General features: G+C 43.3%; 7 protein-coding genes across 11 annotated transcripts in view; 4 read left to right on the top strand and 3 right to left on the bottom strand.

The window, feature by feature from the left end:
- LOC110497251 (sodium/potassium-transporting ATPase subunit alpha-1) overlaps nt 1–13,265 on the top strand; it is a 15,783-nt gene extending 2,518 nt beyond the window's left edge. The window contains exons 3-21 of one of the 2 annotated variants that reach the window (XM_036954167.2): nt 63–122; nt 710–913; nt 1,037–1,150; nt 1,240–1,374; nt 1,467–1,584; nt 3,530–3,798; nt 3,948–4,391; nt 7,218–7,410; nt 7,525–7,700; nt 7,794–7,930; nt 8,087–8,237; nt 8,979–9,147; nt 9,246–9,400; nt 9,583–9,706; nt 10,052–10,197; nt 11,341–11,474; nt 11,627–11,728; nt 12,833–12,924; nt 13,133–13,265. In XM_036954167.2, coding sequence (XP_036810062.1) covers nt 63–122; nt 710–913; nt 1,037–1,150; nt 1,240–1,374; nt 1,467–1,584; nt 3,530–3,798; nt 3,948–4,391; nt 7,218–7,410; nt 7,525–7,700; nt 7,794–7,930; nt 8,087–8,237; nt 8,979–9,147; nt 9,246–9,400; nt 9,583–9,706; nt 10,052–10,197; nt 11,341–11,474; nt 11,627–11,728; nt 12,833–12,924; nt 13,133–13,161 — 2,952 coding nt within the window. In that variant the 3' untranslated portion in view covers nt 13,162–13,265. Of the gene's footprint in view, nt 1–62; nt 123–709; nt 914–1,036; nt 1,151–1,239; nt 1,375–1,466; nt 2,093–3,529; nt 3,799–3,947; nt 4,392–7,217; nt 7,411–7,524; nt 7,701–7,793; nt 7,931–8,086; nt 8,238–8,978; nt 9,148–9,245; nt 9,401–9,582; nt 9,707–10,051; nt 10,198–11,340; nt 11,475–11,626; nt 11,729–12,832; nt 12,925–13,132 lie in introns of both variants that reach the window. The other variant, XM_090210054.1, reaches the window with a different exon arrangement.
- A 3,241-nt stretch (nt 13,266–16,506) lies between these two features.
- On the top strand, nt 16,507–20,578 carry LOC118941445 (C-type lectin domain family 4 member E-like). Its single transcript, XM_036954168.2, has 5 exons — nt 16,507–16,762; nt 16,884–16,985; nt 18,211–18,365; nt 20,091–20,191; nt 20,314–20,578. The coding sequence occupies exons 1-5, from the start codon at nt 16,621–16,623 to the stop codon at nt 20,462–20,464; spliced, it is 651 nt and encodes a 216-aa protein (XP_036810063.2). The 5' UTR covers nt 16,507–16,620; the 3' UTR covers nt 20,465–20,578.
- Nucleotides 20,579–22,762: 2,184 nt separating this feature from the next.
- Nucleotides 22,763–26,464, bottom strand: LOC110497243 (uncharacterized). The gene is made up of 2 exons (XM_021573251.3): nt 24,444–26,464; nt 22,763–24,131 (listed from the first exon to the last, which is right to left on the bottom strand). The coding sequence occupies exons 1-2, from the start codon at nt 24,739–24,741 to the stop codon at nt 23,074–23,076; spliced, it is 1,356 nt and encodes a 451-aa protein (XP_021428926.3). The 5' UTR covers nt 24,742–26,464; the 3' UTR covers nt 22,763–23,073.
- Nucleotides 26,464–39,105, bottom strand: LOC110498615 (uncharacterized). Of its 3 annotated transcripts, none has more exons than XM_036954166.2 (4): nt 38,266–39,105; nt 29,772–29,908; nt 29,143–29,239; nt 26,464–28,898 (listed from the first exon to the last, which is right to left on the bottom strand). In XM_036954166.2, the coding sequence occupies exons 1-4, from the start codon at nt 38,546–38,548 to the stop codon at nt 27,688–27,690; spliced, it is 1,728 nt and encodes a 575-aa protein (XP_036810061.2). In that variant the 5' UTR covers nt 38,549–39,105; the 3' UTR covers nt 26,464–27,687. The 3 variants fall into 3 exon arrangements, with proteins under 3 accessions (XP_036810061.2, XP_021430940.3, XP_090066212.1); XM_021575265.3 differs by having other exon boundaries at nt 29,646–29,908; nt 38,266–38,907; XM_090210086.1 differs by having other exon boundaries at nt 29,382–29,908; nt 38,266–38,402.
- On the top strand, nt 38,327–43,266 carry LOC110497232 (uncharacterized). Its single transcript, XM_021573233.3, has 4 exons — nt 38,327–39,908; nt 40,155–40,288; nt 40,648–40,744; nt 40,993–43,266. The coding sequence occupies exons 1-4, from the start codon at nt 39,632–39,634 to the stop codon at nt 42,225–42,227; spliced, it is 1,743 nt and encodes a 580-aa protein (XP_021428908.3). The 5' UTR covers nt 38,327–39,631; the 3' UTR covers nt 42,228–43,266.
- Nucleotides 43,267–49,135: 5,869 nt separating this feature from the next.
- Nucleotides 49,136–57,956, top strand: LOC110497236 (uncharacterized). 2 transcript variants are annotated; one of them, XM_021573243.3, is made up of 5 exons: nt 49,136–49,196; nt 49,561–49,812; nt 51,381–51,517; nt 51,868–51,964; nt 52,411–57,956. In XM_021573243.3, exons 2-5 carry the CDS (start codon nt 49,596–49,598, stop codon nt 53,610–53,612), a joined length of 1,653 nt encoding a protein of 550 aa, XP_021428918.2. In that variant the 5' UTR covers nt 49,136–49,196; nt 49,561–49,595; the 3' UTR covers nt 53,613–57,956. The 2 variants fall into 2 exon arrangements, with proteins under 2 accessions (XP_021428918.2, XP_021428917.2); XM_021573242.3 differs by lacking the exon at nt 49,136–49,196 and having other exon boundaries at nt 49,425–49,812.
- A 138-nt stretch (nt 57,957–58,094) lies between these two features.
- LOC110497247 (uncharacterized) lies at nt 58,095–64,493 on the bottom strand. The gene is made up of 4 exons (XM_021573255.3): nt 63,007–64,493; nt 62,402–62,532; nt 62,057–62,168; nt 58,095–61,887 (listed from the first exon to the last, which is right to left on the bottom strand). The coding sequence occupies exons 1-4, from the start codon at nt 63,614–63,616 to the stop codon at nt 59,240–59,242; spliced, it is 3,501 nt and encodes a 1,166-aa protein (XP_021428930.3). The 5' UTR covers nt 63,617–64,493; the 3' UTR covers nt 58,095–59,239.
- Nucleotides 64,494–69,361: the final 4,868 nt, after the last annotated feature.

Below are 69,361 nucleotides of genomic sequence, written 5' to 3'. Positions count from 1 at the left end.
AATGTGGAAAGATTAAAGAACAACAAGCTCTCTCTCTCTCTCTCTCTCTCTCTCTCATTTAGGATGACCACAAGTTGACCTTGGATGAGCTTAACAGGAAATACGGCACAGACTTAGCCAGGGTGAGTGAATATCTATGTGTGTTCATGTTTGTTCATGTGTGTTTATGTTTGTTCATGTGTGTTCATGTGTGTTCATGTGTGCCTCCGTTTGTAACATTGACAACCAGTTGGATCAGTAGCTCCTACGGATGAAAGCTGACTGTAATTTGCGTTGGTAGAACTTCTGCCTTCTATGTCAAGATGGCATCACTATCTAACACCGAATCATAACATATGAAACATATCTATATCTTCCTAAAGTTTACACAGAGTTTGGAGTAAAACGTATTTTCAGATTGTGTGACATCCCTTTGCTTACTTTGTGCCTTGCTCTTTCCTCCTTCCCTCCTTCCTCCTTTCCCTTCTCTTTCCTCCTTCCCTCCCTCCTCCTTTCCCTTCTCTTTCCTCCTTCCCTCCCTCCTCCTTTCCCTTCTCTTTCCTCCTTCCCTCCCTCCTCCTTTCCCTTCTCTTTCCTCCTTCCCTCCCTCCTCCTTTCCCTTCTCTTTCCTCCTTCCCTCCCTCCTCTTTTCCCTTCTCTTTCCTCCTTCCCTCCCTCCTCATTTCCCCTTCACTTTACATTTTCCCTCTCTCCTTCTTCCCCCACCTAGGGTCTATCCTCGGTTCGGGCTAAGGAGATCCTTCTTCGCGATGGCCCAAACACCCTGACTCCTCCCCGCACTACCCCTGAGTGGGTGAAGTTCTGCAAGCAGCTCTTTGGCGGGTTCTGCATGCTGCTGTGGATCGGAGCTGTGCTCTGCTTCATAGCCCACATTATCCAGGTCACCTCAGAGGAAGAGCCGACCAATGCTAATGTGAGAATCATACAATCGTAGAATTCAGAGATCATTTGAGATGAAGCCTCCAGTGCCCGAAAGGCTTTTCCTACTTAATGATAAAGCAATAGTCTCATAATCATTCTGCCTCTTCTTTAACAGTTGTACCTGGGCCTTGTGCTCGCTGTTGTTGTCATCATCACCGGTTGTTTCTCCTACTACCAAGAAGCCAAGAGCTCAAAGATCATGGACTCCTTCAAAAACCTAGTCCCGCAGGTTAGACTTCTGCCTTTTCAAACTCCTCTGAGAAGAACTCTATCATATAGTTACGTGTACGGATGTTAATCGTGTCATCTTCCTTGTAGCAAGCCCTGGTAGTCCGTGACGGTGAGAAGAAGAACATCAACACTGAAGAAGTGGTGGTTGGCGATATAGTGGAGGTGAAAGGCGGAGATAGGATACCAGCTGATTTGCGTATCGTCTCTGCCAGCGGCTGCAAGGTGGATACTTAAAAAAACATTAAGTCACGTGTCAGACGCGTAAATGTAATTCATTCGTTGTTGTATTGACACGATTATCTTTCCCCACTCAGGTGGACAACTCCTCCCTCACTGGTGAATCTGAGCCCCAAACTCGTAGTCCCGATTTTAGCAATGACAACCCCCTGGAAACCAGGAACATTGCCTTCTTCTCTACCAACTGTGTTGAAGGTAAAAAGTACCTTCTGTAACTATCTGCAATTATTGAATAGTTCAAATTTCTTGTATATATTCATTATTTTAAGAGGGGATTCAGACCGGAGTTAAAAGCGCGTGTATTGAACTTCATTCATTTTGTATGCAGTTTATTTGTTTCTATTCTGTTTGTATTCTGCCATTGAATTTAAGCACGTGGGAAACGCCAGAAATGGAGGTGTGTCGGAGGTGTGTCTGACCTTGATTTAATACCCAAATAATTCCATCACCATTAATAAGGTCGAGCAAACATGCCGGTTATAAGTGGAAAAGCATCTACTTTATTTTTTCCCGATAGAAGTAACAGCATTCTCCATGCACTGTAATTTATAAATTGACAAGAGCTAATTGATAAGAGCTAGGTAAATGAGTAATCCCCGCAGTGAAGTATGAAATATGTGCCGTTTATGCAGATTTTTTTATTGTATGGCCTTATAACTTGCAGGGGTTAAATTTGGAGACACGCGCCAAATGGGATGACAAGGTAAAGAGTGGCGCCAAATGTAACCTTTGTGTCCTTTAGGATGTTTTAAACATATGCTCCAACGTTTCTTGTTTTTTTATTAGCCACTATCGGTTGGTGACTGTACATAATAACCAGGTATATTTAGTGTTCGTTCCCTTCTCTACATTCGTATCATTCCATCACATCTTTTGATTTAGCCTACCTTTCTCGCATTCATCTGAAAACGCTGTCACGTCTTTGTGTCTGTGGCTGAGGGTCAAGTAATAGTGTATACTATTTCATGAAGGCCCAATACAAATTGTAGTAAAAATAAATCGGGGGCTTATAGGCCTGTTAAATCATTCTGGAGCTGTAACCGATACATGGATCTTGATGCACAGCGCAACACTTTGCACAGTTCCATGATCCGTGCGGGAAATTAGGGTATGTTTATTATATCATACTATTTATACTATTCTCCATATTATAATTATACAACTATTATAGGTTAGACTATTTTCAACGTTACCATTGATTAACTGAATGTGGCAACTTTCAAAATGAATCAAAACACCTTTATTTGTACATAAAGGCTTTATTTTTCCATGAAGTAGGATTCATGATTATTCCCTAAACACAAATAATGTGTAAAATCAGTGTTTTAAAATGTACACATGGGTTCTGAAACAGCCTTGAAAACACATATTCGTCTCTATCGTTCTATATTCTCAACACATTCTCTACAATCAAGTCTTGTGGCAATCAAATTCAAATATAAGGTACACATGTATTTAAAGAGATTACTTTAGATAAATTAACAGAAAAACGAATTAAACAAAAACTCCCTGATTGAATTGGTAGGCCACCAAGTGGGTGTGTTTTCTGAGGTTTAATTAAATGTATTCAGTGCTTGCAAGGAAACCTTGTTAAGCGCCTCCATAAAGTAAGTCTGAATACCAACTACTGAGAAGTGGGTAGGAAAGGGAGGCATAGGAAAAGTGTTAAATTGTCTGAATTGCCTCTTTGTGATTCTAAACTAGGAATCATTTTTTTTCTTGAGCAGATGGTCAGGGAGCTAGAACATAATTGGCTGCAAGAAGCCCAAACAGATATCATATTTGACTAAAACGTCATCATTTCAAACCTTGCTTACAGTGGTATATGATCACAGTGTCTCTCTATTATGTGTGGGAATACTTGTGAACATATTTCCCAAATTAAAATCACCTGGAGCTGATTTCCTGATTCCTGATTTAAAAAAAAAAAATTGTATATTATATATATATATATTTACTTAATTTATTTATATATTATAATGTTTTTTATATATTATTTTAACAATTTTGTTATATGTATATATATTTGAAAAATTGCTCAGAAATCATGGGAAGGCAAAATAAAACCACCCACGTTCCAAATTCGTTCCAGTTGGAGAACCCTGTTCTAAACCATATACTCAATTTTTGACCCTTCCAGGAACTGCCAGAGGTATCGTCATCAACACTGGTGACCACACTATCATGGGTCGTATCGCCGCGTTGGCCATGAGTCTGGAAAGTGGGCAGACGCCTCTCGGAATTGAAATTGATCACTTCATTGAAATCATCACCGGTGTGTCCGTCTTCTTCGGTGTGACTTTCTTAATCCTCTCCGTCATTCTGGGCTATGGATGGCTGCCATCCATCATCTTCCTCATTGGAATCATCGTTGCTAATGTACCAGAGGGTCTCCTGGCTACTGTAACTGTGAGTGCTGATGAAAACTCATGTTTAACAAAAACTTAATGAAAAAAATGTATACAACATTTGACAAAATATGTTTTTTGTTACAACAACAAAACATATTTTGTCTAATTTTCTATTATTTAACCCTCTGCTATGGATTTCCATCTTAGGTGTGTCTAACTCTGACTGCCAAGCGTATGGCCAAGAAGAACTGCCTGGTGAAGAATCTGGAAGCTGTGGAGACCTTGGGGTCCACCTCCACAATCTGCTCCGACAAGACTGGCACCCTGACCCAGAACAGAATGACTGTGGCTCACATGTGGTTCGACAACCAGATCCATGATGCTGACACCACAGAGAACCAAAGTGGTACCTCTTTCGACAAAAGCTCTGCCACCTGGGCTGCCCTGGCTAGAGTCGCCGGCCTGTGCAACCGAGCCGTCTTCCTGGCAGAACAGAACAACGTACCTATCCTCAAGAGAGATGTGAGCGGTGATGCCTCAGAGACTGCCCTGCTGAAGTGTATCGAGCTGTGCTGTGGGTCTGTCAAAGACATGAGAGAAAAGTACAGCAAAGTCGTTGAGATCCCCTTCAACTCCACCAACAAATACCAGGTAACCACGTGGTCAATCAAATCTAATCAAGCTTTATTTACACAGCACATGTCAGACATGGAATGCAACACAATGTGCTTCACAGGAATAAAACTATGGGGGAAAAAACTATGGAAGTAAAAACGGAAATATGTACTACATTCTTACTACTGAGATCGAAAATATGGTGTGATGGACTTAAAATCATGGATGGCTTTTCTCAATCAGCTTGGAACTGCTGCTGGGTATCTACATCCAGTCAGCTTGTTACTGCTACTGGGTATCTATATCCAGTCAGCTTGTAACTGCTACTGGGTATCTATATCCAGTCAGCTTGTAACTGCTACTGGGTATCTATATCCAGTCAGCTTGTAACTGCTACTGGGTATCTATATCCAGTCAGCTTGTAACTGCTACTGGGTATCTATATCCAGTCAGCTTGTAAATGCTACTGGGTATCTATATCCAGTCAGCTTGTAACTGCTACTGGGTATCTATATCCAGTCAGCTTGTAACTGCTACTGGGTATCTACAGCCAGTCAGCTTGTAACTGCTACTGGGTATCTATATCCAGTCAGCTTGTAACTGCTACTGGGTATCTATATCCAGTCAGCTTGTAACTGCTACTGGGTATCTATATCCAGTCAGCTTGTAACTGCTACTGGGTATCTACAGCCAGTCAGCTTGTAACTGCTACTGGGTATCTATATCCAGTCAGCTTGTTACTGCTACTGGGTATCTATATCCAGTCAGCTTGTTACTGCTACTGGGTATCTACATCCAGTCAGCTTGTTACTGCTACTGGGTATCTATATCCAGTCAGCTTGTAACTGCTACTGGGTATCTATATCCAGTCAGCTTGTAACTGCTACTGGGTATCTACAGCCAGTCAGCTTGTAACTGCTACTGGGTATCTATATCCAGTCAGCTTGTAACTGCTACTGGGTATCTATATCCAGTCAGCTTGTAACTGCTACTGGGTATCTATATCCAGTCAGCTTGTAACTGCTACTGGGTATCTATATCCAGTCAGCTTGTAACTGCTACTGGGTATCTACATCCAGTCAGCTTGTAACTGCTACTGGGTATCTACATCCAGTCAGCCTATAACTGCTACTGGGTATCTACCCCCCAGTCAGCTTGTAACTGCTACTGGGTATCTACCCTCCAGTCAGCTTGTAACTGCTACTGGGTATCTACCCTCCAGTCAGCTTGTAACTGCTACTGGGTATCTACATCCAGTCAGCTTGTAACTGCTACTGGGTATCTATATCCAGTCAGCTTGTTACTGCTACTGGGTATCTACATCCAGTCAGCTTGTAACTGCTACTGGATATCTACATCCAGTCAGCTTGTTACTGCTACTGGGTATCTATATCCAGTCAGCTTGTTACTGCTACTGGGTATCTACATCCAGTCAGCTTGTAACTGCTACTGGGTATCTACATCCAGTCAGCTTGTAACTGCTACTGGGTATCTATATCCAGTCAGCTTGTAACTGCTACTGGGTATCTATATCCAGTCAGCTTGTAACTGCTACTGGGTATCTACATCCAGTCAGCTTGTAACTGCTACTGGGTATCTACATCCAGTCAGCTTGTAACTGCTACTGGGTATCTACATCCAGTCAGCTTGTTACTGCTACTGGGTATCTATATCCAGTCAGCTTGTAACTGCTACTGGGTATCTATATCCAGTCAGCTTGTAAATGCTACTGGATATCTACATCCAGTCAGCTTGTAACTGCTACTGGGTATCTATATCCAGTCAGCTTGTTACTGCTACTGGGTATCTATATCCAGTCAGCTTGTAACTGCTACTGGGTATCTATATCCAGTCAGCTTGTAAATGCTACTGGATATCTACATCCAGTCAGCTTGTAACTGCTACTGGGTATCTATATCCAGTCAGCTTGTAACTGCTACTGGGTATCTACATCCAGTCAGCTTATAACTGCTACTGGGTATCTACATCCAGTCAGTTTGTAACTGCTACTGGGTATCTACATCCAGTCAGCTTGTTACTGCTACTGGGTATCTACATCCAGTCAGCTTGTAACTGCTACTGGGTATCTACATCCAGTCAGCTTGTTACTGCTACTGGGTATCTATATCCAGTCAGCTTGTAACTGCTACTGGGTATCTATATCCAGTCAGCTTGTAACTGCTACTGGGTATCTACAGCCAGTCAGCTTGTAACTGCTACTGGGTATCTATATCCAGTCAGCTTGTAACTGCTACAGGGTATCTACATCCAGTCAGTTTGTAACTACTACTGGGTATCTACATCCAGTCAGCTTGTAACTGCTACTGGGTATCTATATCCAGTCAGCTTGTAACTGCTACTGGGTATCTATATCCAGTCAGCTTGTAACTGCTACTGGGTATCTACAACCAGTCAGTTTGTAACTGCTACTGGGTATCTATATCCAGTCAGCTTGTTACTACTACTGGGTATCTATATCCAGTCAGCTTGTTACTACTACTGGGTATCCATATCCAGTCAGCTTGTAACTGCTACTGGGTATCTATTTCCAGTCAGCTTGTTACTGCTACTGGGTATCTACATCCAGTCAGCTTGTAACTGCTACTGGGTATCTACATCCAGTCAGCCTATAACTGCTACTGGGTATCTACATCCAGTCAGCTTGTAACTGCTACTGGGTATCTACATCCAGTCAGCTTGTAACTGCTACTGGGTATCTACATCCAGTCAGCTTGTAACTGCTACTGGGTATCTATATCCAATAAGTAGCCGTAACTTTACTTTACCAGGCTCACTGGTACCCTTCTGAGTTATTTAAAATAAAGTCAGCCCTCTTCATGGTGTCATCTCATCTTCCACTAGCTCTCCATTCATGAGAACAACATGGCCGGCGAGTCCAATCATCTGCTGGTGATGAAGGGAGCCCCTGAGAGGATCCTGGACAGCTGCTCCACCATCTTGCTCCAAGGCAAAGAACATCCTCTGGATGACGAGATAAAGGAATCATTTCAGAAAGCCTACGAAGCGCTAGGAGGACTGGGAGAGAGAGTGCTGGGTAAGAGGGCACACCAATATGGAGACATATTCATTCAAAGGTTTGGGAGCTAATTTACAGTCTTGAACATGCAGAATTTGTTCTAGGTTGTTTCTGCCTCTGCGTCCTTTCCAGGTTTCTGCCATTTCCAGCTCCCTGATGACCAGTTTCCAGAAGGCTTTGACTTTGACTGTGAAGATGTGAACTTTCCCACTGAGAATCTGTGCTTCGTTGGCCTCATGTCCATGATTGACCCTCCCCGTGCTGCTGTGCCTGACGCTGTGGGCAAGTGCAGGTGTGCTGGAATCAAGGTATGGCAATATCATAGTAAACTCAAGACTCTTCGGCCATCACACATAGCAGCCACTGTGAACAGGCCACTCAACTTCCCGTCCTACCCTTAGGTTATCATGGTCACTGGGGATCATCCCATCACTGCGAAGGCCATTGCCAAGGGTGTGGGCATCATCTCTGAGGGCAACGAGACTGTTGAGGAAATTGCTGCTCGTCTGAAAATCCCAGTTTCTGAGGTCAACCCAAGGTATGTTGCAGTTTGTTCGGGAACATTTCAGTGTATGTCATCACACTGTCTACACTTAAAGAGGAGTGACAGAAACCTATATTTAGCCGTTTTGTGAAAAATACAAGCCAGTTATATTTAGCTTATATTTTAGCTTTCTGTCTTTGTGCCATGCAGAGATGCCAAGGCCTGTGTTGTCCACGGTGGAGAGCTGAAGGACATGACCCCCGAAGAGTTGGATGACATCCTGAAGCATCACACTGAGATTGTGTTTGCCAGAACTTCTCCTCAGCAGAAGCTGATTATTGTGGAGGGTTGCCAGCGTCAGGTACTATTGAGTTAATGAATCCATGCTTATGAGTCAGTCAGGATCATTGTATCTTTCATTGCTAAGATCTTTAACCTCTACAGGATTGGTGGGTTCCCCATGGGATGGTTGAGCTAACATAGGCTAACGCAATTAGCATGAGGTTGTAAGTAACAATAACATTTCCAAGGACATAGACATATCTGATTTTGGAAGAAAGCTTACATTTTTGTTAATCTAACTACACTGTCCAATTTACAGTAGCTATTACAATGAAATAATACCATGCTATTGTTTGAGGAGAGCGCACAGTTATGAACTTGAAAGTTATTATTCAACTATTATTACGCACATTTGGGCAGTCTTATACAACATTTTAAACCAAAATACAATGGTTCATTTGATCAGTCTAAAACTTTGCACATACAATGCTGCCATCTAGTGGTCAAAATCTAAATTGCGACTGGGCTAGAATAATACATTATGGCCTTTCTCTTTCAAAGATGATGGTACAGAAAAAATACAAAAAATGCATGTTTTTTTCTTTGTATTATCTTTCACCAGATCTAATGTGTTATATTCTCCTGCATTCATTTCAAATTTCCACAAACTTCAAAGTGTTTCCTTTCAAATTGTATCAAGAATATGCATATCCTTGCTTCCGGTCCTGAGCTACAGGCAGTTAGATTTGGGTATGTCATTTTAGGAGAAAATTGAAAAAAGGGTCCGATCCTACTAAACACCTCTCTTACTTATCCACAGGGGGCCATTGTGGCTGTGACAGGGGATGGTGTGAACGATTCCCCTGCTCTGAGGAAGGCTGACATCGGTGTTGCTATGGGTATCGCTGGATCTGACGTCTCCAAGCAGGCTGCAGACATGATCCTCCTGGATGACAATTTTGCCTCCATCGTGACTGGTGTTGAAGAGGGTATGAGGAGCTCTGCACAGATGATTATCAATCTGCTGTGTCTTTCCATCCTTCTGTCATCACCCTGACTATCCCGTCCATCCTCTATTTCCCCCCAGGCCGTCTGATCTTTGACAACTTGAAGAAGTCCATCACCTACACCCTGTCCAGTAAAATTCCAGAGATGACCCCCTTCCTCTTCTTGCTCCTCGCCAACATTCCACTGGCCCTAGGGACCGTCACCATCCTCTGCATCGACCTGGGAACTGACATGGTGGGTCTTTCAGATGTGGATATTCCTCCTTAGTGAACAATCTGATCATGTGATCTGGTGCATCACCACAAACAATGTCCGTGGTCATTTCAGAGGTTGTTCAGAAGATATTCTCACAAACATCGAAGTGACCAACGATATGTTTCTAATTCGGGTGATCTTTTCCCATTGTTATCTTCAAGATCCCCGCTATCTCCCTGGCCTATGAACAAGCTGAGAACGACATCATGAAGAGACAGCCACGGAACCCCAAAACAGACCGACTGGTGAACGAGAGACTCATTAGTGTGGCCTATGGTCAATTTGGTAGGGCTTCTGTTTTGCCTTTATGAGTTGTATGTTGACCAGTCTGTTTCATAGGACATTTACAATCTGATCAATGTGTCTTCACTGACAAAATACTTGGTCACACTTTATTAGGATAGTCCACCTGTATTATCAACAAAACATCATACTATCAACAGACTATCGGTTGATTAGCAACTGCTTGCCATGGTTAGGGTAAGGTAAAGTTATGGTTAGGGCTAGGGTTAGTAGATAGTTAGTTGAAATGTTACTGATGTTAGTCTGTAGATAGTCTGTAGAGCATCCACAGATGGACTATCTAAATAAAGTGTTACCAAATGCTCTCCTCCTTTTTCCTCTTCACAGGAGTGATGCTGGCCGCAGCCGGCTTCTTCACATACTTTGTAATCATGGCTGAGAACGGGTTCTATCCCATGGACTTGCTAGGAATCCGTTTGGACTGGGAAAACCAGTATATCAACGACTTGGAGGACAGCTACGGCCAGCAGTGGGTGAGTACTGCTACTGAGTACTGCTATCTTACTAACGGATTCATAGAAATAGAATGAATAGAAAGGGCATCTCCATTCAAGTCAATGATGGCATAATAGATGGGCTGGCATCAGTTTACCAGTCAAATTGCCAGGTTTATAGCTCCTAGCCTGTTCTATTACATTTATATGAAGGGATTAGCATTAGCCTTGTTTTGAGTACCTTCTTGTGTGATGAGTTCTCCATTTGAACTTTTTCAGTCTCTCCCATTTTTTAGATTTTGTTCATTCCAGTAAGTTTATTCCATCAGGACATTCAAGAAAACTAAATAAATCAATAAATGTGATATAGTATTAAAAAAAGTTTGGAAGCCATGGCTGGGATTATGGATCAGGGTTGTTGCACAGCTTGCATTTCAGATAGTCAGTGGACGAACAGTCACTGCCAGAGAGACAGGTCTGTAGCCTCGGCCCTGCACCACACAACCCCCAACGTCCTCTCCGTGCTTTGGGCTTCGTAGACAGCTTGCTACTATTCTTCCATTTGTGCACTTGTGGATTCCACTGCTGTCGCTTGCTCATATTCTCACCACACATTTAGTAACATTGTAATAAACACGTTCCGTTCCTCCTTCTCCCCTCTGTTTCCCTATCTACCCACATCTCTCCCCCTCTCTCTCTCTCTCTCTCTCTCTCTCTCTCTCTCCCTCTCTCTCTCTCTCTCTCTCTCTCTCTCTCTCTCACTCTCTCTCTCTCTCTCCCCCACTCTCTCTCTCACTCTCTCTCTCTCTCTCCCCCACTCTCTCTCCCCTCTCTCTCTCTCTCTCTCTCTCTCTCTCTCTCTCTCTCTCTCTCTCTCTCTCTCTCTCTCTCTCTCTCTCTCTCTCTCTCTCTCTCTCTCTCTCTCTCTCTCTCTCTCTCTCCCTCTCTCTCTCTCTCTCTCCCTCTCTCTCCCCCTCTCTCTCTCTCTCTCTCTCTCTCTCTCTCTCTCTCCCCCCCACTCTCTCTCTCTCTCTCTCCCCCACTCTCTCTCTCTCTCTCTCTCCCCCACTCTCTCTCCCCCTCTCTCTCTCTCTCTCTCTCTCTCTCTCCCCCTCTTGCTCTCTCTCTCTCCCCCTCTCTCTCTCTCACTCCCCCCTCTCTCTCTCTCCCCTTATCCTTCAGACATATGAGAGCAGAAAGATAATTGAGTTCAGCTGCCACACAGCGTACTTCGCCGCTGTTGTGATTGCACAGTGGGCCGTATTGATCGTCTGTAAGACCAGGAAGAACTCCTTCTTTCAGCAGGGACTAATGAAGTAAGTACACACATCGATTTCTGTGGTCTGGGTCCTAAGACACACACACACACACACACGTTCATACAGCCCTGCGACTCACTTCAAAAATCAATATCCACCCTTTTGGTTTTAAATCCATCAAAATGTATTTGTTTTTCCTCCCACCTCAGGAACCGTGTTCTCATCTTCGGACTTTGTTCAGAATCCGCCCTGGCTCTCTTCCTGTCCTACTGCCCTGGAATGGACATTGCCATCAGAATGTACCCACTCAAGTGAGCAATAGACCCTTCAGATTATATTATGCTCTTCTGTATACCAACTTGGAACAAAGATCACCCTCTGTTTTAAAAGATGAGGTGGAAAATGGGTGGATATTATAAAGGGCGGAAACTACTGCGGTCTCACAGGATCAGTTAGGGCTCACTAGCTAGCTCCAGTGTAATGGGGTTTACTGCCCAACCTAGAGAGTAAATACAGCTCCAGTGTAATGGGGTTTACTGCCCAACCAAGAGAGTAAATACAGCTCCAGTGTAATGGGGTTTACTGCCCAACCAAGAGAGTAAATACAGCTCCAGTGTAATGGGGTTTACTACCCAACCAAGAGAGTAAATACAGCTCCAGTGTAATGGGGTTTACTGCCCAACCAAGAGAGTAAATACAGCTCCAGTGTAATGGGGTTTACTACCCAACCTAGAGAGTAAATACAGCTCCAGTGTAATGGGGTTTACTACCCAACCTAGAGAGAAAATACAGCTCCAGTGTAATGGGTTTACTAGCCAACCTAGAGAGAAAATACAGCTCCAGTGTAATGGGGTTTACTACCCAACCTAGAGAGAAAATGCAGCTCCAGTGTAATGGGGTTTACTGCCCAACCAAGAGAGTAAATACAGCTCCAGTGTAATGGGGTTTACTGCCCAACCAAGAGAGTAAATACAGCTCCAGTGTAATGGGGTTTACTAGCCAACCTAGAGAGAAAATACAGCTCCAGTGTAATGGGGTTTACTACCCAACCTAGAGAGTAAATACAGCTCCAGTGTAATGGGGTTTACTACCCAACCTAGAGAGTAAATACAGCTCCAGTGTAATTGGGTTTACTACCCAACCTAGAGAGTAAATACAGCTCCAGTGTAATGGGGTTTACTAGCCAACCTAGAGAGAAAATACAGCTCCAGTGTAATGGGGTTTACTACCCAACCTAGAGAGAAAATACAGCTCCAGTGTAATGGGGTTTACTGCCCAACCAAGAGAAAAAACGCAGCTCCCAGATTTACGCTCAATTTATTCTCTTTTTTATTTTCCTTCCCTCTTTCCACTTGTCTTTCACTCACTTTAACCTCAAAAATGTTTATTTTTTATTTCCTTGTCTTTTTCCTCAGGCCTTTCTGGTGGGTATGTGCCTTTCCCTACACCCTGCTCATCTTCATCTATGATGAGGTTAGAAAATACATCATGCGACGGAACTCAGGAGGTACGTGCTCAGGGTCTACAGACGACAACAAGTTTTTAAGTTAACGCCGACAATTGGCCGTCACTGTCAATTATTGTACAAGAACGTGACAATGACATGTAAGATTGGGAGTGCGGTATTTTATCATTTGTCTCGTGGAGATTTGCAGTGTGGCAAGATGAACTCGAACTAATTTGTTTCTTCTCTCGGGAATTGTCTCTTCTTTCAGGTTGGGTGTACCAAGAGACATACTATTGAGACGAAGAGGCCGTCCCAGGATCACTCAATGTCACTCTGCTGCAGTATTGCCTTGTAATGCAATCGTTCATTTTTACAATGATATTAAACCCATTTGCCTTTGATAGACAATTCTCAGACCTTTCTTGATAGTCTGTTCCTGTAGCTCTTTAAGAGTCTCGGTTGCACTTTACTATTCATCTTTATGGAGTCAGATTGCGTCGTCTTATTACGGGGCATCATCAAACACGAAAGAGGAGCGTCGCACATCCAACACCAGATCACCCTAAAAAAGCGTTGGGTCCTGTAGCTTTATCCAACACGGATCGATCTGAAATGAGCAGCAACGACAACAGGTCACAATGTCAACAGTAGCCTATCCCTGGGAAATGTGTTTAGGTCTACCTGTACTTGTAAATGAAGTCCATCCGTCTGTCCTTACATTAGAAAATGCTTCAATCAAATCGTTCTGTGTTTTGTTTGATGCAGGCCTATCCGAAAACACAGTGTCTGGGTTCATCATTACTCCTAAATGCTTACTCTTTTTTTCCTTAAGCATGTCTTTCTTCAAAATGTCACTGTTTTCCTTTAGGCTACCGAAACATGAGAGTAACTGGTTATTAGCCTATACGAACTTGTAAAATGTAGTCAGTGTGTGTGAGAAACAAACTGTGAAAAAGAGTGTCACCATGTGGTGGTCTCTGATAAAGGTGCTGGTTTAGATTATAGGTGCAACTGTCCCAGCGTCCCGGTTAGAGGATGGAAATGACTGGTAGTTTCAATTTTTTTATGTCACATGCACATGCACATTAAAATGCCTTTCCTTCAAGCTCTAACCCCAGCAATGCAGTAATCAATAACAATGTAATACTAAAAATAACAAGGTAGAACAAAAACACACAAGATATAAAAAGAAGAAAGAAGAAAGAACACAAAGTAAGTAAGCGTACTGTATACAGGGTCAGTTCCTGTACCATATGTGTAGGGATACTCACACATACACATACTCATATGTGTACGGGATACACACACATCAGCCAGGAAGTGGACTAGTGAAATTCTAAGTGATAGTGGTTTCTAGAACAGAGAGAAAAATACACAAAATCTAATTTTATTCGTCACACGCTTTGTAAACAACAAGGATTATCCGTAACCATGGTAGCACCCACATGAATGTAGAAGTGTTTAGAAACATGTTTTATTCTTATTTGCAATAAAAGTGACTCCAAAATGACACAATACATTATTTACCATTCATTTCTATTGGGCACAAAATCATCTATAACACAACCTAAATGAACTGCACATGCATCCAACAAGTGTGTAGAGTCACAAGCTCGATGTTGTCATTGCATGCTAAGAATATGGGACCAAATACTATAAAGTAGTCAAAAAATACTTTGGACTACTTTATTGGGTAGAATCTTTAGGGGAGTCAATCACCTTGACCCTTACCTTTTTGAGAAAAATAAACAGTACTTGTTAAACAAAATATATTTCTCTGAGCAATTGTATTAGTATGAAATAATATAATTGTGCATTTTTTTGACCATACAATATAGCTCAGTATTTTAATTATTTATTTTACACTGTCGTTATTGCTCATCAAGGGTATCAATAATTTTAGGCCCCCACTGTAGTACCAGACAGAAGAGATGGTAGACCTGTCGACTATTTTGAAGGTTTGTGCAGGAAATAAGGCTCTAACAGTTCAAGTTGACAAGACTGGAAGTGATGTCACCCAAGTATATTCTTCTTAACTGCTACAGATAGTTTCATGCTTTGATTTAATGCAAAGATTCTCAACAGTCCCGAACCATCATTACATTCAGCACACTGGATCAGGAGTTTACTGTATCACCAATCAAGTTACTTTATTATCTTTGACAGTCAGTCTTTGTTGTCGAGTTACATACAGTATGAACACAATATCAAATGCTCATATTTGGCTGTTGATCTCCTACATGGGTCCCAAAAGATAATCAAGGACCTTTTCAGTGGTTCAACCAGCTGTCACTCAAAAACTCCTCGACCAATCGGATTCATTAAGAGAGACGAGAGCCCCGGTGGTGTCTTTTGCCATTGCATCCTCACTGGTTAAGCCTACCCAACCCTCAATATCCACTTGGAGCAAGCGTGAAGTGTAAAATCTATTGTATGGACATTATAATGACCCATGTTTGTAGTCCTGGAGCACCTGAACATGTTGATGTACAGAGTAAACAAAACTACAGGAAGCTGAAAGGACAGGGGGAGTGTAACAGGGTGAAGATAGCCCTGTGTTGCTATTGCATTGAATATACTCCTGGATAGATTCCGTTTGTCTGGTTACTTTCAGGTTAACGAAGTGATTAAGCAGACCTGTTCCCCTTCCTATAAAAGTAGAGCACATTGTGTGCTCTGGACACAAGCTGGATCAGGGAGAAGCTCCTGCTGGACTCCAAGCTGCCAACTGGAACAGTTGAGTTTTTAGTGAATTGTTAGATGAGCATTTTGATAAACTAAGAGTAAAGTAAAGACTATTGTTGTTTGCTTCCTTGGTGTGACAGCTTGGAGGCCAACAAAGTAGAATGCACAAGCGGTGATTGGATTGTTATGATGTATTATAATCTGTCTGTGCATTTGAAGGGGAAGGCTAATATTTGACCATTGAGCTTTACTTTCTGCAGTTATATTGTATTTGCCTGTGGGCCTGGTTCACTGTTTGCTGTGTTCAACTAAACTAACTGAGTGATGTGTGATATCTCTCCACGGAATCTATCCATTGTGTACCTAACCTAAATAAAAACCTGCAACTAGGTGCATTAAAGGGATAGTTCACTCAAATTGCAAAATAACATACTGGTTTCCTTCCCCTGTAAGCAGTCCATGGACAAGGTATGACAGCCATCCATGTTTTGGTTCATTACCCCTGGCACTGTTTCCAAATGCTAATGTTTGACCATGACTTGAATGAGATTTTTGCCAGAAATGCAAAAGCGTTAGCAACTGGTTAGCGACTGGAAACCAAAGCATTGCTGTCATACCTTGTCATAGACTGCTTACAGGGGAAGGAAACCAGTGTGTACTTTAGTCATTTGGGTGAACAATCCCTTTAAGTAAGCTCCTGAATTTAGGAGTTTGTATACAGCCTTTCATGCTTATCCACATGAGTCGCTGCAACTTGTAATAACTATTTTATAGTCTTGTAATAAACGTGTAATATGTTTAATTCCGTGTCTGTTCCACGACCATGTGTCCACTTGACGTCTTCATTGACTCTGTCCCATCCAACAAGAATCTGTTTGTTAAAGGAGTTCTGGAAACGCCCTGAGTTTGCTTGTTGCGTGCGATATTATTATGTCAACAGCTAGCCTTTGTTTTCCATTTTCCCTCTATGGATCTTCCTGGTATGATAGTTCCCTGTCCATCGTCACAAATAGCTTACAGAGACAGTGGTAACCGTGGAGATGTCCAGGGACATTGTTTATACCAAGGAAGATGTTTTCGGGGGAACCGTTTGGAGTTGACAACCAGAAATATGTCTTTGAAGAGTCCATGTGTGAAACTCCAGATATGTCTACTTACTACCAGACTGGGAATGAAGTGACCCCAAGAAGCACACCACAACCTGGCAACTCAGGTAAGGGGGGTGCGCATGCACACGCACACACGCACACACGTACGTTCCATCATTGTATCCCTTATATTATATTCAGACAGTTCATATTACTGTAGTTAATATAAAGTCATTTTCTGGTCAGGTTCTGATTGCTCAGGGAAGAGACCCCTCCTACTTGCTGCAGTGGGTCTGGGGATGCTGTGTGTTCTCCTACTGGCTGGGATCATTGGCTTGTCAGTCTCCTGTAAGTTTGACAAGTACAATTGTGTGCTTATCATTTATTTCTAGGTAACAAGTATGAAATGGTTTAGAAAGCAACCATTGCTTCATTTGTTTTTAGATCACGTTCACATTGCCAACCTATAGACTGACAAAGACAATCTTAAGAATTAGCTTTCTGGTCAATGAGTTGATATTTATTTTCTTTGTAGAATATTGATTAAATTCATTGTGATTTCACCTTGTAAATAACTGTGTTTTTCTGTTCACCTTTTTGGTCTCTGGATATGCTGCTAATATGTTCAACAACAGATCTGTTAGTTAAAAAAATTAAAAAATAATCATATTTAATAAACATCGATAAATAATATGGAGTGACTGCAGTTCTGGATTTTCTAGAACCCAATTTGCTGTTGCTAAAAAATACGGAGAATTCTGCGCATGCGGGATCCACTAGCCTACCTGCGTTCAATTGCTGCTCCGTGACTCCACTGCCTCTTGTACACATAACAGCTTGAACAAACGTAGGTCTTTGTCTGTTGGAACAGTAGGCCATTGCAAACATAAGTATGACACAAACAGTTTGTCTAGCAATTTCATTTTTTTCAGGACGGGAATAATATGCAGCTATTTAGGCAATTTTTGTGTGGTTTACACAGTATATCAAACATACAAGAAACAGACAGGCAGTCAATAGCGATTGTAATGTTTTTCTTTCATCATCATCATCATTGTAAGCATTGGCTGAACAGAAGGCAGACTGCTGGCTATATGTCAGCATAACTATAATGCTTACATCTCACACAAAACGCTACTTGTTTTGCCCCAGTGCAATCTGAAGACTGCGTCCTGTTTGTGCTAGCTGTGGCAATATCCACAACAACAGACAGAATGATGTAGCCTTCAAATATATATTTAGAACGTCATACATTTTGGGAAAGTTCGTTCAAATCTCAACTGATCAGAAATTAGAGGCAAATTATAGGCTACATCATCATATGATCAAATTGGTTGATGGTTCAGAAGAGGGTGAGGAAAGTGAAACACACGTGTGTGTACAACATATGCGCAGAGCGTGATTCGGATCATTAACGTTTGAGAAATAATCTTTAAAGGGTAGGACAGGGGCAAGGGCGAAAACCCTGTATTCGTAGCCTCGGCCTAAATAATAATATTTCTAACATAATAAAGATAACTAGATGTATAGGTTCTGAAATTTATTTTTTTTGCAATGCAATGTGTTGTTAAAGTTCAGTTAACAGCGAAAACCTGTACCGAAGGATGGCAGAGGTTTGGCTGCAGCTGTTACTACATCTCTACTGAGATGAACACCTGGGATTATGCCAGACAGGACTGTCTGAACAGAGGAGCAGACCTGGTGATCGTAAACAGCGAAGATGAACAGGTAAGAGAGAGTACTGGTGAAATGGTGGCAGTGAAGTCAGACGCAGGAGAGCAGAAATAGGTAACAGCTGGAGCAGTTTCATTTCAAAACCAACTGCAATAAAAAAAGAACCTACATGGGTAGAAAACCCGACATGCACCAGTAACATAGTGCACGAGGACTTACAAACAAACAATTCCAAATTCCATACAAGGACAGGGGGTTAAATACACAACACTTAATGAGGTAAATGGAAACCAGGTGTGTAGGAAAACAAGACAAAACAAATGGAAAATTAAAAGTGGATTGGCGATGGCTAGAAGACCGGTGACGCCGACCGTCGAACACCGCCCGAACAAGGAGAGGAAACGACTTCGGTGGAAGTCGTGACAGTTATTAAATCACTTTGAAATCAAAATTGAAGTCTTTCAAGACCTCAGATGACAAGAAGCTTCCCATCCTGTTGGGGGGAATGCAGAGAACTGTGGGTTGGCAGGGCACTACATTGCTGCCTGCCATGAGATCAACCAACCTGCGCTTGTCTTCTATGCCATTGTGTTGTTACTGTTAATGCTATTGTCCATTGTATGTATGTTTATTTTCTTACTGATTTCCATTTTTAAATACAACCTCATCCCCCCACCATTGGTTATTTTTGCTACTGATTGTCATTGATGTTAATATAGTCAATGAATCATTCCATTTCCAACATAAGCTTTGGCAATATGTACATTGTTTTGTCATGCCAATAAAGCAATTCAAAATGTTAAGAGATAGATAGAGGTGGCTCTACAAAGTATTGACCTTGGAGGGGATGGGGGGGTTGAAATGGTTGTGCATGCTCAAGTTTTCTGTTTTTATGTCTTATTTCTCATTTGTTTCACAATAAAAAATATTTTGCATCTTCAAAGAGGTAGGAATGTCATGTAAATTAAATGATACAAACCCCCCAAAAATCTATTTTAATTCCAGGTTGTAAGGCAACAAAATAGGAAAAATGCCAGGGGGTGAATACTTTCGCAAGCCACTGTCCTCTTGCTCAGTTGTGGACCTGGGCCTCCCACTCCTCTTTTTATTCTGGTTAGAGACAGTTTGCGCTCTTCTGTGAAGGGAGTAGTACACAACTTTGTACGAGATCTACAGTTTCTTGGCAATTTCTCGCATGGAACAGCCTTAATTTCTCAGAACAAGAATAGACTGGCGAGTTTCAGAGGAAAGCGTTTTGTTTCTGGCCATTTTGAGCTTTAATCGAACCCACAAATGCTGATGCTCCAGATACTCGACTAGTCTAAAGAAGGCCAGTTTTATTGCTTTAATCAGAACAATATTTTTCAGCTGTGCTAACATAATTGCAAAAGGGTTTTCTAATGATCAGTTAGCCTTTTAAAATTATAAACTTGGATTAGCTAGCACAATGTGCCATTGGAACATAGGAGTGATGGTTGCTGATAATGGGCCTCTGTACGCCTATGCAGATATTCCATTAAAAATCTGCCGATTCCAATAGTAATTTACATTAACAATGTCCACCCTGTATTTCTGATCAATATGATGTTATTTTAATGGACAAAAAAAAGGCAAAGGGTGGTTACTTTTTAACACTTTTTTGGTTACTACATGATTCCATATGTGTTATTTCATAGTTCTGATGTCTTCACTACTATTCTATAATGTAGAAAATAGTAAACATAAAGAAAAACCCTTGAATGAGGAATTGTGTCCAAACTTTTGACTTTCTCAACAAAGGTATTTCTCACTACATTTGATCGATGGATCTGGATTGGTCTGACGGACAGAGGGACACAGGGAACCTGGAAATGGGTGGATGGCACACCACTGACCAAAGCGTAATATATACAACTACTCTTATAAAAAGGCTCTGAACAATTAAAGTTGAAAACATTGATATTTTTCAGGATGATGTTTTTTACCATCGAGTCTAACTGTATGACTGGTGTTTACCCTGTAGGTTCTGGTGGTGGTCAGAACCTGATTCTGCCACTGGAGAGAAGGACTGTGCTATGATGTATGGAGGTGTACAAAATATTCCTCTACACTCATGGAATTACTTTAGGTGTGACTTGGAATTGGAATGGATTTGTGAGGTGTTTTTTTCTTAACAATACCATTACAACATTGTCTACCCTCAAACAACAACACACACACACACACCTTAAACTTGTCATGCCATATTATGCTTGTGATATTGTCACAATAAAGTTGATTTTTGGTTTTATAGCAGCTTCTAGTGGTCAATATGAGTAATGGTTATTCTCCTTTATTTATCTATGCCAGGGCTGGCCAACCCTGTTCCAGGAGAGCTATTCCTTCATGTAGGTTTTTGTTTCAACCCCAGTTGTAACTAAACTGGTTCAGTTTATCAACCAGCTAAGTAATAGAATCAGGTGTACTACTTTAGTAAAGTAAAATGAAAACCTACAGGACAGCTGGCCAGCCAGTTTTAGAGGAATGATTCAATATATTTTTCAAATTAACTGCCCATATGCCAACATTCCATTCAAACAACGCAGTCCACAGCAATACACTGGCTGAAATCAGTTGATGATAGTACTTAGACAAGTTGTAAATGCAACAAGTACTGATATTGTATCATATAATAGCACTCACAGCTTTCCAAGAAAACTAAATCTGATACATGTATGCTCTGTTTACATATATTTGGGAGGCTATTTATTCATAAAATTGGTATTAAACCTGTATTAAATGCATTTATAATTATATTGCAATAATAATTTACTATAATTCCATTACACAACTTCTGATATGCCTTACTTTTATTTTCTTGCTGAAGTAAAAGCAGGAAATGCATCACCTACTGTATGCCTCTACTGCCATTCATTTCAATTCAACTGGTTTTGGATTTCTCCCTGACCAAGATGGCTGCCATTTGGCTCCCCGTATGGAACTTTGCAGTATCATGACAGAGCCCATCTAGTAATTTCATAGGATATCTATATATACAGTGAAGTAGAAATCTTAGGTCCTGTTCCACATCTAAAGCGAGGCGACGCAACAACCAATAGTTGCATGCCACGTCATCTAATGTGTCGTCGACTGACAAATTGCTGTAACATACCATATGATGTGGTGAGCTGATACTTCAAATACCTTTCCAGGCGTTTTAAGATCTGTCAAGCGTTAGCAGCATCTAAGCTTTGGAACGCGTACATTATTTTCCCAAGAGATATACATTACACTGCACATTTCTCATCACAACTGAAAACGTATTAACAATGTTATATTTACTAGTAGTAATAAAAGAGCCTACCTTTAATGTAATACTGTGGACACACATCACACAATCAGCATTGTCCCAGAGTGGTCTGTTAGCAGGACCAGATGTAGTAGTCTCTTTAAATGCCTGTTTGTGTGTTTTCGTGAGTCCAAAATTGTGCCCTATCACCTATATAGTGCACTACTTTTGACCAGAGCCCTATGGGTCCTGGTCAGTGAAATAGCACCCTATCCCCTACTTTTGACCAGAAAAGTAGAAAAAGTAGTACCAGCATAACTACACCAGGGAAGATAATATACCCGACACAGTACTGAATCAAATAAATGACAGAAATCAGACACAAAATAACACGCTTGACTGCTTTAATTTGGATTTAAAAACCACAAACAAATCCTAGGCCTGTATCTAGTTTAGACCAAAACTATTTCTTCAGTCACCCCATTTACTTCTAAAATAAAACTATTGTATCCATCCCTTGTATGTTATACTTCCAATGGGAACAGTGCACAGCTTTGATTTTGATTTCACGATGCAACCATGCTGTATGTTCTCATAAAAATCTTTGTTCATAAAGATATATATATTTTTTTTATCCACTTAGTTCATACAAAAACAATCTCCATTCACAAACAATATTGACCTTATTCACTCAGCAGCCATTGTTCATTGACCGAGGTATTGTTTAATGTTTCATTTCATAGGGTATACATATTCCATGACATGTTGTATAGGCCTACATTTGATGTGGGACACTCAGAAGGACATGGATAGAGCATTGTCATGTGCTCAGATTTTAAAAGACAAGCGTTGATTAGCTACCACACTAGCCATCTATGGTAGAACATTCATCTGAGAACAAGGTCTAGAGAAACTTCAATTCACTTATAGAAATGTAAAGGACTATACATTATTATAAAAACTGTAGACAATACCAGGGGGAAAAGACAGCTTATCTATCCTACATCATGTCTAACTTCATATCAACAGCATTGATATGAAGGAATAACAAACTATATACTATTTATGCAATAACATGGGTCAAATGAACAACCAACACCCCTGGAGCACACTCCTCCCCACACTCCTCCCCACACCCACTCCGCCCCACACCGACCCACACTCCTCCCCACCCACTCCGCCCCACACTCCTCACCACACCCACCTCCCCACCCACTCCGCCCCACACCGCCCCACACTCCTCCCCACACTCCTCCCCACACCCACTCCGCTCCACACTCCTCCCCACACTCCTCCCCACACCCACTCCGCTCCACACTCCTCCCCACACCCACTCCGCTCCACACTCCTCCCCACACTCCTCCCCACACCCACTCCGCTCCACACTCCTCCCCACTCACTCCGCCCCACACCGACCCACTCCTCCCCACACCGACCCACTCCTCCCCACACCCACACACTCCTCCCCACACCCACACACTCCTCCCCACACCCACACACTCCTCCCCGCCCACATCATATATCATTCTCCATGTGAATCCTCTGGTGCCTCTTAAGGTTGCACTTCTGTGTGAAGCGTTTGCCGCAGTCCGAGCAGCTGTAGGGTCTCTCCCCAGTGTGAACACGCCGGTGGGCCTTCAGGTTGCTTAACTTAGTGAAGCTCCGGCCACACAGGGCGCAGATGAATGGCCTCTCCCCCGTGTGGGTCTGCTGGTGGGCCTTAAGGCTACTGGGATGGGGGAAGACCTTACTACACACTGGGCAGCGGAGGGCCAGCCTCCCAGGGTGGTGATGCTGGTGGTTCCCTTGTTGGGTTGGTGTTTGGGAGGAGGTGAGCCCTCCCTGGGCGGTCCCCCTGTTGTACATTGGGTAGCCGCCCCGCTTGGCAGCATCCCTGTATACTCTCATGCGCGGCAGGGTTTGAGCGCTGGGCTTATATTTGGAAGGAATCCTGTAGTTTAGAGAGCTGAAGACATGACAGCCCGATGAGGAGGAGGAGACAGAGGCCCCCGCTGTGCTGGGATTGGTTGGGGGAGCGAAATCTCTAGCTAGCTGCTTCGCCTCTGCCGATTCAGAGGACGACAGAGGCTCTCTTACCAGTCGTAGGTTCGACTGAGCTTGTCTGTGAACGTCAGTATCCGTGTCTAATATTCTATGGCCTATCCACACCGGTGAGGCTCTACTCCTCGTTCTGTCACCGTCATTACTGGGTCCTCTGCTCTGGTTCTGAGATGGCACTGCTAGTCTGGGTGTCTGGGTGACCTGTTGGACCTCTGGGTCCGCAGAGGGAAACCCAATAGAGTCCCCTGTACTCTGAACGAGTGTGTCTGAGTCCCGCTGCTCCTCTGTGTAGGTGTGAGCTGCAAACGGCTGTATGGCCACCTTGATTCTCCACGGCTCCATGTCCTCCTCCTTAACACTGCCTACCAGCGAAGGACTGGGAGCTGGAGGAGTGGGAGGAGTTGGTTTAGCTGCTACCTGTGATGACTCCACTGTTTCCTGTCCACAGCTTCTCCACCTGACCTCTGGCTCCTCCTCCAGCTTCAGGTCACACCCGCTAAGCAGAAGCAGACCTAGGGAGACAGGTGCAAAACGTTTTGCTACGGTGTGCAACTCATGAAAGCACTACTAATGAGACAACAACATAACATACACCCCCTGAACTCAAAGTATGTCTCGAAAAGTATAGGCTAATTGGTTATATTGTGGTTGTGGGAACCAACCTTAGGCTGGGAAAGAACAGTGGTAGATGAGCATAGCTATTTAGAAACGGTCATAGGGAGAAACAACCCATTTTGGAAACAGTTGCAATACCTACACATTCACCATTTACCCCTTGGTTATACCTAAAAGTATTTTGTGACTCAAAGGAAGCCCCCACTTACTGTCCTGTATTCCTGGAGGTCTGTCGTCTGTTTCCTCGTTGTAGACATCTGTCCTGCCACAGTCTACACACCTGGCCCTCTGACTGACATCCTTCAGCTGACTCTCTGCCCGCTGCAGCAAGATCCGCAGAGACTCCACTTCCTGGTGGCTCCGTGTCACTTCCTGTTGACCACGTCTTACCTCCTCCAGGAAGCCATCCTCCACCAGTCTGGTGATCTCATACATGGCTGACTTTAGGACCGTCTCCATGACTCCCGAGAGCTGGGTCTGGAAGGTGAGGACGAGGTTCTTCGACATACTGCTTGTGTGTCTTTTTCACAGATCAATTCACAGTGGGATCTGCACCAGGAGCAAGTCAGGACTGTGTGTGTGTGTGATCCTAAAGTGAATCTCTTCAGAAAGCCCTGTTATTCAGAATAAGTGGGTAGAAATATGCCATGTCTATCACATCGCGTATCTGTTTCTCTGACCAATAAGAGTGACAGCTCCTCCAGCTCGCTAACAACCAAGTGGCGAAGACCGTCCAGCGCAGAAGAGTGCAACATAGGTTCAATAAAACGGTCACATCGCAAAATTCGACTAGGTAACAAACAAGGTATCAGACAAAAATGGGGTCGCATCAGGCTTGCTAAAAAAAATAGCTAGCTAGCTAACATGATACTGGTACAAGCCTTGTTACAAGTCAATAATGGAATATTTTGTAACATACAGTACTATTGATTAAAAACGTTATTGCCAAAAGGCTGACAGCACTTCATGAACATGGGGTAGTTGTCTCCAGATTTTTGTTTAAATTGAAGAAAACGAAAAAAACATGCTAATCAACGATGGATTCCGGAAATTCGATTGTTTTCAATCGCACGTCACCCTTCTGCTGTACGGTGGCCCTGCGTGATCAACGTCCGCATGGTAAGGGAAGTTTTATGAAACGCGTTAATAGAACAAGTGAAACCTTTTTGCGACAAATTATACATATTTGCGGGGTAGAGAATTACTTCGATAATTACTCCACTTCGTCTATCTATGATGAAAATATAGTTGTAAGCTATACAATTAGTTAAAAACATATTTACCAATGGAATTAAAGGGATTGCAAAAATCGCTGAAGTTGGACACTTTTATCTCCCTCACCAACTTCAAACATCTGCTATCTGAGCAGCTAACCGATCGCTGCAACTGTACATAGTCTATCGGGAAATAACCCACACAATTTTACCTACCTCATCCCCATACTGTTTATATTTATTTACTTTTCTGCTCTTTTGCACACCAATATCTCTACCTGTACATGACCATCTGATCATTTATCACTCCAGTGTTAATTTGCAAAATTGTAATTATTCGCCTACCTCCTCATGCCTTTTGCACACAATGTATATAGACTCTCTTTTTTCTACTGTGTTATTGACTTGTTAATTGTTTACTCCATGTGTAACTCTGTGTTGTCTGTTCACACTGCTATGCTTTATCTTGGCCAGGTCCCAGTTGCAAATGAGAACTTGTTCTCAACTAGCCTACCTGGTTAAATAAAGGTGAAATAAAATATTTTTAAAAATAAAATAAAAATATCCGGTACTTTGTACACTTTTCCAAGAAGTTCTGAAAGTAGCCCTCACGAGCCAAAAGTGGATACGATAATTGCGTACTACATCACATATGTGCAGATTTGTCACCATGTCATTGATCTCTCGCTTTGCTGTGTGTGCATCTTGCTAGCTGTCACTCGAATGGCAGGGGACTGAAGCTCATTGGCTAAACTCGAATTGCTATATGGCTTATGCATGTGTTGAATGTTGAATGTTAGGGAAAATGGCCCAGCACAGCTTCCAGAAAAACAGTCACTTTCAAACTAGGGATTTCGTGGCTAATTGAGGTTAGACAGTAATTCCGATCATAGATTTTGCATGTATGAACTACAGATTGACACATCCAGCCCAAAGTGGGAGGCTTAAAAAATACTTAGTAGTCCTCAAACGTCAGTGGCACTGTCTTTAAGGAATGATATATTCACAGACTACATGGGGAGCAAAATATTTATTGTACATAAAAGACAATTACGGCAATTCAGGTTCAATTCATTCAGTTAACAAAGTATTATGTACAGGAAGAAAATGCATGGTTACAGTATGGGTAGGGGCTGTGGTAGAAAGTAAGCTTGATGAACAGAATATATGAGGTATATGCTGCATTCATGACATGTCGGAACTATCAAACTCAAAAATGTACAACTTGGAAATCGTTGTAGAAAGATGATACCCAAGTTTCCCACTTGGAAAGTATCAAAATCAACCAATTGGAAGCTCTATGCATATAACTTAATTTTAAGTCTGATGTTCCCAGTTTCCGACTTGCAGTGGTGGAAAAAGTACTCCAAAGTCATACTTGAGGTAAAGTAAAGATACCTTAATATAAAATGACTCAAGTAAAACTGAAAGTCACCCAGTAAAATACTATTTGAGTAAAAGTCTGAGAGTATTTGGTTTTAAATATACTTAAGTATTAAAAGTAAATGGAATTGCTCAAATGTAATTAAGTATCAAAAGTGAAAGTATGAATAATTTAAAATTCCTTATATTTTGCAAACCAGACAGCACAATTAATTTTTATTTTTATTTTTTATGGATAGCCAGGGGCTAGGGTTAGGGGCACACTACAACACTCTGCCATGAATTTACAAACAAAGCATTTGTGTTTAGTGAGTCCGTCAGATCAGAGGCAGTAGGGATGACCAAGGATGTTCTCTTGATAAGTGCGTGAATTGGACCATTTTCCTGTCAAAATGTAACAAGTACTTTTGGGTGTCAGGGAAAATGTAAAAAAAAAGTAAAAAGTACATTATTTTCTTTAAGAATGTAGTGAAGTAAAAGGAGAAGTTGTAAAAAACATAAATAAAGTACAGATACACCTAAAAACGACTTAAGTAGTACTTTAAAGTATTTTTCCTTAAGTACTTTACACCCCTGCAGACGTCATGAAAGCAGTATTATTCTAATGTTTGGTAGGTTGGCATGGTCATTATGACAGACAATGTATCATTTAAGGCATACATTCTTATTCAACACATGGTTAGATTTCCAACAGCTCATATTTTCAATGTCCTTATTAATAAACAATTGATCAAAAACATTTTTTTTCCTCAATGTCAAATAAAATAATAACGAACCAACTAAGTTGAATGCACTAAAAGTAAGTCGCTTTGGATAAAAGCATATGCTAAAGAACAAAAATGTAACTTTTTTTTATTCAGTTCAGGAGATCCGGCCTGTGTTTGCGCTGGTGCAACTTCAGATGGTCCAGTCGTTTGAAGCGGAGTCCACACACAGCGCAGCAGTAAGGTCTCTCCCCGGTGTGGATGCGCAGGTGCACTTTCAAAATGTCTGCGCGTGTGAAGCTCTTGTCACACATAGTGCAGCGGTGAGGTTTCTCCTGCGTGTGAATGCGCTGATGCAGCTTGAGGTTCCAGAGCCGACTGAACTTGTTCCCACAGATGGAGCAGCAGTAGGGCTTGTCTGTGGTCTGGCTGCACTTGTGCCTCTTCAGGTCGGAGAAGGAGGTGAAGCCCTTGCCACAGTGGCTGCAGAGGTGGAGTCCCTCTGCCTGGTGGACTCGCTGGTGGACCTTGAGGTTGCAGGCCTGGGTGAAGGTCTTACCACACTGGGTGCAGGAGTATGGAGGCCCAGACCCTGACTCTCTACCAGTTTTATGTGTCTGCTTGTGGGCCTTGAGGGAACCAAAGTCTGGGAAGGTCATAGTACATTGATTGCAGGCATGACGCCTCCCCCCTCCTCCTGTTACCTGCTCTTGTGAACGATCTCTGAGGTTTAAAGAGAGTCCAAAGTCGTCAGCAGCACCATACAGGCTCTCTGTGTTGTTGTTGTGGGCTGAGCTTCCAGAGTGGATGGAGGTTAGCCCCCTGTGGCCGGCTCTGTTACCTGACTCTGGGACCCCGTGTTCTGGGTACAAGACACTGGAGTCCTGCAGGTACCCCTCCTCGTTTATCAACAGGCAGTTCCGGCCTCCCACCTCCGGGTGGGGGGATGGCGTTGGCGACCCCACCTGCTCCCTCCGGCTCTGATGGGAGCGAGGCATGTGGGAGCGATGGTGATGGTCTCCCCCCTCAGACCCCCCCAGGTTCACCTGGTAGTGACCCACAGCTCCGTAGCTCAGCGCCCCCAGACGAGACGGAGAACCAGGAAGCCTATCCAGCCCTTCCATGTCTAGAAGATGGTCGCTACCACCATCACCGCTGTAACCAGACTTCTCAAAGGCGCCCCCAAGGTCCTCCATGCTGTAGCGGGGGCGGTAGAGAGGGTCGGTGGGGTCCTCTGGCTCTCCCTCGGGGCCCGGTGGTTCAGGCCCCTGGTCTAGAGCGGACCCCCAGTCATCCTGGCACCGCTGTAGATCCTGCTGAATAAAACTCTTACTGGGCCCCGAGACGTCTGAACCATCGGCCCCTGAAAACACAAGGGACATGAGGCATTAGAAGCATTAATATTTAAGACATTAGAATTACTAGAAACGGTAGTAGAGTAACTGTAATGTTAAATGTCTACTTACAGTTTCAAGTTGACTTTCCATGTATAATAATGAATTCATTTGAAATGACACAGCATACTTACTATTACGTTACTCTCATTATTCTCATCATCATTAAGGTTGGCTATTGTCTGTTATGTTTGTTGTAAACTCCTGACTCACCATCCAGGCAGAACTCCCATCTCTCCTGTAGCTCAGTGTTGTGGAGAGCCTCCTCTTTCAGCAGACTGTCCAGCTTCTGACCTCCGACCTCTGTGGACTGGAAGAGCAAATTATTCTGACTAAATGATGGATAAACTGACAGTGATTGAATAGAGCTGACATGATGGTTCTATATTCAGAACTCTCCTCAGGGACCCCCAGACATCTCACAACTTTGTCGTAGCCCTGAACTATCATACCTGATTCAAGTAGTGAAGGGCTTGATGATTCGTTGACAAGTTGAATCAGGGGTTTTAGTTCTGTAACAGTTCAAATATGAGGAGAGGTTTGAAAAAGGCTGCCCAATTCTTCCTCACAATTCTAATATGTTCTTTAAAATATATTTCTGACTGAGCATTTTGTAACACTGCACCCTCCACTCTTCCAAGGTGTTTAGTCCCCTAGATACAAGAGGTTCTCCTAGAGCTGGTGGCCTCCATGTGTTTAGTCAGTCCCCTACCTACCTCAGAGATTCTCCTAGGGCTGGTGGCCTCAGCCTCCATGTGTTTAGTCAGTCCCCTACCTACCTCAGAGATTCTCCTAGGGCTGGTGGCCTCAGCCTCTATGTGTTTAGTCAGTCCCCTACCTACCTCAGAGATTCTCCTAGGGCTGGTTGCCTCTGCCTCCTCCAGATCATTGAAGGTTGTTTCCCTGGCCACGCCCCCACAGCTGCTCCACTCCTCCCCTGGTACCTTCTCCTGCTTCAGGCCACACCCCCTCTCCACACCTGGCCACAGGTAAACAAAGAGAACATTTAATTTGGAGTAAAAGGAAAGTAACATTGTGGATAATAGAGTCTCCCCACATCAGATGAAGGAAAGGAAACATCTTATTAAGATGCCACCACCACCACCCATGACTGACTCCTTTCTTAAACCAATACTGTCTGATCAGTAATCACCAAAGTATAAAAGGTACACATTACAGCAGCCCATCTTCAGAGTGATTCCTCCATATGGCCATGTCCATGTAAAAGTACCCATGAGCACCGACATGTAAAGTTCATAGGAGCATGTCAACTGAAAGTTAAAAGTCTCCATTTGGGGGAAATGGAAGCCTAGATACTTCTCAACCATTTTCCATTTAAAAAACGAGGCCTGAGTATAAAGGCTTTGATTTCGAGTCAGAAAGACAGAAAAGGGGTCTTAAAAAACATCTAGCAGGAAAAAGTCTTACGGTATCAGAAATACATCAGAACACAATAATGTTGAAATAAAGGCCCCTGTCAAGTAATAAACACATGTTTAGTTTTGGAGAAATGATTTGCCTTCTGTAAGTTTAAGAGACTTTGCCTTGTAATTCCTTAACCAAAAACCCACATGTTTAATATATTTACTCATTTCTCTTCCTCATGTGGGAGGATAATGAAAGTTCACAGAAGTTACAAGTAATGGTATACCTACCAATTAGTTTGTATTTTTACTGATATCAATTTGTTTCTGAATTATTAAGTGATTAAAACGTGTTATTCTGTTACCAAATCAGTATCAGAATTACTGATATTCCAATTGAATTGGCTACATTGGGAAATCATTGTCTGTCCTCCCTTCTACTGGCATACTGTTATGTTCAGCTCATAGAATCTCCTGTTACTGTCCTGCCTTCTACTGGCATACTGTTATGTTCAGCTCATAGGATCTCCTGCTACTGTCCTGCCTTCTACTGGCATACTGTTATGTTCAGCTCATAGGATCTCCTGTTACTGTCCTGCCTTCTACTGACATACTGTTATGTTCAGCTCATAGGATCTCCTGCTACTGTCCTCCCTTCTACTGACATACTGTTATGTTCAGCTCATAGGATCTCCTGCTACTGTCCTCCCTTCTACTGACATACTGTTATGTTCAGCTCATAGGATCTCCTGCTACTGTCCTCCCTTCCACTGGCATACTGTTATGTTCAGCTCATAGGATCTCCTGCTACTGTCCTCTCTTCCACTGACATACTGTTATGTTCAGCTCATAGGATCTCCTGCTACTGTCCTCTCTTCCACTGACATACTGTTATGTTCAGCTCATAACTGTTTTCTTTCTTTCTGTCGTCTGGTGGTCAAAGCAAGTGTGTAAACAGTCTGGACAACTCCTCCCTCTCAGTCGCTGCCTCTTCTCTCTCCAGTTTCTGTTACCTCTCCCGGCTCTTACTGACACCTACCCATGAGCCCCCTCTCTTTCCATTTACTGTAACCAACATCCTCACCCTCTGAACACCGACCGACACCGCACATCCATGGACATTGAAAAGCAGTTGAAATATGGTCAGTCCGCCCTGGCCTTGATTTTAACGTCCACAGGGGTCGTTTTGAGGGCTGGTCCCAAGTTGTTATATTTATCACCTGTGCTTTGTGCTATTTGCCTCATGACTCCTGCGTGCTTTGTTGACTATGAACTTGCTTGTTTACCCAACCGTGAGACAGTCTGTTTGTTCCCACACTCGGGACTCTGACTCTCTATTGGTTACACGGACTCTTGGCCTCCCATCCTATTCTAACTTACTGTACTAAATTTACTGTACTATTCTAACCACCTCTCACCAGCTTTGTATTCATGTTACCTGATGAAATTGCTGTACAATTTGATCTTGTTGCCATCTAATGCAAATTCAAATGTTATGAAATCAACACTGAAGAGCTCTCCCTGTCCTCTGCCGTGCCCTGATTGTATTACTGCTGGTTATATCTGGAAATGTGCATGTACAGTACACCCTCATCCATCTACTGTTGCTAGCCCCAATTCTGATATCTGCTTCATTGATTTCTGCTCTCGTAAAAGCCTGGGTTTTCTGCATGTTAACACTAGAAGCTTATTACCTAAAATTGATCAATTGAAAGTGTGGGTTCACAGCTCCAATCCAGATGTGTTGGTCATTACTGAGACGTGGTTAAGAAATAATGTTTTGAACACTGATGTTAACCTTTCTGGTAATAACCTTTTTCAGCAAGACAGATCTTCCAAAGGGTGGTGGAGTGGCAATCTTTACCAAGGAACACCTTCAGTGCTCCTTTGTCTCCACCAAGTCTGTCCCTAAACAATTTGATTTGCTGGTTTTACGCATTAAAAACTTTCAAATAGCTCTTTGTTGACTGTTGCTCGGTGTTATCGACCACCATCAGCACCGGCCTGTACCCTAAATGCCCTAAGCTCTCTCCTTGCCCCTTACACTAAGTCTGTATTTGTCCTGCTAGGTGACCTAAACTAGGACATGCTTAAACCACCTGACCAAGTCCTAAAGCAATGGGACTCCCTAAATATTTATCAGATTATTACCAATCCCACAAGGTATGACTCGAAACACCCAGAAATGCTACTCTACTTGATGTTATCCTTACAAATAATCCTGATAGGTATCCGTCTGTTTTTTTTTCTGTAATGACCCTAGTGATCACTGTTTTACAGCCTGTGTTCGTAATGACTGCTCGGTGAAACGACCTGTCCTGACTTGTCATAGACGCTTGCTAAAAAACTTGAATGAGCAAGCCTTCCTTCATGATCTGGCCTCTGTAATTTGGTGTAGAATCAGCTTGATCCCCTCTGTTGAAGACACTTGGACCTTCTTTTTTTATATTTTCCAGTGGTACCGTTAACAAATACGTGCCCATAAAGAATATGAGAATTAAAAACAGGTTCAGTCCCTGGTCCGACTGTGATCTGGCAGAGTTATTCCACCTCAAGAATTCCATTTGGCAAATCACTCAGCACACGCATACTCAGGCTGACTGGCTCTCGTTCAGGCAAGTTAGAAATAAGTGCACTCGGGCTATCAGTAAGGCCAAAGTTAGTTACTTTAAGGAGCAGTTCACTCTCTGTGGGTCTAATCCCAATAAATTCTGGCAAATTAAAGACCTGGGGAATAAACCCCCCTCCTCACAGCTGCCCATGTCCCTTAATGTTGATGATTTGGTTGTTACTGACAAGGAGCACATGGCTGAGCTCTTTAATCCCCACTTCATTAAGTCAGGATTCCTATTTGACTCTGCCATGCCTTCTTGCCCGTCCAATATATTTTTATTGACTTGGCCAAAGCTTTTAATACGGTAGACCATTCCTTTGGGCTGGCTATTGAGTATTGGTGTCTCGGAGGGGTCTTTGTCCTGGTGCGCTAACTACCTCTCTCAAAAAGTGCAGTGTATAAAGTCAGAAAATCTGCGGTCTCATCCACTGCCTGTCACCAAGGGAGTACCCAAAGGCTCAATTCTATGCCCCACACTCTTCTCAATTTACATCAACAACATATCTCAAGCAGTAGGAAGCTCTCTCATCCATTTATATGCAGATGATAGTCTTTAACTCAGTCGGCCCCTCCCTGGATTTTGTGTTACATGCTCTACAACAAAGCTTTCTTAGTATCCAACAAGCTTTCTGTACCCATAACCTTGTTCTGAACACTTCCAAAAGAAAGGTCATGTGGTTTGGCAAGAAGAATGCCCCTCTTCCCACAGGTGTTACTACGACCTCTGAGGGTTTAGAGCTTGAGGTAGTCACCTCATACAAGTAATTGGGAGTATGGCTAGACAGTACACTGTCCTTCTCTCAGCACATATCAAACCTGCAAGCAAAGGTTAAATCTAGACTTGGATTCCTCTATCATAACCGCTCCTCTTTCATCACAGCTGCCAAACTTTTATTTATTTGATTTGAGATTTAAAATCTCTTTTTCAATAGCGTCCTGGACAAGATAGGCAGCACCAAGTCATTACAAAAATTACAGACAGAACATGAAAAACTACAAGTAATCTAGTAAAAACCATTGAATTCACAAGAGTATAACAAAATCAGCCTCAAAATCCTTCATCTGTGATTTAAAAACACCAATCGGGACAAGTTCTTCCAGTTTAAAAGTATTTTGTAAGGCGTACCAAGACGATTGCGCAGAGTACATAAAAGCCCTTTTACCAAATTCAGTTTGGACATTTGGAACAGTTAGCAGGATAAGGTCCAACGAACGAAGAGAGTACCCACCACATTTCTGAACAATAAAAAGGTAGTAAACCCAAAATGGCTTTGTAAATAAAAGTATACCAGTGACTGAGCCTATGAGTGACTAGAGAAGGCCAGCCAACCCTGGTATACAAAGTGCAGTGGTGCGTAAGGGTTTTGCAGTTTAAACTAACCCTGATTCAGATAACCACCCTACCCATGGTAGATTACGGAGACGTAATTTATAGATCGGCAGGTAAGGGTGCTTTCGAGTGGCTAGATGTTCTTTACAATTTGGCCATCAGATTTGCCACCAATACTCCTTACAGGACACATCACTGCACTCTATAGTCCTCTGTAAACTGGTCATCTCTGTATACCCGTCGCAAGACCCACTGGTTGATGCTTATTTATAAAACCCTCTTAGGCCTCACTCCCCCCTGTCTGAGATACCTACTGCAGCCCTCATCCTCCACATACAACACCTGTTCTGCCAGTCACATTCTGTTAAAGGTCCCCAAAGCACACACATCTCTTTTCAGTTCACTGCAGCTAGCAACTGAAACGAGCTGCAACAAACACTCAAACTGTACCGTTTTATCTCAAAATCTTAATTCAAAAACTCAATCATGGACACTCTTACTGACAGTTGTGGCTGCTTCGCGTGATGTATTATTGTCTCTACCTTCTTGCCCTTTGTGCTGTTGTCTGTGCCCAATAATGTGTGTACCATGTTTTGTGCTGCTACCATGTTATGCTGCTGCCATGTTGTTGTCATGTTGTGTTGCGACCATGCTGTGTTGTCATGTGTTACTGCCATGCTATGTTGTTGTCTTAGGTCTCTCTTTATGTAGTGTTATGGTTTCTCTCTTGTCGTGTGTTTTGTCCTATATATTTTTATTTTATTTTTAATCCCAGCCACCTTTTGCCTTCTGGTAGGCCATCATTGTAAATACGATTTTTTTTCTTAACCGTCTTACCTAGTTAAATAAAAAACATGATACTTTACTGTACTGAGCTCTCTCTCTGTACTGTACTCTACTGTGGTGTAATGATGTCAAAACCTGTGAAACATAGACGTCTATGATTGGTTCAGATTTGGGCCATTCCGGACCAATCAAATTTGGTTTTGTTTGGGGGCGGAGCTCATTAGAATAATACACTACCGTTCAAAAGTTAGAGGTCACTTAGAAAAGTCCTTGTTTTTTAAAGAAAATATCATTTTTGGTCCATTAAAATAACATCAAATTGATCAGAAATACAGTATGATCATTGGTAATGTTGTAAATGACTACTGTAGCTGGAAACGGCAGATTTTTTATGGAATACATAGGCGTACAGAGGCCCATTATCAGCAACCATCACTCCTGTGTTCCAATGGCACGTTGTGTTACCTAATCCAAGTTTATCATTTTAAAAGACTAATTGATCATTAGAAAACCATTTTGCAATTATGTTAGCAGAGCTGAAAACTGTTGGTCTAATTAAAGAAGCAATAAAACTGGCCTTCTTTGTACTAGTTGAGTAGCTAACACAACGTGCCATTGGAACACAGGAGTGATGGTTGCTGATAATGGGCCTCTGTACATCTATGTAGATATTCCATTAAAAATCTGCCGTTTCCAGCTACAATAGTCATTTACAACATTAACGATGTCTACACTGTATTTTTGATCAACTTGATGTTATTTTAATGGACTAAAACTTGCTTTTCTTTCAAAAACAAGGACATTTCTAAGTGACCCCAAACTTTTGAACGGTAGTGTATATGCAATAGATGATATTGCATATTTCTACCTTTGCGTACCTATTCAGGATACATCACCATGAAGAGAATGACAATCATATCCATAATTATGCATTTCTGTGTAGTACACATCAGCGACCGATGATTTATTTTATTACCGTAAATCTGTTATCGGGTGTAAATACACTTAACTTACTGTAGTTCAATAACCAATATATTACTGTATACAGTGCCTTCAGAAAGCATTCACACCCGTTGACTTTTTCCACGTTTTGTGGTGTTGCAGCCTACATTTAAAATGGACTAAATATAGATTTTGTTTTTGTCAATAACCCATCATGTCAAAATGAAATTGTTTTTCTAAATGTTTACAAATTATTACAAAATGAAAAGCTGAAATGTCTTGAGTCAATAAGTATTCAACCCCTTTGTTATGGCAAGCCTAAATAAGTTCTGGAGTAAACATGTGCTTAACAAGTCACATAATAAGTTGCATGGACTCGCTCTGTGTGCAACAACAGTGTTAACAATCTTTTTTTAATGACTACCTCCTCTCTGTACCCAACACTTAAAATAATCTGTAAGGTCCCTCGGTCGAGCAGTGAATTTCAAACACAGATTCAACCACAAAGACCAGGGAGGTTTTCCAATGCCTCACAAAGAAAAGCACCTATTGATAGATGGGAAAATAAAGAAAGCAGACATTGAATATCCCTTTCAGCATGGTGAAGTAATTAATTAAACTTTGGATGGTGTAACAATACACCTGTAGTGGAATTTGACTGTCTCTTTCTGCTTACGGTCTCTCACACTTATCATACATGTTTTACCTGCTGCATAGACAGACAGGGTATTTGAGGTTTGCTCTTATAAGAATATTTTGAAGATAAATACACAACGCAGGGGAGAGGACGAGAGGACTAAACTTAATTGTCAATGGGGAATTGTCAACGGAAATAGTTGGTTGTCAGTTCAACAGCTGTTTAGAATGTGTTGAATGTCAGACCTGAACTCAGAGCTACGTGTGCCATGTTTTCATTGGTCTGTACATTGAGTCTGGAGCAGGATACTTGTTATTTGGCCATTGGCCCAGTTGTACTGCAAGGACTTCTGTTTGGTCAACCCCAGGCTAGGGTGGGGGGGTTATAAGTGGCATCATGTTTCTTTGTTCTGTGGAGAAAAGCTAAGGACAGGGGAGACTGAACATCTATCACCCAGCATTACATCTATGATTTGTCCTTCTCAAATAAATCTACTTTTCTCCCCCAGATTTGCTTTGGAGTTAGTGTTATTGAAGAATAACATCAACTGCTAACACTCTCACAAGGTCAGCTCAGCGGGAGTGGAATTATTGGCTGAATACCCAGACTGTGGTTGCCAGGTGTTTTCTTCCTGAGCAGGCGGTCTCTGGGAGAAAACCCTTTGCTGAGAAACAATGTATTTGGCTATCTTTGTGTAACAAGAAGTGATAGTATAAACATACTGAGGGGGAAATACCTCATCAGAAAGTGCTGTTTGTCTGTAATCTCTCCGCTGGCCTGAATAAACACATTTATTTAAGCTTGACGTTGGGGTCCTTAGTGGTAATTTCCACAACACACCCAAAGATACAGGCGTTCTTCCTAACTCAGTTGCCTGAGAGGAAGGAAACCACTCAGGGAATTCACCATGAGGCCGATAGTGAATTTAAAACAGTTACAGAGTTTAATGGCTGTGATAGGAGAAAACTGAGGATGGACCAAGAACATTGGAGTTACTCCACAATACGAACCTCATTGACAAGAGTGAAAAGGAAGCAAGCCTGTACAGAATAAAAATATTCCACAACATGCATCCTGTTTGCAACAAGGCACTGTACAGAACAAAAATAATCCAAACCATGCATCCTGCTTGCAACAAGGCACTGTACAGAACAAAAATAATCCAAACCATGCATCCTGTTTGCAACAAGGAACTAAAGTAACACTTGAAAAAATTTGGCAAAGCAATTCACTTTTTGTCCTGAATATAAAGTGTTGTATTGGATTTGCCCAAAACATATTACTGAGTACCACTCTCCATATTTTCAAGGGTAGTGGCATCATGCTATGGGTATACTTGTAATTGTTCAGGACTGGGGAGTTTTTCAGGATAAAAACTAAACGGAGCTAAGCACATGCATAATCCTTGAGGAAAACGTGGTTCAGTCTGCTTTCCACCAGACACTGGAAGATTAATTCTCTTTTTATCAGGACAATAACCTAATAACCTGTATTTGCAACCATTTAAAAAAAACATGTTTTCACTTTGTCATGATGGAGTATTGTGTGTAGATGGGTGAGAAAAATATGAACTTAACACAGCAAAATGTGGAAAACTTATCAAGGGGTAAGAATATTTTCTGAAAGCACTGTATACTGTCTTCAGATTTCTCTCCCTCGTCACCTGTCTGTGAGGTTCCAGAGCTTCTCTCCTCGGCTTCCTCGTCAGCTCTCCCACAGTCCGCACACTTCCCCGTACGGCCGAGCTCTCTGTCCCCATCCGTACGCCTGTTCTCCGACAACTGCAGCCGCTTCTTGAGTGACTCGACCTGCTGCCGGCTCCGGGACACCTCCTTGAGGAAGCTATCCTCCACCAGCCTGGTGATCTCGTACATAGCAGCCTTGAATACCGTCTCCATGACTCCGGAGAGCTGAGACTGGAAGGTTACGATGGCTTCAGACATCATAGCAAACTGTCTATGTGTAGCTAGCTACAGTTAAGAGTTGGTAACGTTTAGCTACTTTTGTTCAGGTGAGTCAGTGTTACGATCCAGTCTAGCAAAAGGCTAGGAAGCTATCTAGCTTACGTTAGCAAGCTAGCTACTGTTGGAAGTTGTCTCTCTCCATGACGGTCCTGATAACATTTTTTATAATTTCGAGATTTAAGTTGTAGCATTTACTGTATATGAAGCTATTCGAATAAATATAAATACCAGAGGTATTTAGAGAAAACAAGGTTATGGTAGTTAGCTAACTAGCTACAGAGTCAACACAAAAAGCATCCACAAAACAACACGACTTCCGGAAACAAACCTACGAATCGGGTAGTGGGACAATCTACATTGGAACGCTCCTTACTGGAGAGAATAGACGACATTTATTTGAAGAAAAACTTTGTTTGTTCTTACGTTTACTGTAAATAATGTTCAAAATATAATATTGCTATTATTATAAAATCTGAATACTGATTAGTAGGCTATTTATCGTTTAAATTATTTACAGGAAATCTACAGGAAATCAACACGGAAGCGATTCATCCCGCCCACCGTATATTATCTGGAAAAAACGTTCAACCCCCATGCTCAGCAAGTGATTTCAACCTTTTGGTAATAACGATTTGAATCAATAATACCTAATGGTGCAAAATATCCCTTTATTGACTAACAACACGGCTGGTAGTAGCATGTTAGCTAGCTAGCTATTTTTCTTTAGCAAGCTGGATACGACCCCAGACAACTGTTACGTTGTGAACCTTGCAATTTGATCGTCTTATTGAACCTTTGTTGCACTCTTTTACGCTGGACTGTCTTCGCCACTTGGTTGCTAGCTAGCTGGAGGAGCTGTCACTCTTGTTGGACAGAGAAACAGATACGCGATGTGTCAGTAATAGACATGGCATATTTCTACCCACTTATTCTGAATAACAGGGCTTTCTGAAGAGATTCACTTTAGGATCACACACACAGTCCTGACTTGCTCCCACAAGCACAGATGTTTGGTGCAGATCCCACTGTGAATTGATCTGTGAAAAAGACACACACGCAAGCAGTATGTCGGAGAACCTCGTCCTCACCTTCCAGACCCAGCTCTCGGGAGTCATGGAGACGGTCCTAAAGTCAGCCATATATGAGATCACCAGGCTGGTGGAGGACGGCTTCCTGGAGGAGGTGTCCCGAAGCCGTGAGCAGGTCGAGTCGCTGAAGAAGAGGCTACAGCGGTCGGAGAACAGAGGAAGGGAGAGGGACAGAGAGGGAGGCCAGAGGGGGAAGTGTGCAGACTGTGGGAGAGCTGATGAGGAAGGTGGAAGCTCTGGAAACTCACAGACAGGTGAGGAGAGCCACATCTAAAAACAATATGGAGGATTCACTCTAAAGTGTGACTGATGTAATCTGTACTTTTCATACTTTGGTGATCAGGCAGTATTGGTTTAAGAAAGGAGTTAGTGGTATCTCAATAAGAGGCCTCCTTTCCTTCATCTGCATTAATGCAAAAAAGACTCCACAGCATCCACAATGTTGCTCTCGCCTTTCCTTTTACGTAAATAAAATGTTCTCTTTGTTTACCTGTGGCAAGATGCGGAGAGGGGGTGTGGCCTGAAGCAGGAGAAGGTACCAGGGGAGGAGTGGAGCAGCTGTGGGGGCGTGGCCAGGGAAACAGCCTTCCATGATCTGGAGGCTGGGGCCACCAGCCTTAGGATAACCTCTGAGGTATCTAGGTGACTAAACACCTGTGAAGGGTGGAGGGTGCAGTGTTACAGGACATTCAGGTAGAAATATATTTCAGAAAACATATTAGAACAGATAGTCTGTCAGGAATAATTGGGCAACCTTTGTCAAACCTCTCCTCATATTTGAACTGTTCCAAAACTAGCTCACTTGATTCAACTTGTCAACGAATCATCAAGCCTTTCACTACTCTAATCAGGTATGCTAGTTCAGGGCTATGACAAAGTTGTGAGATGTCTGGGGGTCCCTGAGGAGAGTTCTGAATAGAGAACCATCATGTCAGCTCTATTCAATCACTGTCAGTTTATCCATCATTTAGTCAGAATCATTTGCTCTTCTAGTCCACAGAGGTCAGAGGTCAGAAGCTGGACAGCCTGCTGAAAGAGGAGCCTCTCCACAACACTGAGCTACAGGAGAGATGGGGTGTCTGCCTGGACGGTGAGTTGTTTACAACAAACATAACATAGACAAACATAACATTGCCTACCTTTAGGTTTAAGAGAATGGTAAGAAGAGTAACTGATAATATGCTGTGTCATTCCAAATGTATTCATTATTACACATGTAAAGTCAACTTGAAGCTGTAAGTACACATTTGACATTACAGTTACTCTACTACTGTTTCTACTAGTTCTAATGTCTTAAATATGAATGCTTCTAATGCCTCATGTCCCCTGTGTTTTCAGGTGCCGATGGTTCAGACGCCTCGGGGCCCAGTAAGAGTTTCAGTGAGCAGGAGATGCAGCAGTGCCAGGCTGACTGGGGATCCGGTCTAGACCAGGGGCCTGAACCACCAGGCCCAGAGGGAAACCCAGGGGACCCCAGCCAACCTCTCTTCCAACCTCGTTACAGCATGGAGGATCTGGGGGGTGGCTTTGAGAAATCTGGTTACGGCGGTGCTGGTGGTGGAGGAGGCCATCGTCTAGACGTGGAAGGGCTGGATAGGCTTCCTGGTTCTCCGTCTCATCTGGGTGCGCTGAGCTACGGAGCTGTGGGTCACTACCAGGTGGACCTGGGGGGGTCTGAGGGGGGAGACCATCACCATCGCTCCCACATGCCTGGCCCCCATCGGAGCCGGAGGGAGCAGGTGGCGTCGCCAACGCCACCCCCCCACCCAGAGGTGTGTGTCCGGAACTGCCTGTTGATCAACGAGGAGGGTTACCTGCAGGACTCCAGTGTCTTGTACCCTGAACACGGTGTCCCAGAGTCAGGTAGCAGAGCCGGCCACAGGGGGCTAACCTCCATCCACTCTGGAAGCTCAGCCCACAACAACAACACAGAAAGCCTGTATGGTTCCCCTGACAACTTTGGACACTCTCTAAACCTCAGAGATCGTTCACAAGAGCAGGTAACAGAAGGAGGAGTAATGGGAGGAGGGGGGAAGCGTCACACCTGCAATCAATGCACCATGACATTCTCAGACTCTGGCTCCCTTGAGGCCCACAAGCAGACACACAAAACTGGTAGAGTCTCAGGGTCAGGATCTGGGCCTCCATACTCCTGCACCAAGTGTGGTAAGACCTTCACCCAGGCCTGCAACCTCAAGGTCCACCAGCGGGTCCACCAGGCAGAGGGACTCCACCTCTGCAGCCACTGCTCCAAGGGCTTCACCTCCTTCTCCGACCTGAAGAGGCACAAGTGCATTCAGACGACAGACAAGCCCTACTGCTGCTCCATCTGTGGGAACAAGTTCAGTCGGCTCTGGAACCTCAAGCTGCACCGGCGCGTTCACACGCAGGAGAAACCCCACCGCTGCACTATGTGTGACAAGAGCTTTGCTCGGGCAGACAATTTGAAGGTGCACCAGCGCACCCACACTGGGGAGAGACCGTACTGCTGCGCTGTGTGTGGACTCAGCTTCAAACAACTAAACCATCTGAAGTGGCACCAGCGCAAACACAGGATGGATCTCCTGGCCTGAGCAGTGGTCTAGAAAACAATATTTTTGAGAAAGTGTTTATAAATAAGGACATTAAAAATATGAACTGTTGGAAATCCAACCATGTGTTGAATATGAATTAAAGTCTTACATTATGGACTGTCTATAAATTGTCTGTTATAATGATCATGCGTAACCTATGAAACATTTGAATGATGGGACATTCATATGCACGTGGGAAGTCGTAAGTCTGACATGATTGTGTTCAAGTGCATTTGAAGTCAGACCAATTCTTTAACCATTAAGATTTTTGCTAGCTTGTTTGATAGCTAACGTTGCTCATAAAAGTTATCTAGTTTTGCTTAACATTGACAGTACAGTAAAACTAGCTACATTATCCAAATTGATAAGTTTGTAATTGTCAAAATTGGATTTGTTGTCATGTTTTGGTTGAAAAGGTATAAGAGGTTTCCCACTTGTAATTACGACTTAGAGGGTTGCTCAAGTGAAACTTCCCAGTCCAGCCCAGGTTTTTACATACAAATAAAACACATTTTAAAGCAACTAGTTTCATCCCGCAGAACATAAAAACCAAGGCGTGAGACATGAACACAGTACACCTATATTTAAACTTGTTTTTAGGCTTCTAACTTTCCTTATAAGTAGAGTTAAAAACAAATTAGGACAAATAACCAGAATATGTTTCAAAAACAATTATTCAAGTCTCAATTCAAATTCCCTGTGCTCAATAATGCCAAGGTAACCTGTCTAAATGACTATAATCCTGTAATACTCACATCTGTAGCCTAAAATGCTTTGAAAGCCTGGTCATGGATCACATCAACGCCATCATCCCAGACGACCTGTACCCACTCCAATTTGCATACAGTCCCAACAGATCCACAGATGACACAATCTCTAGTGCTCTCCACTGCATTTTCCACTTGGACAAAAGGAACAGCAACAGTACATTTCATTGGCTAATGGCATTGTTAGGAAGGGCCCGTAAGTAAGCATTTCACTGTTAGTCTACACCTGTTGTTTACGAAGCATGTGACAAATAAAATGTATGAATTCAAAATTGTTCTTTTCTTTTGAGCACTACGTCATTCTCATAATTATTCCAAACAACAAAATCACCCCAAATGTTTACACAACAAAAGCTTTACATTTTAGTAATTTAGCAGATGCTCTTATCCAAAGTGACTTACAGTGGCTTGCGAAAGTATTCACCCCTATTGGCATTTTTCCTATATTGTTGCCTTACAACCTGGAATTAAAATTGATTTTTTTGGGGGGGGTTGTATCATTTGATTTACACAACATGCTTACCACTTTGAAGATGCAAAATATGTTTTCTTGTGAAACAAACAAAAAAAAATACAAAAAAAACGGAAAACTTGAGCATGCATAAGTATTCACCCCCCCAAAGTCAATACTTTGTAGAGCCACCTTTTGCAGCAATTACAGCTGCAAGTCTCTTGGGGTATGTCTCCATAAGCTTGGCACATCTAGCCAGTGGATGGGTTCCGCTGGTGTACAGCAATCTTTGTCATACCACAGATTCTCAATTGGATTGAGGTCTGGTCTTTGACCAGGCTATTCCAAGACATTTAAATGTTTCCCCTTAAACCACTTGAGTGTTGCTTTAGCAGTATGCTTAGGGTCATTGTCCTGCTGGAAGGTGAACCTCCATCCCAGTCTAAAATCTCTTGAAGACTGAAACAGGTTTCCCCTCAAAAAATCCCATGTATTTAGCGCTTTAAGCAATGACTTTTTTATGGCCACTCTTCCGTAAATCCCAGCTCCGTGGAGGGTACGGCTTAAAGTGGTCCAATGGACAGATACTCCAATCTCCGCTGTAGAGCTTTGCATCTCCTTCAGGGTTATCTTTGGTCTCTTTGTTGCTCTCTGATTAATTTTCTACTTGCCTAATCTGTGAGTTTTGGTGGGCGACTCTCTCTTGGTAGGTTTGTCCCAATAATAATAATCCCAATAAGGTAATAATAATAATAATCCCAATAAGGTCACATCGACAGACTTTTCACCTAGCTCCGGGATGTATTTTTATTGGGAATTCATGTAATGGACATACACAAAATAGACCAAACTGGTGAAGTGAAATGAAAAAAATGATTTGTTAAAAAAATGGACAAAAAATAGAACGGAAAAGTGGTGCGTGCATATGTATTCACCCCCAAATATATGAATGAGCGATGGCCGAACGGCATAGGCAAGATGCAGTATATGGTAGAGTACAGTATATACATATGAGATGAGTAATGTAGGGTATGCAAACATTATATAAAGTGGCATTGTTTAAAGTGGCTGGTGATGCATTTATTACATACATTTTTCATTATTAAAGTGGCTAGAGATGAGTCAGTATGTTGGCAGCAGCCACTCAATGTTAGTGATGGCTGTTAAACATTCTGATGGCCTAGATATAGAAGCTGTTTTTCAGTCTCTAGGTCCCAGCTTTGATGCACCTGTACTGACCTCGCCTTCTGGATGATAGCGGGGTGAACAGGCAGTGGCTCGGGTGGTTGTTGTCCTTGATTATCTTTTTGGCCTTCCTGTGACATCGGGTGGTGTAGGTGTCCTGGAGGGCAGGTAGTTTGCCCCCAGTGATGCGTTGTGCAGACCTCACTACCCTCCGGAGAGCCTTACGGTTGTGGGCCATACCAGGCGGTGATGCAGCCCGACAGGATGCTCTCAATTGTGCATCTGTAAAAGTTTGTGAGTGTTTTTGGTGACAAGCCAAATTTCAAAAGCCTCCTGAGGTTGAAGAGGCGCTGCAGCACCTTCTTCACAACGCTGTCTGTCTGGGTGGACCATTTCAGTTTGTCCGGGATGTCAACTTAAAACTTTCCACCTTCTCCACTACTGTCCCGTCGATGTGGATAGGGGGATGCTCCCTCTGCTGTTTCCTGAAGTCCACAATCATTTTCCTGACACCACACTCCGAGGACCCTCACCTCCTCCCTGTAGGCCGTCTCGTCGTTGTTGGTAATCAAGCCTACCACTGTAGTGTCGTCTGCAAACTACAATCATGGGTGAACAGGGAGTACAGGAGAGGGCTGAGAACGCACCCTTGTGGGGCCCCTGTGTTGAGGATCAGCGGGGTGTGGATGTTGTTACCTACCCTCACCACCTGGGGGCGGCCTGTCAGGAATTCCAGGACCCAGTTGCACAGGGCGGGGTCGAGTCCCAGGGTCTCGAGCTTAATGACGAGTTTGGAGGGTACTATGGTGTTAAATGCTGAGCTGTAGTCGATGAACAGCATTCTTACATAGGTATTCCTCTTGTCCAGATGGGTTAGGGTAGTGTGCAGTGTGATTGCATCGTCTGTGGACCTATTGGGGCGGTAAACAAATAGGAGTGGGTCTAGGGTGTCAGGTAGGGTGGAGGTGATATGGTACTTGACTAGTCTCCAAGCACTTCATGATGACGGATGTGACTGCTACAGGGCGATGGTCTACCTGGACAAGGGTTGGTGAAAGTGACCTTGAACAGGTGAGGCTGTGGGTGAGGATGGGTGGCAGGAGAAGGGTTCATGTTTACCCCCATAGCCTGGCGAGGGCTGATGCGGCATCGGCAGCAGTGGCATGAGCTGTGGCTTGAAGTGGAAGCAACGTGAAGGCTGGGGCTGTACGACCAGGGGCGCAGTGGGGTGGAAGGCAGAAATGGTGCAAGCACTGCAAGAAAGTCCCTGGAGTGACACAGTGCCTGCTGTGATTGGTAGAGATTTCACAGTGCAGCTCACATCCCTTGACCCCACCCCTAAAGCACCAGTTAGATGTCAATGTCATCACTCAGGCAGAATCTGCAGCATGGCACCGAGAAAATATGGATATTCAGAACTTCTTCTGAAAGAGGGGCAAAAAAAAGGGAACAGGTTGAGGCATTAGTGATTGAGGTGGAGAGGGCAGAACAGCCAGAAAGTCAAAGAGCCGCAGCAGTTACGCCTCGTTCACAACGGAGTGAAAACACAACGCCCCCTTGTGGTTCAAGGTTCCGTTGCGAAACGTCAGTCAAACAACAGGATGTTACCAAAACAGAGAAGATGAAAATACGTGGTTTTCGATGATGGCTTTATGAGACAGCTAGCAACCTGTTAACGATTACCCATTTGAGTGAGTACTATTTTAATAGTAATGTTAAATAATACACATTGGGGCCTCCCGAGTGGCACAGTGGTCTAAGGCGTCTCTACAGACCCGGGTTCGATCACAGGTTGTGAAATGTGACACAGTGCTCCCCTGTGGACAGAAGCTGAACTTTACTGAAACATTCTAATTCACCCTGTTCAAAATTAGCAATGTTGAGGTGGTAGAACTGACTAAATTAAATGAATCGTAGTCTTATTACCTTTTCCATTCTACAAGCAAACATGTCTGGCTCATGTCTGTTATTTCCATACATTCCATATGTAACTATTTGTAAAAAAAATATATATACATATATATTTCATTAAGCTTTCATTTCTATTAGTCTTTTTATTCAATTAGCTACATACTTGTTCTATTGTTGTTGCATTGTTGAGAGGTTAACCTGCAAGTAAGCATTTCATTGCACTGAGTATTCCATGTATATGAGATGTATATGACAAATTAACTAACTTTAACTTGCTATGCGAATTACACTCTACTACTTTTTTTCAGAGGAAGGCCTTAAAAACTGTCAAAGACCCCAGCCACCCCAGTCATAGACTGTTCTCTCTACTACCGCATGGCGAGCCGTACCGGAGTGCCAAGTCTAGGACAAGTCTAAGTCAAAAAGTTTTTACTCCCAAGCCATAAGACTCCTGAACAGGTAACCAAATGGTTACCCGGACTATTTGCAGTGTGCCCCCCCAACCCCTCTTTTATGCTGCTGCTACTCTCTGTTTATCATATATGTATAGTCACTTTAACTATACATTCATGTACATACTACCTCAATTGGCCCAACTAACCAGTGCCCATGCATATATTGGTTAACCGGGCGATCTGCATTGTGTCCCACCACCCCCTCTTTTATGCTACTGCTACTCCCTGTTTATCATATATGCATAGTCACTTTAACCATATCTACATGTACATATTACCTCAATCAGCCCGACTAACCAGTGCCTGTATATAGCCTCGCTACTGTATATAGCCTCGCTACTGTTATAGCCTCGCTACTGTATATAGCCTCGCTAATGTATATAGCCTCTACTGCGATTTTTCACTGTCTTTTTACTGTTGTTTTTATTTCTTTACTTACCTATTGTTCACCTAATACCTTTTTTGCACTGTTGGTTAGAGCCTGTAAGTAAGCATTTCACTGTAAGGTTGTTGTATTCGGTGCACGTGACAAAAAAATGTTGATTTGATTTGAGAATACTAAGCGACAGTAACATAGAAAATACTAAGAGACAGCAACATAGAATACTAAGAGACAGCAACATATAATACTAAGAGACAGCAACATAGAATACTAAGAGACAGCAACATAGAATACTAAGAGACAGCAACATATAATACTAAGAGACAGCAACATATAATACTAAGAGACAGCAACATATAATACTAAGAGACAGTAACATAGAATACTAAGAGACAGTAACATATAATACTAAGAGACAGCAACATAGAATACTAAGAGACAGCAACATAGAATACTAAGAGACAGCAACATATAATACTAAGAGACAGCAACATAGAATACTAAGAGACAGCAACATATAATACTAAGAGACAGCAACATAGAATACTAAGAGACAGCAACAGAAGAGGGCAGACAAGAGATACCAACAGATGACACAGAGAAAGTGATGGTACTGTGGGATTCTTTAATCAGTTTGGCTTATTGCACATGTCAGAGTCTATGGTTGAAGTTGTTGAGTGGTTTTTGGCAATACACTAGATATACAGTACCGGTCAAAAGTTTGAACACACCTACTCATTCAGGGTTTTTTCTTTGTTTTTACTATTTTCTGATGTGGAGGCCAGGTCTTCTGATGCAGCACTCCATCACTCACCATCTTGGACAAATAACTCTTACACAGCCTCTTTGCTTACTTGAGCTGTTCTTGACAAAATATGGAGTTGGTCTTTTACCAAATAGGACTATCGTCTGTATACCCCACCTACTTTGTCACTACACAACTGATTGTCTCAAACGCATTAAGGAAAGGAATTCCACATATTAACTTTTAAGAAGGCACACCTGTTAATTAAAATGCATTCCAGGTGACTACCTCATGTAGTTGGTTGTGAGAATGCCAACAGTGTGCAAAGCTGTCATCAAGGCAAAGGGTGGCTACATTGAATAATCTCAAATATAAAATACATTTACATTTTTTAAAACACTTTTTGGATTACTAAATGATTCCACGTATGTTATTTCATAGTTATGATGTCTTCACTATCATTCTACAATGTAGAAAATAGTAAAAATAAAGAAAAACTCTTGAATGAGTAGGTGTGTCTAAACTTTTGACTGGTACTGTATGTGTTCCAGAGGAGACTGTTCCAGAGTAGAGAGACCCACAGTAGTAATTGTACTTGAATACTTGCAATGTCTGCTTTGCAGGGGGGAAGATGCAAGTTAGTTACCTGAAAAATGTTTAATCTCTCAATGTTCATCTTAAAGTGCACCAAATTCATGCATTTAGTTGTTGATATTACTTTTTTTCTTGGCAGCGGTTCTCTTCAAGCCACACTTTGATATGAATCTACAATATATTAATATTTCCCCCAAGCAATTACAGGGTTGATCAGAATTGGCCTAAGTTGGTGATATGACTTCTTCTTCTTTTATGGACTCGGCGCACAGTGCTTTGTGTGACGCATTGAGTGATGGCGGAGATAAATAGCTTCCCGTGTACATTTCCTGTCAATTGACACAATAAATGAAGGTCGTCTTTTTAACTCGAATAAGGTAACGTTCCAACGTAGAATGTCCCACTACCCGACCCGTTAGTTTGTTTCCGGAAGTACGTTTTTTGGGGGTGGATGCTTATTGTGTTGACTGGCTAGCAAAGTAAGTGCCGAGCCAACTACCATAGCCTTGCTTTCTCTCAATACCTCTGGTATTTGTATTTATGCGAATAGGCTCATATACTGTAAATACATATACAGATATACAGATCTTATATCTCGAAATTATATATATTTTTTAAAAATGCATTAGGTAGAGACCACAACATCCAACAGTAACGTTTGCTAGCATGCTAACACAGACAAAAGTGGTTTAGTTACCTGTATCTTTGCAGCTAATTTGAGCGATTTTTTCCCTTTTGATATACGGAATCGTAACACTGACCAACCTGAACAAAAGTAGCTAAAAGTTACTATCTCTTAACTGTAGCTAGCTGCTCATAGACACTTTGCCATGATGTCCGCAGCCATCATAACCTTCCAGTCGCAGCTCTCCGGGGTCATGGAGACGGTCCTTAAGTCAGCCATGTACGAGATCACCAGGCTGGTGGAGGATAGTTTCCTGGAGGAGGTGTCCCGGAACCGGGAGCAGGTCGAGTCACTGAAGAAGCGGCTGCAGTGGTCGGAGAACAGAGAGGGAGACCAGAGGGGGAAGTGTGGGGACTGTGGGAGAGCTGGCAAGGAAGGTCATGAGATAAGATTAGGAACTTCACAGACAGGTGAGAAGAGAGACATCTAACGACACAGTACCAGTCAAAAGTTTGGACACACCTACTCATTCTAGGGTTTTTCTTTATTTTGTATTATTTTCTACATTGTAGAATAATAGTGACATCAAAACTATGAAATAACACATGGAATCATGTAGTAACCCAAAAAGTGTTAAACAAATCTTAACTTATTGTACATTTTAGATTCTAGGCGCTTTTAATTAACAGCTTTGCCTTCGCTTGGCATTCTCTCAACCAGCTTCACCAGGAATGCTTTTCCAACATTCTTGAAGGAGTTTCCACAAATGCTGAGCACTTGTCGGCTGCTTTTCCTTCACTCTGTGGTTCAACTCATCCCAAACCATCTCTATTGGGTTGAGGTCAGGTGTTTGTGGAGGCCAGGTGCAGCACTCCATTACTCTCCTTCTTGGTCAAATAACTCTTCCACAGCCTGGAGGTATGTTAGGTCATTGTCCTGTTGAAAAACAAATGATAGTCCCACTAAGCGCAAACCAGATGGGATGGCATATGGCTGCAGAATGCTGTGTTAGCCATGCTGATTAAGTGTGCCTTGAATTCTACATAAATCACATACGGTGTCACCAGCAAAGCACCATTACACCTCCTTCATGCTTCCCAGTCGGAACCACAAATGCGGAGATCATCCGTTCACCTACTCTGCGTCTCACGAAGACACAGTATTTGGAACCAAAAGTCTCAAATTTGGGCTCATAAGACCAAATGAACGATTTCCACCAGTCTAATGTCCATTTCTCATGTGTCTTGGCCCAAGCAAGTCTCTTCTTATTATTGGTGTCCTTGAGAAATGGTTTCTTTGCAGTAATTTGACCATGTAGACCTGATTCAGGTAGTCTCCTCTAAATTGTTGATTTTGAGATGTCTGTTACATGAACTCTGTGAAGCATTTATTTGGGCTGCAATTTCTGAGGCTGTTAACTCTAATGAACGTATCCCATGCAGTAGAGGCAACTCTGCGCTTTGCGACTGCACTTGAAGAAACATGACAAGTCCTTGACATTTCCTGGATTGACTGACCTTCATGTCTTAAAGTAATAATTGACTGTCATTTCTCTTTGCTTATTTGAGCTGTTCTTGCCATAATATGGACTTGGTCTTTCACCAAATAGGGCTGTCTTTTGCATACCTCCCCTACCTTTTCACAACACAACTGACAGGCTCAAATGCATTAAGAAGAAAATAAATTCCACAAATGAACTTTTAATAAGGCACACCTGTTAATTGAAAACCGACCTCAACTGGAATGAGTATGTTTGTCCAAACTTTTGACTGGTTATATATATATATATATATATATATATATATATATATACATACGGAGGAATCACTGAAGTGGGGCTGCTGTAATGTGTACCTTTTATACTTTGGTGATCACTGACCAGACAGTATTGGTTTAAGGAAGGAGTCAGTCATGGGTGGTGGTGGCATGTTAATAAGATGTTTCCTTTCCTTCATCTGATGTGAGGTGACTCCATTATCCACAATGTTACTTACCTTTTACTCCAAATGAAACGTTCTCTTTGTTTACCTGTGGCCAGGTGTGGAGAGGGGGCGTGGCCTGAAGCAGGAGAAGGTATCAGGGGAGGAGTGGAGCAGCTGTGGGGGTGTGGCCAGGGAAACAGCCTTAAATGATCTGGAGGAGGCTGAGGCCACCAGCCCTAGGAGAATCTCTGAGGTAGGTAGGGGACTGACTAAACACATGGAGGCTGAGGCCACCAGCCCTAGGAGAACCTCTTGTATCTAGGGGAATTAAACACCTGTGACGGGTGCAGTGCTACAGAAAGTTCAGTTAGAAATGTTATTTTAAAGGATATATTAGAACAGATAGTCTGTGATGAAGAATTGGGCAGCCTTTTTAAAACCTCTCCTCATATTTGAACTGTTCCAGTTCTGGGCTGCAGCAAAGTTGTGAGATGTCTGGGGGTCCCAGAGGAGAATTCTGAGTAGAGAACCATCATGGCTATTCAATCACTGTCCGTTTATCCATCATTTAGTCAGAATCAACTCATTCATTTCCTCTTCCAGTCCACAGAGGTCGGAGATCAGAAGCTGGACAGTCTGCTGAAAGAGGAGGCTCTCCACAACACTGAGCTACAGGAGAGATGGGAGTTCTGCCTGGATGGTGAGTCAGGAGTTTACAACAAACATAAGACAATAGCCAACCTTTATGATAATAAGAGTAACTTATAATATGCTGTGTCATTTCAAATGTATTCATTAATACACATGTCAACATGAAACTGTAAGTACACATTTAACATTACAGTTACTCTACTACTGTTTCTACTCTTGCCAATGCCTTAAATCACATGTCAAACTCTTTCCACAGAGTGTCTGTGGGTTTCGCTCCTTCCTTGTACTTGATTGATGAATTAAGGCCACTAATTATTAAGGAACTCCCCTCACCTGGTTGTCTAGGTCTTAATGGAAAGGGACATTTAAAAAAAAAACAGCAGACACTAGGCCCTCTATGGAATGAGTTTAACACCCCTGTCTTTAATGTTTCTAGTAATTCTAATGTCTTAAATATTAATGCTTCTAATGCCACATGTACTCTATGTTCTTCAGAGGCTGATGGTTCAGACGTCTCTGGGCCCAGTAAGAGTTTTATTCAGCAGGATCTACATCAGTGCCAAGATGAGTGGAGATCCAGTCTAGACCAGAGGCCTGAACCACCAGGCCCCGAGGGAGACTCAGGGGACCCCACCGACCCTCTCTACCGCCCCCACTACAGCATGGAGGAACTAGGGGGTGACTTTGATAAGTCTGGTTACTGCAGTGGCGGTAGTGGCGACCATCTTCTAGACATGGAAGGGCTGGATAGGCTTCCTGGTTCTCCGTCTCGTCTGGGGGAGCTGAGCTACGGAGCTGTGGGTCACTACCAAGTGAACCTGGGGGGGTTTAAGGGGGGCGACCATCGCTCCCACATGCCTGGCCCCCATCGGATCCGGAGGGAGCAGGTGAAGTCGCCAACGCCATCTCCCCACCCGGAGGTGGGAGACCTGAACTGCCTGTTGATAAACGAGGAGGGGTACCTGCAGGACTCCAGTGTCTTGTACCCTGAACACGGTGTCCCAGAGTCAGGTAACAGAGCCAGCCACCGAGCCATCCACTCTGGAAGCTCAGCCCACAACAACAACACAGAGAGCCCGTATGATGCCGCTGACGATTTTGGACACTCTCTAAACCTCAGAGATCGTTCACAAGAGCAGGTAACAGGAGGAGGGGGGAGGCGTCATGCCTGCAATCAATGTACCATGAGCTTCCCAGACGCTGGTTCCCTCAAGGACCACAAGCAGACACACAAAACGGGGAGAGGGTTGAGTTCAGGGTCTGGGCCTCCATACTCCTGCACCCAGTGCGGTAAGACCTTCACCCAGGCCTGCAACCTCAAGGTCCACCAGCGGGTCCACCAGGCAGAGGGACTTCACCTCTGTAGCCACTGCTCCAAGGGCTTCACCTCCTTCTCCGACCTGAAGAGGCACAAGTGCAGCCAGACCACAGACAAGCCCTACTGCTGCTCCATCTGTGGGAACAAGTTCAGTCGGCTCTGGAACCTCAAGCTGCATCAGCGCATTCACACGCAGGAGAAACCCCACCGCTGCACTATGTGTGACAAGAGCTTCACGCGGGTGGACATTTTGAAGGTACACCAGCGCACACACACTGGGGAGAGACCGTACTGCTGTGCTGTGTGTGGACTCTGCTTCAAACGACTGGCCCATCTAAAGTTACACCAGCACAAACACAGGCCGGATTTCCTGGCCTGAGCGCTGGCCTAGAACAGTGATTTCAACTCTGTGAGGCATGGGTTCCGCCAATTTCTTTAAAATATATATATATATATATATACTTACAGTCCATTCAAAAGTTTGGACACACCTACTCATTCAAGGATTCTTCTATATTTTTACAATTTTCTACATTGTAGAATAATAGTGAAGACATCAAAACTATGAAATAACACATGGAATCATGTTGTAACCAAAAAAAGTGTTAAACAAATCAAAATATAATGATTTATTTTTTCAATATACATTTTTCAAGTTTCTTCAAGTGCATTGGCAAAACCATCAATCGCTATGATGAAACTGAATCTCATGAGGTCCGCCACAGAAAAGGAAGACCCAGAGTTACCTGGTCGATGACATTCGATGGATTGGACATTAGACTGGTGGAAATCTGTCCTTTAGTCTGATGAGTCCAAATTTGAGGTTTTTGGTTCCAACCACATGTGTGGGTCCCACCGTGAAGCATGGAGGAGGTGGTGTGGTGGTGCTTTGCTGGTGACACTGTATGTGATTTATTTTGAATTCAAGGCACACTTAACCAGCATGGCTACCACCACATTCTGCAGTGATATGCCATCCCATCTGGTTTGTGCTTAGTGGGACTATCATTTGTTTTTCAACAGGACAATGACCTAACACACCTCTAGGCTGTGTAAGAGTTATTTGACCAAGAAGGAGAGTAATGGACTGCTGCATCAGATGACCTGGCCTCCACAAACACCTGACCTCAACCCAATAGAGATGGTTTGGGATGAGATGGACCGCAGAGTGAAGGAAAAGCAGCCAACAAGTGCTCAGCATATGTGGGAACTCCTTCAAGACTGTTGGAAAAGCATTCCAGGTGAAGCTGGTTCAGAGAATGCCAAGAGTGTGCAAAGCTGTAATCAAGGCAAAGGGTGGCTATTTGAATAATCTCAAATATAAAATATACTTTGATTTGTTTAACAATTTTTTTGAGGTTATTACATGATTCCATGTGTTATTTCCTAATTATAATGTCTTCACTATTATTCCACAATGTAGAAAAAGAGTAGAAATAAAACCCCTTGGTGTGTAGGTGTTCTAAAACTCTTGACCGGTAGTGTGTGTATATACATACATACATACAGTGCCTTCGGAAAGTATTCAAACCTCATGACTTTTTCCACATTTTGTTACTTACAGCCTTGCAAAATTGATTGTTTTTTTTCCCCTCATCAATCTACACACAATACCCCATAATGATGGGGAGTGTTGCTGCACAGCTATTTTCAGGTCTCTCCAGAGATGTTTGATCAGGTTCAAGTCTTGTCTTGGCTGTGTGCTTCGGGTCGTTGTCCTGTTGGAGGGTGAAACTTCGCCAACAGTCTAAGGTCCTGAGCGCTTGCGAGCAGGTTTACATTAAGGATTGCTATGTACTTTGCTCCGTTGATCTTTCCCTCGATCCTGAACAACATCCCCACAGCATGATGCTTCCACCACAATGCTTCACCGTATGGGTGGTGGCAGGTTAGATGTGAAGCTTGGCTTTTTATTTCTTTATTTCACCTTTATTTAACCAGGCAGGCCAGTTGAGAAGAAGTTCTCATTTACAACTGCGACCTGGCCAAGATAAAGCAAAGCAGTGCGACAAAAACAACAACACAAAGTTACACATAAACAGACGTACAGTCAATAACACAATAGAAAAATCTGTAAACAGCGTGTGCAAATTTAAAAGAGTAGGGAGGTAAGGCAATAAATAGGCCATAGAGGTGAAATTATTACAATTTAGCATTAACACTGGAGTGATAGATGTGCCGATGATGATGTGCAAGTAGAGATACTGGGGTGCAAAAGAGCAAGAGGATAAATAATATGGGGATGAGGTAGTTGGGTGTGCTATTTACAGATTGGCTGTGTACAGCTACAGTGATCTGGCATTCAGACCAGAGTTCAATCTTGGTTTCATTAGATCAGATAATATTGTTTCTCATGGTCTGAGAGTCTTTAGGTGCCTTTTGGCAAACTCCAAGCGGGCTGTCGTGCCTTTTACTGAGGAATGGCTTCTGTATGGCCACTACCATAAAGGCCTATTGGTGGAGTGCTGCAGAGATGGCTGCCCTTCTGGAATGTTCTCCCATCTCTACAGAGGAACTCCGGAGCTCTGTCAGAGTGACCATCAGGTTCTTGGTCATCTCCCTGACCAAGGCCCTTCTCACCCGATTGCTCAGTTTGGCCGGGCGGCCAGCACTAGGAAGAATGATGGGGGCCACTGTGTACTTGTGGACCTTCTATGCTGCAGAAATGTTTTGGTACCCTTCCCAAGATCTGAGTCTCGACACAATCCTGTCTCGGCGCTCTACGGACAATTCCTTTGACCTCCATGGCTTGGTTTTTGCTCTGACATGCACTGTCAACTGTGGGACCTTTTCCAAATCATGTCCAATCAATTGAATTTACCACGGGTGGAATCCAATCAAGTTGTAGAAACATCTCAAGGATGATCAATGGAAACAGGATGCACCTGAGCTCAATTTTGAGTCTCATAGCAAATGGTCTGAATACATTTGCACAAATTTCTAAAAACCTGTTTTCGGTTTGTCATTATGGGGTATTCTGTGTAGATTGCTGTGGATTTTAATTTATTTAATCAAGGCTGTAACGTAACAAATTTGAAAAAGTCAAGGGGTATGAATCCTTTCCGAAGGCCCTGTATATACTCAGTCCAGCTCTGAAAGTTGTAATAGTGGGAATGCACAAGGTGTAATTTCGAAATTGGGTAGTACATCATCAGTTCCTCTTGTCATGTTAGTCATTGCACACCTTAGAGAGCTATTTATAACTTGTCAGAAATGTCCAGATCAACGAGCCCATGTCAACTAACGTTTTTTAAATTTATATCTTACAAAAATATAAACAACATGCAACAATTTTACTGAGTTATAGTTCATATAAGGAAATCAGTCAATTGAAATAAATTCATTAGGCCCTATTCTATGGATTTCACATGACTGGGCAGGGGAGCAGCCATGGGTTGGCCTGGGAGGGCATAGGCCCATCCACTGGGAGCCAGGCCCAGCCAAACAGAATGAGTTTCTCCCCACAAAAGAGCTTTATTACAGACATAAATACTCCTCAGTTTCAACAGCTGTCTGGGTGGCTGGTCTCAGACAATCCCGCAGGTGAAGAAGCCGGATGTCGAGGTCTTGGGCTGGCATGGTTACACTTGCGCTTGTGAAGCTAGTTGGATGTACTGCCAAACTATTGACAAGTATGTTGGAGGCGGCTTATGGTAGAGAAATGAACATTCAATTATCTGGCAACAGCTCTGGTGGACATTCCTGCAGTCAGCATGCCAATTACACGCTCTCTCAAAATCTGAGACATCTGTGGCATTGTGTGACAAAACTGCACATTTTAGAGGCCTTTTATTGTCCCCAGCTCAAGGTTCACCTGTGTAATGATCATGCTGTTTAATCAGCTTCTTGATATGGGACACCTGTCAGGTGGATGGATTATCTTGGCAAAAGAGAAATGCTCACTAACAGGGATGTAAACAAATTTGTATACAACATTTGAGAGAAGTAAGCTTTTTGTGTGAATGGAACATTTCTGGGATCTTTTATTTCAGCTCAAGAAACATGAGATCAACTCTACATGTATTTACATTTTTGTTCAGTATAGGTTATTTAGCCCGTAGATCTTGACAAGTTTGTCAGTCAAATAACACATAAATACACATTAGACATGGCCAAATGTATAGAATTCCAAGAAAAGGAGCTTTAAAACAGCAACATTTCCTTTGCATCCCATGACAAAATGTGTAGAATTGCAGGAAATAAGCTTTAAACCCAGCAGCATTCTCTCCACCAAGAGCGGCGTGAACAGTTTGTGTCATGAACAGTGCCAATAGAAATAGACGTGTTAGATTTTGGGTTAAACTTTGAACATAGTTATACTCAGAAGAATAGTATCTAACGGTGAGGGACTGGTTTTTACTTCAGAAGTTAATGGTCTGTAGGAGCCAGATGGCTTTGGAATGTGTAGGGGAGATGGGTGGCGATCTTAGAACCTAACAATGTCACTGAGGGAGAGAGGGTAATGTATAACGTTTACATTATGTCAGGATATGTCACTGAGGGAGAGAGGGTAATGTATAACGTTTACATTATGTCAGGATATGTTATGGTTAGCCATCAGGGATCCTCTGGGAGAAGAGACACTGTCTATCATTCACCATGACAGCCTTGAGTTGAAGAGACTCCGCCTAGGAGAAAGGGTTGTCAGTACTTGTGTGAAATGTTGTTTGTCTGAATGCAGCTCTATCGACCCTTTGGGAAGAATTAAACTTGGATAAGCTTTCCTAGTGTCCGTGGAGTCATTAACTCAAAGAATTAGAACCTAACATGTGGTACGAGTTCCCCAATGCTGGAAGGGCCCCTGAGTGAAAATATTTTGGATCCCTTGGTCTCGATATTTATTTGACATTGAGAAAAAAAATGTTATGATCAATTGTTTATTAATAAGGACATTGAAAATATAATCTGTTGGAAACCTAACCATGTTTTGAATAATAATGTATGCCTTTTATATCAGGAGTTCCCAAACTCTGTCCTCACGTTTTGTTTTTTGCCATAGTGTAAAGGACGTCACGCTGCTTGCTAAGCGAGTACCACATCCTCCTGATTCGGCCCATACCGGTTTTGAACTCGGGAACTCTCAAACACACGTGACCACCCTCCTCAAGCGTCTTATCCGATTGCGCCACCTCAACAGTTACCGAATGAGGCGATGCAAGCGGGACACTTAAGGCTGAGAGGGAAAAGTTTGGGGAAACCCTGCCTTAGATTAGACGGTCTAGGAATCGTCTGTCATAATGATCATACCAACCTACCAAACATTTCAAAAGCACTTAAACACGATCATGGCAGACTTACAACTTCCCACAAGCACATGAATGCCCCATATTCAAGTCTGACCAATTATTCAACCAATAAGATTTTAGCTAGCTTGATTGCTAGCTAACTTTACTAATAATACAATTAGCTTGTTTGCTTAACATTGGCTATATGATAAAACTAGCGACATTATCCGCATTAATAAGTTTGTAATTGTCAAATGGATTTGTTGTCAAGTTTTGGAGGAAATGTAAAAGGTCAGTAGTGAAATGTAACAACCCCCTCCACAAGAAACATTACGACTTCGACGGTTGTTCAAGTGGAACTTCCTTTACCAGACCAGATTTAAGTACAAATAAAACGGAATAAACACATTTTAAAGCAACAACTTCAAACCCGCAGAACATTTTTTTTTTTTAAAGCATGATGTGTGACATGAACACAGTACACCTAAATGTACATTTGGTTTTAGGATTCTAACTTTCCTAATAAATAGAATGAAAAACAAATGACAACCAGAATTAGTTTTAATTAAATTAATCAACTCAAATTCAACATTTTTCTTTAACAGTTTGCTACATTCTCTCGCAGCATGATTCTTCCAAACAAAAGCAAATTCACAGCAAACAGAACTATTCCCTCATCACCATCTGGCACCCTATTCCCTATATAGTGCTATATTTCTAGTCCAAAGTAGTGCACTATATAGGGAATAGGGTGCCATTAAAGGCTCGTCCCCTGTCCTCTCTATCTGTCTTTGTGTATTGTCTTCAGGTGTTTCTTCAGATGGCCAGTCTGTTTGAAGTGCTTGCCACACTCAGAGCAGGTGTAAGGTTTCTCCCCAGTGTGGACAAATTTGTGCCTCTTCAGATTATTGTAATCCAGAAAGCCCTTCCCGCAGTACGAGCACCAGTGTCTCTTCTCCCCGTTGTGCCACCTCAGGTGAACATTCAGCTCCACACGCCTCTTGAACCGCTTCACACAGAGGGAGCAGGCAAATGGTTTCTCTCCAGTGTGAACGCGGAGATGCGTCTCCATGTCGCGCCGAATGACGAAGCGTTTGTCACAGATCGGGCAGATGAACGGGCGCACGCCGCTGTGGACCATTTGCTCGTGCTTGGTCAGGCCGAAGCGGTAGACAAAGGTCTTGTCGCACTTCGGACACTGGTGGCCACGCTGTTCACCGTGGACGCGGGCGTGGCGGTTGAGGCCCTTGAGGTTGGGGAAGTCCTTGCCGCAGGCAGAGCAGGCGAACGGGCGCTTCCCCGTGTGGAGGGAGGCGTGGCTCTCTAAAGCAGCGGCGCTGCTCAGTACGCGACCGCAGTCTGCACACTGGTTCTTGGTAAAACGTTTCCGTGGAGACTTGGGAGACTGTTGGAGCTGGAACGGTCCTGGCGGCGACCACATCGGTTGTGACTTGCGATACCGCTGCGCCTGCTGGAATGTCAGCGTGCATGGTGGGGACTTTTTGAATCCGGAGTGAGGGCTGACGGTGACAATGAAGGGGATAGGTTGAGGGGTGGAGGGAGAACGTTTCAAATTCAATAACGCCGCGGCCGCCGAGCGAGGTCTGCCACGACGAGGGGTGGCAGAAATTACCTTGAACTGGTGAGGCTGTGGGTGAGGAGGGGTGGTAGGAGAAGGGTTCACATTCGCCCCCGTAGCCTGGTGTGGACTGGGGGTACCGTGAGGGCTGGTGCAACGCGGGCTGGTGCGGCGTGGGCTGAGGCTTGAGGTAGACGCAGCATGAGGGCTGGGGCTGTACGACCGGCGGCGCTGTGGAGTGGAAGGCAGAAACGATGTCTGTGTGACCAGACCTCTAAGCTCTGACCTCTGACCTTGCTGTGAGGTCTTAGTGACTTTCGACCTACTCCTCTTAGCCTGGGCTAGGGCCAAACCTCTCTGAGCCTGCACCCAGGTCATGCTTCTCTTCTTGGATTTGGACACACCAACACCTCCACCAATAGGTGATTGTCTGGTCAGAGAGGTCACATCAGTGTTAGCTCCTCCCTCTTCCTCACTGATGATGTGGTTACTACTTCCTTGTCCACTAGACTTGTCGTCAGCCATCTCACCGTTAGCTGTGTCCTCTACTACATCCTGGTCAACGTGTGATTCCCTGGACTTTTCTTCTCCGTCCTCCATCACCTTTGAGTAGTCGTGGTCTAGAGGGGCGGTTCTCTCTCCTCTGGGTTTCTTAGCAACCACTGGAGATGGCGTGCTGTCCTGGGGGCGGGGCCTTAAGCGGAGGCGGAGACCGGAGAGGAGCGCTTCACGTCGACTTGACTTTCGCTTGCCGCCTAAATGGACAACAATCTCCTCCTTTTTCTCACCGACGGGGGTCGTCTCCGTAGCAACAGACCTGGTCATCACAGCTTCCATAGACGTGGCAGAGAGGGGGGAAAGCCTCTCCCCCTCATCTTCCTCCTCCTCTTTTTCCTCCACCCTAGGTGGGGAGCGTACTAAGGGTGCTACTGACAACTGAGCTGAAAACTGTGTCATAAACATCTGACAGGGGCCAGAGGGTGTGGTTACAGCAGGGGCTGACAGCTGTACAGGGGTTTCATCTGACGTCCTCTCTAGGACAACAGGGGACTTCGGTGATGGCAGAGTGGGGGACGGTTGCACATGCTCAGTGACCAAGGACACCTGCTTCTCAGAGGGGCCTGCAAGTTCTTCAGACAAAGTTAGCAACTGAGCGGACTGGACCGGTGTTGGCGGAGTTGCCGTGGCAACATCCGACTTCTCCAAAACTGTAGGCGGTAGCGCTTGTGTTGGTGGTGCGGCCGGTGGTCCATCAGGTACAGCTGTAGGCCTAGCTGGTTGTGTTGAGGGCACTGCTATTGGACGAGCTACAGGTAGAATGTCTGTGTGGGACTGTGCTGGTGATGGTCGAGGAGATGGGGATGGACGAGGGGGTACGGGGCTGGGCTGTGTATTCTGAAGAGGGGTTCTGGGTAACCCGGAGATGACAAGTGGCGGGCGATCTGACGATGCTGCTGTCGACTTCACCGCAACAGTCGACTGGACCGCCGTGGTCGTTTGGACAGTTTCTTTTGACAGAGTAGTTACCGTGGACTGGGCCATTACAGTAGACAGGACAGTTGTTGTAGATTGGATAGTGGCTGCTGATTGAGAAGATGCTGTCAGGTGTAATGTTGGAGACTCTGCTGCTGGTATTACCAGTGACTGCTGTTCTGCTCCAGGGGCCTGGCCTGCACTGCCACTGGTAAACTCTCTGGTCCTGGGCTGGGATGGGCTGAGAGCCTGGGGGGTCTCCTGGGCGTCTGGTTCTCCCTGGAGGGGGGCCTCTGCTGAGGTAGGCTGGGTGGTGGGAGGCCTTTCCTGGGTGTAACGGTTGACCAGGGCCCTGACGGCTCCAGGTGGGACCAGGGCTACAGAGGGAGGGAGATTGACAGGATGGAGAAAGTTGTAAGGGAGAAACAGAAAGAAAAAAAGACAGAATAACAGTGGAGAGATTATTATAGATATTATTAGAGCCTGGTTCTCAACCCAATACTGTTTAATACATTGTAATAAGATGCATGTCTCCCTAGTTCCTACCTCTGCCTGGTAACTCTCTGAGAGGTTGTCTGCGGACCAGAGTCGGGGGCTCTCCCCCCTCCTGCTTTAGCAGTATGTACCCGGGGGAGTAGTCATCAGAATAGTCTGCCTCCTGGGGGGGGGGGGGGGGGGTGAATGGGCAAAGACAACCACAATAGGGTCAACAAAAACTCTGATGAAGGCTGTGAGGTCAATATGTACACTTAAATACACAAGTGATTCTAGGGAGAGCAGTGTTAAGGTTTTTCTTTTCACTGGGGTTGACAACAGGTTGAGTATAGGGGTAGATTAATTGGCAAGACAGCACCCACAGATCTGGGACTCAGGCTTGAAGCCTCGTCTTACCCAGTCCACCTCCTGTTTTATCAGTACAAAGGCCATCTGTGGGTTGTCCTCCTTGTCGTAGGCCCCACGGTGCAGGTCCTCCTCGCGCAGGTGCTGTTCCACAGACAGAGGCAAAGCTTGCACTGTCAGAACTGGAAATACCAGATTAGGAGAGACAGTGGTTAGGAGATGAGGAAATGTAGAGGTGAAGATGACAAACCAGGTGATGACATGACAACATCCTGTGTTGTAAAGTGACTAGCATTATTAAGGTTATCAGTAATTTATGAATGCATAATATAGGCTACACCTCTCAAACATGTTCTGTTTAATATTGTACTCTATACAAATTAAACATAGGTACATGAAGCAGTTTTGTTAAATATTCTCAACTTTGAGCCTTCATATGCTCAGCTGAATAGCTAGCTATCAGGATGTGTGATCACTTGAACGTAGCTTAGCTAGCTTGTCCAAAGGTGTATTCATTCCACCGATTCTGTTGCAAAACGTTTCTTGAAAGGGAGCAAACGAAACGGGAGGGACCTACCTGAATTTGTACAATATCTACTAATTTTAAACTCAAAACAAACTGTTTGGAGGGAACAAATAACCCGGTTTCTACTCACCACATTGGACACCAATGTCACGTTTGCCGATAAGTGATGTTCTTTGACTCGGTCCAGGCTCTGCGGTTTGTCTTTCACTTTCACCCGTCGATTTCTTCACATTTTCAGGGGATCGAAGCCTCGATCTGAGGTCCTCGTTCTCTTCTTTTATTCTGCATATTTCGAATCGCAGCTCCTCAATAGTTGTTTCGAAAAGTTGCGTTGTCTCCATGACTGCCGTCTTCAGCACCTTCTCCATAACAGAGGCGAACTGGGTTTCAAAACCTTCTTTCGCCATGTTAGCGGCGGCCATCTTCAACCCACACACACACGCATATAAATAATCTTCTTCTATGGTATATTGGCGAATGTACAATTTAATCTGTATCCCGCCACCTACTGTGCGGGATGGAAACATAATTCCCCAAAAGTGTAACAAACTACCAAACATAAAAAATATAATAGAGGTAAAATCGTTAAGTCCAACAAACGTTTCTGCAGCAGCCACAATAATGTCCAGTTTCTTAGACTTCTTTGAGATTTGAGCAGCACAGTTTATAACTGTGGCAATGAACGCCACAAAATCCACCTTTTTCCCCACACACAGCATCTTTTGACTGGCAACACACATTTACTACAGGCTGTGGTGCTTCCACTATCATATCTCCAGGAGCATCAACTGTTCTCAAGTATTTTAATTACCTCCTCATAGGAGATTGATACCTTTTGCAACCTCAATCTCCTTCACCCTGTATGCAGGGCACTCGGGATCATGATCCCCACCACAATTGCAACACCATCCTTCTACACACCGTTGAAACATGGCCAAATCCTTTACAATTCGTAGACTGCAGTGGTTTGGGGGATGAAAGCTCTTACAGCACATCTTACATAATCAAGCTTCACATGCATAGGTAGGTGTTCTTTATCAAAAAACCACAGTACCGACAGACCTTTTTCGTTTTCTCCATTCACCCAGCGGGTCAGACGCTGGGCACCAACCGCACCAGGAATTCTCTTCAGGTATTCAACCTGAACATCTGTCGTCACCCGAAGTTTAAAGCACAAAATGTATGTTGCCCGGATTCATTTGAGGCCCACTGCAATCTTCCTCTGTTCTTCATAAATACAGATAATCATAATAAGACCACTCATAGGCCTACTTCACAATTTGTTACACCTCAAACGGGTCTCCCACATATACATCCTTACTTAACAAACGCATCCCAACAAGAAGCGATTCAATATCATCCACACACGTGTCCTCCACTCCAATTTTAGACCATTTCCTTTCTGTTCCAGTTCGACACTACTGTTATCCATTCAGAACATTCATCTTCACCAACTTTGATCGACGCGCTGCTTGATTCGAACTCAGCGTCCACTTCCGCCATCTTACTTATTTTTATTTTTTATTGCAACAATAATAACAATATTACACATCAATACAGGGACATTCCTGTGAATACAATTTAAAAATGTATTTATAGAACACCAGTCGACCACAAAAAAAATCATAATAATTTAGAATTTGTGGCTGTGATAACTAGTGAAAACTGAAGCCATGTTCTGATCAATCCTGTCCATTATATTCGAAACAATAATATAGTTACCACAAACACAAAGTCAGAAGGCCAAACTACTCAATCCCGACCAGACAGATGCACAGCCTTTGGCAGGAAAAAAAAAAACCTGAGTTGGGTGTGTAAAAGTCTCCCATTCAAAGGTGTTCCGTTTCAAGATGTGGGCACAAAGACGTCTGAATGGCACCAGGGGAAAGACGGACAAACAAAAGCCAAAGAGAAAACTGCTGCTGAAATGGCAGTAAGTTCAAAGACAGATCATTGTAATTTATACCATACACTTTTACAAAAAACGTCCTTTTAATACTGTACTAACTGTCAAAATAATGAATGTCGCACACTCCATGTGTAATCTCCCAGCAATTTAATGGGTATTTACCAACGTTTCGGCATCACTGTGATGCCTCACCCTGAGGAAGGCACAGTGATGGCACGTTTCTCAATGAAATTGAAGAAAGTGGGACTTTAAACGGGTGGCCTAACTATGTGGTCACTAAAGATCCAACGGCACTTATTTCCAGAGCACGTCATGATGAGTACCATTGTAGGTGTACTGTGCTTATCAAACTGTATTCCTATCAGTAACGTGTATGTTAAGTGTATGAATAATGTCTATTAAACAAAATATCTGTAAAAAATAAATAAACAAATACTTGTCCTCCAAAGAGGGAGGTGGATGGGACAATACAATAAGGTTAGGATGGTGTGTTCCCCCTTAAGCTGTGAAGAGCTTTGGGTGTCTAGAAAAGTGCTATGTAAGCCCAATCAATTATCATTATTAATACATGTTTTGCCTTCTTCTGTAGCCTGAAGACCTCGCCTTTCTCAAAAGATGTAAACTGGTACAAAATACCAAAAAAGGTAGACTACAAGGCAGTGTAACGTTAATGAATAAATGACTATAGTAAGTGCATATGTCACAAATAAAGTAACATGGTTTAAGTGTTCATCTTAAATCAGCCATAATTCTGCTAATTTCAAACATTTACCTTCACTGAGCATTTCTGTGAAACCGTGTACGTTTTACTTGTGGATTACTTGTTGGTTCTCATTTCTTTGCCTACATTCCATTTTTAAAACAATGCCGATTTTGGAGTAAACCTATTTTGGGTTAAGACATGACTCCAACACCATCACTAAGTTTGCCGACGACACACCAGAGGTAGGCCTGATCACTGACAATAATGAGACAGCCTATAGGGAGGAGGTCAGAGACCTGGCAGTGTGGTGCCAGGACAACAAGCTCTCCCTCAACATGATCAAGACAAAGGAGATGATTGTGGACTACAGAAAAAGGACCGAGCACGCCCCCATTCTCATCGACGGGCCACGACAACGCCTATTCCCCCTCAGGTGACTGAAAAGATTTGGCATGGGTCCTCAGATCCTCAAAAAGTTATACAGATGCAGCATCGAGACCATCCTGACTGGTTGCATCACCACCTGATATGGCAACTGCTCGGCCTCCGACCGCAAGGCATTACAGAGGGTAGTGCATACGGCCCAGTACATCACTGGGGCCAAACTTTTTGCCATTCAGGACCTCTATACCAGGCCGTGTCAGAGGAAGGTGCCTGACGGGGCCCTGAGGGGTCCCCGTGTTGAGGGTCAGTGTGGTAGATGTTGTTGCGTACCTGGGCACCTGGCGGTGTCCCGTCAGGTGCCCACACACTGCGGGGTTGAGGCTTTGAACCATAGGCTTGGCTCTCTCATCCCTTCTAGGCTTCTGGGAGGGAGGGTGGACAGTGAGCCTGTCATAGCGGATGTACGCAATGTCCCCACGCACTCTTGCAGCTTTCATTGCTGGGATCAGTTCTTTCCTCTTCTGGCACACTGCTTCAGGATAGTCCTCATTAAGGAAGATGTACGTTCCTCTCTGGTTCTTGGCTCTTTCCAGAACAGCTACCTTGTCCTTGAATCTCAGGACCTTGACCACTATCGGCCTGGGCCTGTCACCTGGGCCGGTGGTGGGTTTTCCAGTCCTGTGGGCGCACTCAACCTGAATCTTCCTGTGGTCCATCTAAAATTTCAAAGAGGTCATTTTCCTCACTTTGTCCTCAGACTCTGTCCAAATCTCATGTGGAGATTCTGCAATTCCGTCCACAACCATGTTGTTCTGCCTTGATTTATCTGTCATTGTTAAGATGGATTCACACACAGAACTGATGTCCTCTCTCAATGACTTACAGATTGCTGTCATCTTGCCGTTCTCCTGTTTCAACTCATCGAGCTGACCCTGGGAGAACTGCAGACTGTTCTTCAGGTCCTGGACCTTTCTGGTCAAGTTGTCCATTATTTTATTAGTAGAATCCACGAGTATTTGGACAAAACACTTGAAACTATTTTCTTGTTGTTGTAACAACTGCTTGTAGGTCTCTTTTTGTTCCTTTAAAAGATCCTTTACGTGTGATAGAGAGACACCACTCTCTTCAACAGTACTCCCGCTGGCTTTGGTCTTTGTCATGCTGCATTCAAGTGAACGCTGCTAGCTATCAGCTAAGCTAGCTGCGACGCCAAATAGCTCCACAGACCCGTCCTTGGTTGGCAGGATCACTGGAAAGAGACAAGCCAGCAACTGATGATGCCAACTGCATCGCGGGATCCTAACGATGAAGGTAGGTCGCTACCAAGAACTTTCCAATACACTTTCAAATAACAAACTTTCCAAACAAACAAAACCGAGCTCTTTCTCATTCTGCATTCAACAGGAAGTTACATAGCAAGTATCTTTAATAAGTGTGCATGAACTCGATTGTAATTTTATATGTGAAGTTGTGACGGAAGTCCCACCTTCGCGGGAATCCCATGTGGCTTTGGCCTTAGGAATAAGTGACCCTAATGGTGAATATACCCTAACATTTGAACTACTGGTTACACTTATGATAATCCAGACAATCTCAGTTGATTGGATACCATTTCCTCATTCAATTTAATAAGAAGCAACACTTTCAGGTTAATCAAAGTTTAATTCCCAGATAGCCTATCCAGGTATGATTATTTATTATTTTATTTATCCGTTATTTTACCAGGTAAGTTGACTGAGAACACGTTCTCATTTGCAGCAACGACCTGGGGAATAGTTACAGGGGAGAGGAGGGGGATTAATGAGCCAATTGTAAACTGGGGATTATTAGGTGACCATGATGGTTTGAGGGCCACATTGGGAATTTAGCCAGGACACCTGGGTTACGATAAGTGCCATGGGATCTTTTAATGACCTCATCGAGAGTCAGTACACCCGTTTAACGTCCCATCCGAAAGACGGCACTCTACACAGTGCAGTGTAAGAGTGCCGTCTTTCAGCACTGCCCTGGGGAATTGGGATATTTTTTTTATACCAGAGGAAAGAGTGCCTCCTACTGGCCTTCCAACAGTATCTGGTCTCCCATCCAGGAACTGATCAGGACCAACCCTGCTTAGCGTCAGAAGCAAGCCAGCAGTGATATGCAGGGTGGTATGCTGCTGGAACATTAATCATTATCATCGATTAATCAATTACATTTGCTTTTGCAAATTAATTCACGTTCAACTACCACATTACGGATACAGTAGTGATGGTTCATTAACGTCTACAAATAGATTCAATTGTTTTTTTGCAGCTTCCAACGAATTCCAAACCCACACCCACACTTAAAAATAGTAACAGTCTTCTCAATTTTTTCAAATATTTTGCAAGCTATCAGAGGGTTGGTCCCCACTCCCCCGCTAATTAGTGAACACTCAGAAAGGATTGACTTCTGACCTCAGCAGCGATACCAACCCTAACTATGCCATTAGCTGAAAAACAGTATAAATCACTACAAACTCTCTCCAAAATCAACCATCGGGCGCAGGTCTTTTCCAGTTTAGCCCTGATGTCTTGCCATCCAAGATTGGCATTGGTCCAATACCACAGTTCTCAGCCGAAGCACGAGCAGGAAAAGTTAGACAAAGGGACAGGTGGAGAGGACTGGGAAACTAATGACAAAAGCAGAAAAGCAAACATTCTGATAGCTATGGAACTGCGTTTGAAAACTGAACCATTAAATGTAATTGCTAAAACTTATGACGACGAACGAGCACAAACTCTTCAACAAAATCGCCTTCTATAGGAACAAAATCGTTTTCTACAGGAACAACTCGATTTATCCCAAACTAAATACGACGATGTCCACGCCAAACTAGATAAATCTGACGGGTAATCTACTAACAGGAGATAACATGCAGGCAGTTTTGTTGAATGTTATTCAGGGTAACATTGTTCTACTCCAAATTCTGCAGACCAAAGACAACCAATTAGTGAACACAATGACTAAGTTGGATGACAAATCAGCAGAACTCTTTGAAGTTGCTGACCTAATGAATGATGAGAGAACTCAGGTGATGAAGTTGGAAATAGTGATTTCTAGACTAGCGGAGGAAATCTCATCACTGAATCTCTCGCTCTGTACTCAAGAACTCTATCTGCAAACCCTGACAGATAAGTATGAGACCAAAAGGAGCAAGTGCAACACTCATGTGTCCAATATCAGTACTCTAAGCGCTCAAGTGGACTCTGCAATGCAGCAGAATACCATCCTTAGGTACAATCTGGTTGAATTCCAGAACAGTCTACAACGTCACTACCCAACCAAGCAACCGTAGCCCGGCACTCAGAGGAGTGAAGACGATCGTAGGTTTCAGACTTTGCCTCCCTCCTGTGTCCCTCAGTGTTCTTCTCTTGGCCATTTAGCACTGAATAATGTGGCGCCAAGCTTCTCCTCTTGGCCTTTCGCCCCCAATTTCCCCACAGGGTGAAGCCAACTCTCTCCGCC

Source organism: Oncorhynchus mykiss, chromosome 19, assembly GCF_057628025.1.
Source record: "Oncorhynchus mykiss isolate SJ-2025 chromosome 19, ASM5762802v1, whole genome shotgun sequence".
NCBI lineage: Eukaryota > Metazoa > Chordata > Actinopteri > Salmoniformes > Salmonidae > Oncorhynchus > Oncorhynchus mykiss.
The sequence above is the reverse complement of the archived record's forward strand: the minus strand, read 5'-3'. Positions and strand labels throughout refer to the sequence as shown.

Bases quoted from the DNA above. Each gene is read 5' to 3' on its own strand.
- LOC110498615 (XM_021575265.3), bottom strand. From the start codon at position 38,548: ATGATGTCTGAAGCCATCGTAACCTTCCAGTCTCAGCTCTCCGGAGTC. The intron at 29,909-38,265 runs GTGACGAGGGAG...ACCTGTGGCCAG, and splicing joins CTCTGGAACCTCACAGACAG to GTGTGGAGAGGGGGTGTGGC. The intron at 29,240-29,645 runs GTAGGTAGGGGA...TTGCTCTTCCAG, and splicing joins GCCCTAGGAGAATCTCTGAG to TCCACAGAGGTCGGAGGTCA.
- LOC118941445 (XM_036954168.2), top strand. From the start codon at position 16,621: ATGTTTTCGGGGGAACCGTTTGGAGTTGACAACCAGAAATATGTCTTT. The intron at 16,763-16,883 runs GTAAGGGGGGTG...TTTTCTGGTCAG, and splicing joins ACCACAACCTGGCAACTCAG to GTTCTGATTGCTCAGGGAAG. The intron at 16,986-18,210 runs GTAAGTTTGACA...GTGTTGTTAAAG, and splicing joins CATTGGCTTGTCAGTCTCCT to TTCAGTTAACAGCGAAAACC.
- LOC110497243 (XM_021573251.3), bottom strand. From the start codon at position 24,741: ATGTCGAAGAACCTCGTCCTCACCTTCCAGACCCAGCTCTCGGGAGTC. The intron at 24,132-24,443 runs GTAAGTGGGGGC...CTGTCTCCCTAG, and splicing joins ACCTCCAGGAATACAGGACA to GTCTGCTTCTGCTTAGCGGG.
- LOC110497236 (XM_021573242.3), top strand. From the start codon at position 49,548: ATGATGTCCGCAGCCATCATAACCTTCCAGTCGCAGCTCTCCGGGGTC. The intron at 49,813-51,380 runs GTGAGAAGAGAG...ACCTGTGGCCAG, and splicing joins ATTAGGAACTTCACAGACAG to GTGTGGAGAGGGGGCGTGGC. The intron at 51,518-51,867 runs GTAGGTAGGGGA...TTCCTCTTCCAG, and splicing joins GCCCTAGGAGAATCTCTGAG to TCCACAGAGGTCGGAGATCA.
- LOC110497232 (XM_021573233.3), top strand. From the start codon at position 39,632: ATGTCGGAGAACCTCGTCCTCACCTTCCAGACCCAGCTCTCGGGAGTC. The intron at 40,289-40,647 runs GTATCTAGGTGA...TTGCTCTTCTAG, and splicing joins GCCTTAGGATAACCTCTGAG to TCCACAGAGGTCAGAGGTCA. The intron at 40,745-40,992 runs GTGAGTTGTTTA...CTGTGTTTTCAG, and splicing joins ATGGGGTGTCTGCCTGGACG to GTGCCGATGGTTCAGACGCC.
- LOC110497247 (XM_021573255.3), bottom strand. From the start codon at position 63,616: ATGTGTGTTGCCAGTCAAAAGATGCTGTGTGTGGGGAAAAAGGTGGAT. The intron at 62,533-63,006 runs GTGAGTAGAAAC...TGGTATTTCCAG, and splicing joins TGACATTGGTGTCCAATGTG to TTCTGACAGTGCAAGCTTTG. The intron at 62,169-62,401 runs GTAAGACGAGGC...CCCCCCCCCCAG, and splicing joins TAAAACAGGAGGTGGACTGG to GAGGCAGACTATTCTGATGA.